We start from the raw sequence: 72,089 nt of genomic DNA, 5'->3' as shown, positions 1-72,089 counted from the left end.
TTTATCTCTCCTCTCTCTTGGATCAAACCAAATAAAAAAGGGAGCCAAATTGGTCCAAATATTATCCAAATTGAGTCAAATTGAACCTAGAGAATTCTAGAACCCAGTTGGACTTGGTTAGTGGCCTCCCTCACCTATAAATAGACCCTCGCCATTTGTAAAAAAATATGGGAGCTATACTATGCCAGTATTATATTAAAATAATCATATTTTCTATTATCCCTTAAATTTTTCTCTCTCTTGGGAGCTTGGAGCTCTCTCTCTCTCTACAACAACTCTTGGAGTTGCTCTTCTCCTCTTGGTGGACCAATTGATTGGTCGAGGGCTTCACTGCAACTCGAGAATCAAGCCAAACTTGGAGGTAAAATTAATTTTTATGGTTTTTTTAAATTTCTCAATAACTTTCTTCTTCTCAACCCCTCTCAAGCTTGAGAAGCTTTCAAAATGATTGTTTTAATTCAAATCAAGCTTTCCCTAGGTTTCTTAATGTTTAATTAACATTAAGTTAACCTTTATGCTTGAATTGTAATGCTTTCTTTAAGTAAATCTCTCTCTCTAAAAGAATAGCCATCTTTATGGCTAAATTTCTTGAAAAAGGATGCTTCTCAATGATAGTCTCTTAATTCAAAGCTAAACTCTAGGCTTGATAAGCTAGAGATTAAGAAAATGGTATTTTTATGATTTTGTGTTAACAAAATAATGGTTATTTCTTTTAAATTATTTATAAGTAGTTAAAAACTACTTTGATTGATTCTAAATGAGAAATAGATTATCCTATCAATTTGGGAAAAGAGAATAATGGAATTAGCTTAATCTAGTGAGATAATCATAATTAAGTTTATGATTATGGTTAAAATTATGATTTAAATTCATAGTTTGATTTCATGCATAAAAGAGGAACTACTATCATATTTTCATTACAAGCTTTTATTCTTTAGAAACAAATTGAAAATTATCAGTAATAGAGTGAAGCTATGGTAAAATTTTCAAAAAATAATATATATCTTATTTTTATGCATAATGCTAAAAGAGGACTTCCTACCATATTCTAGGATTGGACATCCTATGCAAAAAGAATGATTTTCATCATATTCATGAGAATTTTTTTTTGTAATTATGCGTAATTAATTGATTATGAGAAAAGAGTAAATTTTTGGTAAATTTATTTTTATGCAAAAAGAGGAATTCCCATGATATTTGAGATCCAAGTAATTAAATAGTAAAAGAGAAATTTTTGGTAAATTTATTTTTATGCAAAAAGAGGAATTCCCATGATAATTGAGATCCAAGTAATTAAATGGTAAAAGAGGTATTTTTGGCATAATTCAAATTATGAGTATTTATTAAAAGTGAAATTTTGCGTATTATTAATTTTATTAGGAAATATGGGTAGAATTGATTTTTGTAAATCCCATGAATCTTTTACTCAAAAAGAAGAATATTGAATATATTTCACTTGAGAAATTTGAGAAAGAATATGAAAATATCCATCGAGAAAAAGTACCTTTAACTAGGCCAAGCAATTGGCAGAAACTTAGAAAAGTCCCATCAGTATCGAAAGTAGAAAACGGTACTAAATGTGAATGCGATGTGATAAGATGTGAATGCGATGTGAGTGGATGTGATGAGATATGGATGGGATATGATGTGATGTAAATGAATATGGATGTGAATGTGATGAGATGTGGATGAGATGTGATGTGATGTAAATGGATGTGGATGTAAATGTGATGAGATGTGGATAAGATGTGATGTGATGTACATAGATGTGGATGTGAATGTGATAAGATGTGATGATATGTGAAAGGATGTGATGTGATGTAAATGGATGAGAATGAGATGTGATGATATGTGAAAGGATGTGATGTGATGTAAATGGATGAGAATGAGATGTGATGTGATAAATGTGCATGTGAATGAATGGATGTATGTGGATAGATGTGAATGTGAAGGAATGGATGGATGTGGATGAAGGTGATGAGATATGGATAGATGTGGATGTAATGTAATGTGGATGGAATGAATGAGATGTGATGTGGATAGATGTGGACGTGATGTAATGTGGATGGAATGAATGTGATGTGATATGGATGGAATGAATGTGTTGTGATATGGATGGAATGAATGTGTTGTGATAAGGATAGATGTGGATGGAATTTATGTGATGTGATGTGGATGCAATGAATGTGATGGATGTGAATGGATGCAATGAGATGTGAATGCGATGGGATGATATCTGAATGGATGCAATGAGATGTGAATGGATGTGAATGTGATGTGATGATATCTGAAAGGATGTGATGTGCTGTGAATGGATGTGATGTGGATCTGGGTATATGTGAATGGATGTGATGTGATGTGAATATGATATGATGAGATGTAAATGGATGTGATGAGATGTGAATGGATGAGATGTGATGTAGATGGATGTGATGTGATGAGATGTGGATCTGAATGACTATAAATGGATGTGATGTAAATGTGAATGGATGGATGAGATGTAAGGTGGATGAATGTGATGTGATGTGGATCTAGGTAGATGTGGATGGATGAGATGTGATGTGGATTGGGGTAGATGTGAATGGATGAGATGTGATGTGAATGGATGAGATGTGATGTGAATGGATGTGAATGGATGTGATGTGGATATGGGTAGATGTGAATGGATGAGATGTGATGAGGATAGATGTGGATAGATGTGATGAGATGTAATATGATGTGATTGGATGAGAATGGATGAAGACGATGGAAATACATATGACTGGATGTGGAATAAGCAATGTGAATTGATGTAGAAGAATGTGGAATAACAAGAAATGATGTGGAACAATGTGGAAAGATAAGAGTTCGTTAGAAACTGTGTTTATGAAACTTGTTTTTAAATGACTGTTTTATATCAAGAATGCTGGGAAAGCATTTTGACTATCTTGTGAATGAGGTCGTGGAGACCTAAGTGATAAAGTTGCAACAGTTGACGGAGAGTCAATGGAGGACGTCTCGCATAGCAAGGTCAGCCGAGGTCTTGACCAGCCTCGGTTTTAAATGGTGAGCTTTCGGTATGGTGGATGAGGGACCAAGGAAACGGCCTATGAGTGAAGCGCTAGGTGACCTGCGAAGGAGCCTAGAGGGTGTTGACCATACGGTGCTGGTTTGGGTCGTCGAAGATACCCACGCGTGCGTCGAGGAAGAAAATGGAATAAGGAGTTAGAGTTGTTTTCTGAACTCGGGTATGGATCTGGTTGATTGACCTTGCTGGTCCTCAACGGATGAGTCCATGGCTCTTTTATATGGAATTGTTGGTTGATCTTGCTGATCTTCAACGGAGAGTCCATATGGATTTTCTTATGTGATTATATTTTCGGGTACTATGAGCTAGGAACTATCGAAAAGGCCCCTGAGTGAGCAGGTGGTGAGCATTCTGGTTGCCAATGATGCCATAGGTACACCGATGGAGGAATGTTGCAAAATGGAACTCAAGCTAGATATTTTGGAGGATTATAATCAGTGATACTATGGTTTCATTAAAAGATTGTTTTAAAGATAGCTGAATCTATGAAACAGGCAATTTCATATTGGGTGTGTAAGTAGTGTGACTATCTTGATGTTTACTTGAAGCGCCGACTAGGGGGTCTGGGAACTCTTTTTCCCCTGGTACCCAAGGCAAAACATAACCAAATTACTAAATGGATCCTATCACTACAGTGGTGGTTGGCTAACCCATGGGATTGGATGGGGTTAAGCTAGACTGATGGATCCCTAAAATGAGACTCAATTCTGTTAAGTTACGATAGTTGAAGTAAATCCCAGATAACCCTTGTTCTATGGAAAAGAATCAATGGTTGTGCCTCTTGATGAGGAAAAAAGCGTTGGACTCTATGATCCAAGTGCAAGTCTTTTCCTTGATCTGACCATCAGACTTACGGGTTCAGTCGGATCAGTTTGGTTAGTGATGACCTTGACTACGTTAGAATAAAATTATCCTGGAGGAATCGCCTATGTCTGCTAGAGGCGAGGGAAGTTTTTCCAGGTTCAGTTTTGGAAGAACCGAGGGATTAGTCTCTTGTCCGGATATCCGTGGGTGAGGCCCCGAGTGAGAGGCTCTGCCCTACGCAAGAAGTGCTACTTTCGTTGCTAGCACCCCTCAATTCATTGCGCGGAGGGGGCAGGGATCTTTCATAACCATTGCTCATATTTTTTGACGTAGTAGAGATTGGATACCAAGTTAAGCTTTAAGATTTTGGGCCATCTTGTGATCTCAAATGACATCCCTAAACCCAATCGTCATCACTTAGTTAGCTTTAAGATCTTGGCCCCATCTTGTGCTCTTAAATAGAATCCCTAAACCCAATGGTCATCACTTAGTTAGCTCTTTAAGATCTTGGCCCCATCACTTAGTTAGCTTTAAAATTTTGGCCCCATATTGTGCTCTTAAACGGCGTCCCTAAACCCAACGGTCATCAAATGAGCAGTTAGTTGACTTCCAGTTTTATAATCTAGTACGGACCACACAATACTACTCCTGCCCATTCTCATATGAATGTGTGATCATGAACTATGAATTATGTATAGAGAAGTGGTATGCCATCAATCTTTCAACAATATGGCTATATGTATGAAGACACTTGAACACAAAGCCTTTGATGATTCTCACATGCAATATATTTTTCTTTTTATTTTTTTTAATAATCATGTCTTTGAAGTTAGCTTAGATTATAATTGAAGAGTAGGCATCTTAAGTTTAATTGGCTTAGAAAAGGAGTTGTTTTTTGTGCTAAAGGAAAATATTTCAGCTCATCTTTTAGTTAGAATAATATAAACTTGATGCCTAGAAAATTTAGGCTTGCAGTTACGTTATTGCAGACATCTAGCCTAGTAAATTTAGGCTTGTAACAGTTATAGCGTTGTAGACATCTTACAAATGATGCAATTCCTGAAGCTTACTTTATTATGACCTACACTTGATGAAAACAATGCTGTTATAGATAGCTTAGATGTATGTGCTTTATCCAATTTATCCAAGGAGGAAAAGTGCTAATGATTTAGATATTAGTGGTGTAAAAACTAATAAAGAGGACTTGGATTCAATGATAAAACGATAGAAATTGTACTTTACACTTTTTTCTCTTATGTATGGTTTTTTTAAAACCACCATGACCAAGCAAAATATTTTCCCTTAAAATATTATTAGAAATGTGGAAGTAAGGATTTTATTTTAATGTATGAGTACTTTTATCTCAAAATTTGGGCAAGATTTTATTTTAATGTATGAGTAATTTTATCTCAAAATTTGGGCATGCTTTAATATTGTTGTAGTTTTCAAAGTTCTTTTAAAACTCATATTTCAAGGTCATTTTGAGAAAGCCTTTATTATGATAATAAAGGGTTTCTCAAATTTTCTTCAAAACACCTTTTTTTCAAGGGAATCTTTTGGAAATACTAAACGTTTCTCCTTAGCATGTAATATTACCCATTCAATCCGTAATAGTGTTATATAACCTATTCAAACCCAACAATGTTTCATATTGAAATCCCAAATTGGTAATTAACATTGGCTCAACTTCATAACTACAAAACTATGAAAGAATAAGTCAAGCCACATCACCAAGGAAAGAACATACATCTCTCAAGAAGACATATTCTGTGAATAATCTACCAGTGAAACTTCTCACAATATCATCCAAGGGGCTTGCTGGGGAGCTGGGAAGGGGGTGATGTTAACCTAATTACACCCACCAAAGGAATGCATCTCTCAAAAAGACACATCCCATTAATATTCTACATCAACTTAACAATATCATCCAATGGGCTTATGTAAGACGCGGAGGGGCTAATGTTCACCTAATTACACGCATGAAATGTCAATAAAATATCAAAAATAGATCAATGGGTTTCATTAAAACTCGATTAAGAATTTGGGCAATCACTCCTTATACGTAATCTCTACTGATGATGAGAATATAGTCATTGACTTAAAATAGTATTCACTAAGAATACAAAGTAGATGGTGGTGGTGTATCTCCTATAAGATTGGTGAGAAAGCAGCAAAGGAAATTTGTAGGAAAAGTCATAGCCCTAGAGAGATAATTTAGGCACATGAACCTCATTTAATTTATGATTAAGCACCCAAAACATTACGTAAAACACCATCAACAAGGTCAAAGATATGTGTAAAGGGAATTGCACTAAATCCCACACCCTTTTATGAGAGTGGATACATTCTTTATTTTTAACAACTTTCTTCCTCGTGTGTTCTTGTGCGCTTTTGAGTGGATGTCTTCTATGCTTTTGTTATCAAACACTAGTGAATGATCTAATTGTCCCTTTAATTTTTACCAATCTCATATGTTTTTGTCTATAAACTACAATTAAAAAAAGCAAATGCTTAAGTGGGATCATGCGCACTCATGATGCAATTTACATGTTAACAAGAATCAATTTTCATTCTAGAAATAATGATGATACTAGAATGACAATGTCGAGTGAATTGCCCATTCACTTAACACATAATTGCCCATTCTTATTAACTAGTAGGGAATAAGACAGAACTTTGTTAGAAAGAATGTGATGAGCTTGCTTAAGATAAGAAGGCATGATTGTAGAAAGTGATAGGTGTGTATGGGGTGAGTGATATTTTTATAAGTGGGAAATCTCAATGACTTTGGTTTGCAATTGCTCAAAGTTGTGAAAAAAGGTGCCTACTCCTAGTTCCATTATAAGCATTGAAATTGACTCATTCAAGGGAATCCCATCTTGGTGAATTAACATTGTGGGTCTAATTATATGATTAAGATTGAAACAAAAGGTTGTGTCCTTCAAAAGGCATGGTGATGGTAAAAATTTAGCTTGCATTATTGCTCTAGAGTCTAGCCTTTTGTGACATTGAGACACTAGCTTACTGTTGTGCAAGAGCTATGGCTTTGGTTATGTAGGATGATGCTTGTGCGCTACATCTGGCATTGTTCTCAACAATACGTCACTTTTTGTGAGCATCCACCACTACCCTTGTAGAACCAAGATGGTGGTCTTTGAATTGAGGGTTAAGGGTCCTCCCCCATAGCTACATTAATCTACACACATATGATGGAGTTGCACCACATGTGACTAAATTGAGTTGTGTACCACTAATGATTAGTAAATAAGGGTGCCTTTTCTCTTTCTCATAAAGCAAACCTATGTATAGCTGTGTAAATGATATGAGTGGCATATATGTCATTTATAACAAGACAAATAAAGCAAGACAACACTTATGACTAGTAAATAAGGGTGCCTTTTCTCTTTCTCATAAAGCAAACCCATGTATAGTTGTGTTGTGAATGATATGGGTGGCATATATGTCATTTATAACAAGACAATAGTAACAATCCATATGCAAACACTATGGTCAACGTTATGGTGATAATCAATATGCAAACACAATGGTCAAAATAGAGAAGTTTGTGGTATTGCATAAGCAACCCATGCTCTTATGCTACCATATTGTAGAATATTGGTTTTCTAAAGTAGCTACGAAATTTGCTAAAGTGAATAGTACTAAAAGTGCCAAAAGGGATCTCGGCGTTGCCTAGTACAATCAGTATAGTTAAGTGAAGAGTACTAAGTGCCAAAAGGGAACTTGTTGTTACCAAGTAACATCAATGTAGTTAAGTATTCAAAAAATTTCAAATTTGATTTTCAAAAAATATAAGAAATCATGTGGACTAATCATAGGAACATGTTGATTTGGCATATTCAAGTTGGGTTAAAAGAAATTGTGGATCGAGGTCACAAATCATGATTAGGAACGTTGTGCAAAAAAAAATTCCAATCTTGGAAGCTTGGACATCAATTTAAATGAATGCCATTGGTTACAAAGTCCAAGAAAGTAACACTAGGCTAGTGATGATTTGTTGAATGTTGGGCGGCATTCTTTTTGGATATAGTCGCTTCTCTCTCCTAGGCCACATCACAAGCTTCCGCTAAAACATTGTGATCTCGGCCCCTTGGAAGGCTCAAAGGGCGTTGCTCTCTTCGCCCACAGCACAAGAACCTTGTGAACTTGGACTTTATGCAGCATAGGAGAGAAAAAAAGCGAGGCTTCTCTTTAAATTAAGGGTGGATAGGGTTGGGTGCAAAGCAGCAAGAACTCTTTGGCCACGCCACAAGAACCTTGTGAACTTAGTCTTAGGGGCTTTCCCCATCGGAAAGAAAAAAGCGAGGCTTCTCTTGAAATTAAGGTGGGTGAGGAGATAGATGGGGTCCATAGGATTGTTTGGGTCAGTAAGTAGCAAGAACTCCTTAAATTTTTAAGGAAGAGTGGTACTTTTGGTGAGAAAGGTGGGGGCAGCCATCTTAGAAGGCTCACAAGTGAGCTTACCCAAAAAAAAAGTTTCCCCTCTCGGTGTCAGATGGCCTACAAGCCCAAACGATTTTTATTTAAAAAATACATAGATAAATTGGTTTTATAACTAAAATGTCAAAAATTTGAATCTTTAAATTCAAGACTAGGCAAAATTATAACGGGTTTCAAGTCCAACCGATTTTTATTTAAAAAATGCATAGATAAATCGGTTTTATAACTAAAATCTTTAAATTCAAGGCTAGGCAAAATTATGGTAAACGAAGAAGATTCTATGGGGGACCAGCTCTTGGGTCACAAGAGTACCATGGAGTTGTTGGGCGGCTCGTATTCGATTGGAAATAGTACTTGGGTTCCACTTGCGGGAATTTATGCCACTTGCAGGGATTTATGCCATAACCCACTTGCAGGGATAGGCGAAAGCGCAGAAGAAGACTCGGCTGCTGTGGGGTCTCGACAAGAGAGAGGGAGAGCGAGCGCCTAGAGAGAGAGAGGGCGCGACCCAGTCTATACAGCACCAGAGCCTCCCTTGCTCGCCCCCACCATTAATAGAGCCCCATTTGGTACGCGCACGCAGCTTGATTTCAAGCGCCTTGGTGAAACGTTCAACCCTCATGGTAAACACCACGATCACAGAGATTTTGCAGCGTTCAGAGCGTACTTTAGCCTGACTTGGGGCGATTTTGATGCAGGTGATTAACGCCATAATCATAGAGATTTTGCAGAGCTTCGAGCGTACTGTATAGAAGACAAAAGCGATGGCAATGTGAAAAGCAAAAGCAAGGGCAATCTGGATAGCAAAAGCAAGGACGAGTCAGGGGTCAATGCCTGCTTTATGGAGAGACTGAAGACAGATGCTTCACATGCGGTGAGTGTAGATGCAGAGTGCTATGAGACAGCAGTGATTGTGCCCCTTGATTTTGTATGTGGGATATCTAAGAGAATGATGGAGGACCCTGTAGTGGTGGCCTCTGGGAAAACGTATGAGAGGTCCAGCATCCAGGCATGGCTAGATGCAGGCAACACTCACTGCCCCATCACACTGAAGCCCCTCTCCCATCTCCAACTCATCCCTAACCTCACTTTGAAGACCCTCATTTCCTCCTGGCTGGCCTCCCATTCATGCAATTTCGACACCACCGCCCCCCTTCATACCTTCACGTCATCTTTTAACTACTACTCTTCTTGCCCCAATTTGGGTACCCCAACAGATGCTCACCACCATGGCTTCCCTTCTGACTCATCATCTTCTCTCCCCAAGCTCCTCAGGGATATCCAATTTGATAGCTTCTCTTCAACCTCCGTCAATTCATGCTCAAATTGCATCCCCAAGCATCTCAGAGGGTCCCTTAATGACAGCTTCTCTTCAACTCCCAGTACCAGCGATTGCTCATCATGCTGGGAGCAGGAAAGGGATGTGTATTTGGTGCAAAAAGGGCCACCTTTGGCCAATTCACAATGTCCTAGTCATGATCCTTCATGGAAATCAGTACAGGAAAGGCAAGAGAAAGAGGAACCAAGGTTGAAAAGGGTGCCAAAATGCAATCTGCAATGCAAATCTGATGACCCAATACTCCCCACTGTGAAGCCCTCCATCTATGTTGTTTCCAGGATTAACACCTTGGTGTCCAATCTGTACTCTGAGGATGCAGACAAGCAAAGAAGCTCTGTCACTGAGCTTAGATTACTTGCCAAGAATGATGAGAACTACAGGATGATGATTGCCAATGCAGGGGCATTGAAGCCATTGGTGGCTCTGCTGCAGTCCAGAGATGAAGCCACTCAGCAAGAAGCCACCACCACTTTGCTAAACCTCTCCCTCAACCACAACATCAAAGCCGATGTCATCAAAGTGGGCACCATTGAGCCACTTGTGAGGGTCCTTAGGGAGGGCCTGACATCAGTGGCTATGGAGAATGCGGCGATGGCTTTAGCTACCCTCTCAGTTGGTGAAGAGAACAAGGCAAAGATCGGGTCGACTGGAGTGATTTCGCCGCTACTGGACTTGCTAGACAATGGGTCAACAAGGGGCAAGAAGGATGCAGCCACTGCTCTCTACAGCTTATCTCCTATTGATGAAAACAAGAGGAGGATGGTGAGAGCAGGGGCAACTAGGCTTCTTGTGGATTTCTTGTCTGATGATGGGAGCAACGATAGCATGGCAGACAAGGCCATTGCCATTCTGAGAAACCTTGTGAGCATTGAGGAAGGGAGGGTTGCTTTTGTTGAAGAAGGGGGTATTAAGTTTCTTTTGCAAATTATTCAAACAGGCTCTAGAAAAAGCAAAGAATTGGCAGTCTCCATTCTTTTGCAGTTGTGCAGCCATAGCATCAAGCACAGGTCACTTGTGTTGCAAAAGGAGCCCTTGCCTGCTCTCACGGCCCTTTCCAAATCAGGAAACTCTCGTTTAAAGGCTCAGGTATTAATATTACCATGTAGAAGTCTAACTATGCATTGCTTATCAACCCTTCCTCCTGAGTCTTCCTTGTATGTGCTTAATGGGTGTGCTTATTGGTGGATTATCTGTGCTCGCACAGGTTACTGAACTAATCCATGTTTTGACGGAGCCCAAAGCATGCTTGTTAAAGAAGTTGAGTCATACATGACCTTATGGAGCGCTCCCTAAGGCATGCATGCTGAAGAAGAGGTGAAGGTCACACATGATACATCAAACTGAGCCCCTTTGCAATATATATTCTTATTTGGGCATGTTCCTGGATTCATGTAGGTATATATATATTCTTTTTTGGTAGTCTTGTGGATTGACTACCATGGCACGCTCCTAAAAGGTGAATTTGGGCATGTTCCTGGATTCATGTAAATATAAATATATTCCACTAGTTTATCTTGACTGAACCACATGCATAAACCAAGATATTGTACAGAATTTGTACAAAAAAATGGTGCTACAGTAATGTGTACTGATCTCTCGTTTTGTTAGCACTTGAGCATGCCATTGACATGCTTCCATTGGTTGGCTTTGAGTTCAAAGCTCTTTTTATATTTTAAGGGTCTTACAGGGTTTCTTAAGACGGCTGCTGCTTGTTTGATTGAATCACCAATCCCCACCATGAACTGTACGACCAGCTCCTCTTTGCTCCCTTGCTGATGTTAGGCCAGTTTTCCACCAATGTTTTTCCACCTTTCCTTGCAACTTTTGGTGGAGTCTGCTATAGGTCTTGCTCTTGCAAACATTGGAATACAGTTACACCTTGCAGGACCAGCTCATACATTTGCACCTTCCAGTTTTTTTCTTTTGGCAGACCTTGTCAAACTACCTTCTACTGCTACATTTTTGAGGTATTCTCAGCTATTGCTATCAAGTTCTCCATGGCTGGTAATGAGGACCTCGTGGCCTAATGTCATAAAACAATTCAGTTCCAAAATTGTGGTTATTGGAGGCCCCCTCAAAGCTCAAAAGCCAACCCTTCCACAATGCTACACTTAAAAGTATTGTTGTGCTAAGGCACACACTAGAAAGCTCCCAAGATGTGTGAACCTTGAACATTTTTTGAAAGTTGCATGAGGAGAACTTGGCTCAAGACTCCTTGCATGAGCTTGAGTGATTTGAGTTTACTTTCACCGCAAACCCTTTTCACGTACTCTTGTGAGACAATTCTGACTTCATTATATAGAACTATCATATAGTTTGCATCATGGATCCCCTTCTAAAGTCAAAGTTCTAAATATCATGCACATGGATCCATACCTCTAAACTAGGAGTTAAGGTTGACATAGAATGGCTTTCAGAAAATGTTGATCGAGCATACAAAACCTCTTGGTCAACTTTTATGGGAAAGTCCTTAAAATTTCAGCCCAAAATCACCCATAGGGCATTTTAAAATTGTGTTCTATGCAAGTGAACATAAAGCCTCTTCCAAGCAATGTGTAAACACCCCAAACCTGTTGAGAAGTAGCCCTCGTCAACTTTAAAGAACCTCCACACTATGAAAAAGAGGCATACAAGATCAGGATGTGGAGAACATAGACATGGTGAGAAGTGGTTTTAAGAAAACACAATAGCAGAACCAAGATCTGAAAAATGCAAAGCACTGAATCGTAGAAAGAAGTGCAGAGTAAATAATATTATTGCTTGCAAAAATAATATTATTGCTTGCAAACTTTGATTATAGACTGATGGTTGTTTGTCCACTCGCGTGCTATGGGTAAGGAGCTTTGATGGTGATCTAGGCAGACTTTGGATGGAGAATGTCTTACAAGAGTGCTTGAACACAATGAACTTGATGAGAAAAAAGGATGTCAAACTAATCTATATATAGTGCCTGGGGTTAACATGGATATGGGTTGGCCAACAACGTTGGCTACGTTGTTGGCCACGACTTGGTCCAAAATGAACATCGACTATATCATCCAATTGAAACCATTTAAGATCGTATGGACTCTCAAACGGGTCTCGTATCTTGAGAACAATGTATCCTTGATTTATTGTCCATCACTTACTAATGCGGTCACATAGCTTGTACAAGCATGCATCCTACTTGGTAGAGTGCCAAGTGTACATAAGTTGTCTCCTAACCATCTAACCACATGAGGCCACCATCTAGTGTCTGAATTGGGAAGTGCTCACCACAACTACTCCTCATTTAGGGGGTCTTATAAAATAGAGCACATCTGTTATCCGCTATAGTAATATCACAAGGGCAGAGTATTGAGCAAATGCTTTTCCAATATATGAAGATTGTGCTTCAGTAATCTCCCAAGATCATTCGTGAAAATACGTGCACAATTCTCAGTCATTAGGCAGTAGACAAGCTCCACCTCTTCATCAATGATAAGCTCATGTACATATTGATATTGTATCTCAATGTGCTTTGTGCAAGCATAAAGCATAGGGTTCTTGGCAATCGCCATGCAACTCTGTTTGTCACACATCAACGTTATCGCTCTCTTTTGAGCAACTTGCATCTCTCCTAACATTCTTCGTAACCAAACCGCTTCACATGAAGCAAAGCATGTTGCCTTGTACTTAGTCTATGGAGAAGAAAATGTTATTGTAGGTTGCTTCTTGCTGATCCATGATGTAATTCTAGACCCAATAAGAAAACAATAACCAAAAATAGTTTTTTTGCTACTTCAATCTCTTGCCTAATTTGAGTCACAAAATCTAGTCAAGGTATTGTCCAATGTGTAAGTGACGCCATACCCAATGGTACCTTTGATGTACTTCAGTATCCATATCCCTACCTTCGAGTGGTTCTCTTGGGGGATGATTTGAGAACCTACTAACGGAAATTAACTACAAAGCTAATGTCAAACCATGTATTACACATAAAGATTAAACTCCCCACTAACTTCATATATTCCTTCATACCTACAAGTGGAGAAGCATCTTTTGAAAGCTTTCTATCAACCCTCATGGGTGCAACCATTGACTTGCACTTAGCCATGCCAATTGCTACTTTTGCTGAGAAATGGAGATTTCATCTGACTCTTCTCAGGCCTCAATCCCCAAATCGAAATGTAAAAGCCCAAGGTCTGTTATTTTAAACTTTGAACTCAAGATCTCCTGTGTCTGATGGATCTTTTCTTCATGGTTCCTCGTTGTATGAAGTCGTCCACATGTAGGGAATACTGATCATGTACCTACTACCATGCTTAAAGAAAATATGAAAACTTATAAACTGATGGACTTTTAGAAAGACCAATACTTAAAAAGAAAGCATCTATCCATCGGTACCATGCCCGAGGGGATTGTGTTCAGCTCACGTCTTTCGGAGTCTACGCACTTTGTTTTTTGAACCACGTATCTCAAACCTGGGTGGATGTGCCACGTAAACCTTCTCCTTGAGATGGCCTATTTAGAAATGCTAACTTCGCATCCATTTGCAATACTGGCCACTCATGCATATTGGTCAATCTAGATGCATTGGGGTGAATGTCTCCTAAAAGTCAAACCCTTTGACTTGTGCAAAACCCTTTGCCATGAGTATTGCCTTGTACTTTTTCCAATGTACCACATAATTTTACTTAGCCTCCAAACCCACTCGATGCCAATAACCTCCCATTTTGCAAGATGATTCACAAGATCCCAAGTGTGGTTTCTCATAATTGAGTTTTACTCTAACTGTATGGTCCCCCATCATCAAGAAGACTGATGTTAGGTGGTTTGTGTGTTTGGTTTTTACAACTAGATTCCAAGCATCTATGTAGAAGCATGTAGATACATGTAGAAGAAGGGGGCTACCCCAGAAAGGGAGTGGAATCCCTTGACTTTGCATGGGGTAGGCCTTTAGGCCACCCTAAGGAGGCTAAGAGGCCCAAGAAAAGGCTAACATGCTATCGGCCACATCCCTACATGTAGAAGAAGGGGGCTACCCCAGAAAGGGAGTGGAATCCCTTGACTTTGCATGGGGTAGGCCTTTAGGCCACCCTAAGGAGGCTAAGAGGCCCAAGAAAAGGCTAACATGCTATCGGCCACATCCCTAGGGCGGCCTGGGCAACAATGCTACTAGGCCTTGGGGCCTGGGCAGCCTGTCTCGGCACAGGGTGGCCAAAAGATATGGTATGAAGGCACCTAGTATAAAAGGCCAATAGAACAAGTCGTGGAGAAATTAATTAGGTCGACTACCGACCAGCATTAGAAGGGGTTATAAATAGCCAAGCCTGAAAATTTGGTCATTCATCTAAACATTCACAAGGGGAAGGGGAAGGTGAAAGGTCAAGGACAGTTTTCAATCATTCTAATTAAGCAATCACACCGTTCGTGGGGTGGGGGCCCTACAAAGGGTATTCGGGACCCAATACTATGTCTGACTCATTCTCTCTCTCTCTCTCTCTCTCTCTCTCTCTCTCTCTCTCTCTCTCTCTCTCTCTCTCTCTCTGCACATCTCTCTCTATGTTGTGCGTTATCTTCATTACAAAAGATTGTTGAATTCTATCCCATTGAAGTTACCGATTCTACCCAAGCTTTCGCTGTTACACCTCCATTGATTGTTGTGAGAGTAAGTGTTGCTAACATGCTGATTGAGACGTATTAATGAGAATACGAAAGAAATTTTGGGGCTTCTCCTTGGAATCTAGCATAAACTACATATATGATATGATGTATATAGCTTGGTATCACGACTCATCTGGGAGAGTATGATACAATTTTAGGGTGAATGGTATGTTGCAGAGCATGGTATGAGATACATGGAATACCAAAACATCATTTTATCGATACAAGGAGCAGTTTAAGAATGGTGTGCAACTATATGTGCATGGGAATATAGGGATTGTGGGGACGAGTAGGGTGCACACAAGTGCTAATCCCATTTTGGATTAACAAAGATGCTCCTCCCATTGAGGACATTAATAAGTGTTATGTAAAAACACTATAAATGTTGTACATTATGAGATACCGCCCAACCAAGGCTTTAGTCAGTAAGTTTTAGGCGCCCAAGTATGAATAAGGGCTAGTTGTATATAAGGCAATTTCTCATAATGGAAATACACATCCCTCTTTGTGCTATGAGAGCTCTTGTCTTGTCTTGTGTATGTGTGTGAGAGAGAGAGTGTACTCTAGTGCATGTGCTTCTTCTGTGCTTGGGTGTGGGAGAGTGAAAGGACGGTTAACTTGCATTGTGGTGTGAGTGACTCCGCAATGACAGAGTGGAGGTCGAGATTTATGAGGGTTGAACCTTCTACAAGCAAGCTTGGAGACCCTCAAGGGACATGAGCTCAGAAATTGGTAAGTACCCTACGACAGTTATTGTTTTCTGCTTATTCCATTGGTATTCGAATGTGTAGAGCTCTCTTGAGAGGTGCAGTAGGCCATAACATTTTTGGCGTCGCTACCAAGGAAACCACCATTATTTCTTCCATCTTCCTAGAGCTCCATCTACTACTATGCACGTTTCATTGTTGTCTTTGCATTCTAAAAGTGCATTATGAAGTACTGTGTGGAAGTGAAGGAACTGGATTGGTTGTGAAATTTTGTGTGTGAGTACTTTATAATGCTTGGAGAAAAGAAACACTTGCATTTTCTTTTGATTTTGTTATTTTTATCACCAATTTGGCTATCAGTGGGGATGATACTCCTTTTTTTGTTCTTTCAAAAAATAACAAAAATAAGGACCCATTGGGTTGTGTTTGTTATTTGCATTACATTCCTTTTGCTAGGTACGACCATTCTGGATTAATTGGGCAAGGAAATCAAACTCCAAACCACTCAAAAAAGCATTCAGTTGGCTCGACTGACAAACGTATGAAAGTGCAAGAAATCATTTCACGGTGTAAGATGTAATTGCATTTCATGGCGTGAGATCCTATCCGCCTTAGCATCGAAAATCTTGGGATTACCTTACTAAAGATAGTGCATCTTATCCTGACACAATTGACACAAGGAAACTTGAAAGATCTTATCTCGTGAAATGGGTATAGCTCATGATGACGTGAAACACATTCGCATGTCACAACGTGAGATAGAACTGCTAGTTTACGATGTGAGACAGGTCGAGTTTACGGATTAAAGGATTGTTAGATCAAGGGCAAGAGAGAGTCATAAGTGCAATATGGTAATCTCCCCGACTCATATTAATGCAATTCTAGACTGAAATTACAAGGCATGAAACATAAGATGTTCATGACATGAGACCCAATTCACGGCGTGAAACGTCAGTCTAATAGATAACCGACTCATATTAATGCAATTCTAGACTGAAATTACAAGGCATGAAACATAAGATGTTCATGACATGAGACCCAATTCACGGCGTGAAACGTCAGTCTAATAGATAACCGAGCATAAAAGTTAGAGTAGTGAGTTGGCCTACTGAACTGTTTTCTCATACACTTGAGGTCAAGAAAACTTATTGGAGATGACCCTACCCTTGATGAAAATGCATCTAATTACCCAGGATATTCCTACCAGAAAAGTGTTGGTTTAGGTCACTCTAGCACTCAATTGAGTGTTACATCTTAGAGAAACCTGACCACTGCAGAAATCGGTAGCGAACAATCTATAGAAGAAGGACTAAGGTTCTCCGGACATGGAGAGGAAGGGAAACCCGCTTCTCTTGTGAAGTCCAGTGGAATATTTGATATAGCTAGGGGATTCTTTGGCCTCCAACCTAACACAAAAGATGAAGCTCAATCTGTGGACAAGGGTCCATGTCAACGAGCGTGGGACACAGCCCAAATCAGACTTAAAAACACCTATAGCCTTAACGTCTAGCCCTAGGAACACTAACACCTTGAGACTTAGTGGAATTACTCCTAGGGTTAGTGGAATTACTCCTAGGTTTAGGCGAGAAGGAAAATGCTGTCAAGATGGGTCAAATCTTCTTCCCCACATTTGAGGAATTGGAGGTTGACATTAAGATGGCTGAAGCACAACGTCAATTGTGACTTCTAAGTGTAAAAATGCAAGAGCTCGATATGTGTAGAATGGTGGTGGAATTGAAGGAAATTAATAATCTTCTTTTGTTAAGCCATGTGGCAAGGAAGCAGAAACGTCTAGAGATGCCATGGATAACATGGAGGTTGGAATGACAGAAGGAGGGATACCAGCCCTAGAACCTATAAATAAGGAACCCAAGGCTGAGGAAGACCTCAAAATACAAGAAGAAGAGGATGATCGACCTAGGGCATCTTGCAAGAGAAGAGGATTGGCTCTACACAAGGGAGGAGATAAATGAAATGATCAATAGTCCCACATTCTTATAGAGCATGGAACTCTTGATTCAACAAAGGTGGCTGAGGCCGCTAATGAAGAGCCAGGTGATGAGGAATTTCTCGGACACCCAATTGTAGACCCGAATTGGATAAAAGGACCTACGCAGGAAGAGGACGAGGTCTAGGTAAGGGAGAATCGCTCCTCGGAGGCCAATAGTGGATCCCCACACAGATCTAAATACGGCCACAAGGGCGGATTTTTTGAATATGGACGTGGAAATGGGTAGAGGCATGGTTAGGGAACTGGGCACTACCCTTGAATCCAAACCCTCTTTGATGAAACCAGACATCATTTCAAAACTCATGCAAAAGTTCTCAGGATATGGGAACCCAATCCAACACCTAGAGATCTTTGAGGCAACGTGTGAAACCTGTGGGCTAGGGAACGATGTGACCATGATACATGCCTTTTCTCTAACTCTAGACGAGAAGGACCACCAATGGTATCAAACCTTAAAGCTTGAGGACAAAGTCAATTTCACTTGGCTGAAGAATGTCTTCATACCAAGCTTTACGAAGTGGTGATAGATGGAGTCTTGTGGCTTAGCTCCATAACATCAAGCACAAAGAAAATGAATCCATGAGGGATTATGTTTCTTGACTCAAGAGCCTAAACTCAAGATGAAAATTGAGGGAAAGGCTAACTGATCAATTATTGCCATGTTTTCAAAGAGAAGTATGAGATCATAAGATGCAAATTGAGGGAAAGGCTAACTGATGAGATCACTTATGGCCATGTCTCTGAAGAGGAGTACAAGATCATAAGATGCATGATTATTTGGTGTTAACCCAACCAAATACTATGGATACTTGCTACTATAAGTTGGCTATCGAGTATGAAGATAACATGCATGAGTTGCCACCCACAACCAGAAGATACCAAGGCAGCTTTGGTGGTAACAACATCACAAGTCTCTAGTCACACCAAGATGCGGGACCTAGAAACAAGCAAGTTGGCAACATGTCAGTGGAAGAACTCAGTATTGCCATCTTGGAGAAGCTAAAAAATAGGGATGCGAGGGAAGCATTGGGGAATGCCGATCTCTACCCCCGGAGAGAGTTAATTTGATGCTCAATCTATAGAAAAAATCATACGAGCACTAATTGTTCTCACCTAAGTCCAAGGCATTTTCTCTATTGTGCTCATTGTCAAAGACTAGGGAACCATGATACTGCCATGTGCAGATACCCAAAGATCCAACCCTTAGCACAATTGCCAACACCCAGAGTGTCATTAGCTTTACCAGCACCACCAATGTAACCCAATGTGGCTGCAAGGAAGCCAAATGCGTCCTATTTATCGAGAGGAATGTTCAAGATGTAGGATATGACACCATTATTGCCACATGTTCTACCATCCATAGGCCAAGATCAACCAGGTGTTGATTGAAGAACCCTTGGAAGATGGGGGAGGCTATGCGCAAAGTAGAAGTGAATAATGACGCCAGAGTATTATGTCCTACAAAGTAGCACGCCCGACCAGTGTTTCAAACCACGGTACACTGGAAGGGAAAAGACATAAACTTGACTATAAATAGGGAAACCACACTGTGTTTCCATTGTAATGGACCTCATCGAGTAGCGAAGTGTCCTCTAAAAAATGTAGCTAATGTTGGTCAACCTCAACCCCAATATAGCGGCACAGACCCACACCACGACAACTCTTTCATGTGTCAAGTGTGGTGTTGATCATCTAATCAAGGACTGCCCTTATCACACCAATGGTAATGCTTCTACATCTAACCATGCCACCATTAGGACTATAAGTGTGCAACCTGGAAATATCATGCCAGTAAATGTCGTGATGTGAACACAAGCCAAACAGGTGGACAAAGGGAAGAACCCAGAAGGTATTACAACTTCTAAGGCTGGGAGAAGGAGAAGAGAAAAAAAGGTGGGCAAGGGTGACACCTTGGTCGTAATTCAGGATGGATTCGAGGAAGATACCATTAACATTGGCTCCACCCAGTGAGAGGAAGGAGACGATATATTTTCGAGACTAGATGAGCAGGCAGCACAGGGAACCGTAAAAGAGAGACCAGCGACCCCCAAGGGTGTTGAAGAATATCCAAATGCGGAGGAGGAAGTAAGAAGATCAAAGAAGCTAAGGCCCTTGTAGAGGAGTGTCAACGCAACCATGAAGCCAAATTGAGGGCTAACAAGGCTAGGGATACATCGTATCCACACAATGAGTTGGTAAGAGAAAGGAAGTTAGATGTGCCAACTCCAATTCCGAAAGAGTATGAGGAAGGGACTAATAGTGATATGAAAGCAAGGATGTTTGGCAGAGGTAGATCAAGATTGGGTAGAAGGAAGAATTAACCCAATGACCACTATAGAGGAGAGCCAGACACCTCTTGTTGAGAAAAGCCCAGTGCCTAAGGAAAGGTAAACACCCTGATTTATCCAAATACTCGTCAACCAATTGGGAAGGTATTATGAGGGCAATGACACAAATGTCACAATTCCAATCCACCATAATGAGGACCAAGACTTGCTATCCTAGATGGGGGTGAGGGTGTGAGCATTATCACCAAGCAATGTTGGAAAAATTGGGGAAAACCGGATTTAGAAAGAGTGGACCTAATCGTTAAGATGGTAGATGGAACATCCTCAAGGCCAATGGGATTAATGAAAAATGTTAAGCTTCAGGTCTTTTTGTTTTACTACCATCATGCATTTGTTGTAATGGATTTTCTGTGCTAGCTAGATTCATATGATATTATCTTGGATATACCCTTCATGAGGGAAGACAAAGTGGTGCACGATTGGGCATTAGACCAAGTATATATACGAAAGGATTCACAAATTTTGAAGATCGATCTCCATACGTAGAAGGCACACCCCATGTAAGGACAATTGTTTGGTGATGATTTGATACAACATATTGATCCACATCCTTACAAGTCTGCCACAACCAGTTAAAGAACACTCATGTGAAGAGGAAGAGAACAAGATGTACGCGTTGCTTTTACCTCCGAAATTTAGTGAAAATTGGATGCATGTACTTTCCCCATAGATGTATTCCCCCCCAGAGGAACAAAGTATGTTGAATTGGAAACCATTCCTACTACCTCAGTGCACATGGTGGTGAATGTGCAACTCATGGAAGAGGAAACAGAAGATGAGGCCTCAAGCATAGGCATGCTTGGGACACAAGGTCACAACAACTCTAAATGCCCCAAGAAATGGCGGAAGCAAAAGAAGTATCTTTTGCATCTTAGAATCAAAATCTTGCACTTGATTTCTTGATTGACAATTGAGATCTCAGGTCATGAAATAGCAGTCTACTATTTCACGGCGTGAGATGATCCATACTCTGATATTTCACGATCAAGTACCTATTCACGCCATGAAAGCTAACTCTGCTTTTTGACGATCAAGTACCTTTTCACACTGTGCAATGGGTTACCCCCTTCACGTCGTGAAATACACAGATCTCATGTATAAGCAAGGACTTTATATGTTGTTAGCCTTTTCTCTTGTTCATCATCATCCTCAAACATTCATCTTCTAGTTCAAAGATAAAAGCCAACACAAGTCACCACTTACTACCTCACCATTTCACATCGTGAAATGCTAACTCTGCTATTTCACGTCCACACTGCACTTCTATTTTTGCTCACCATACTAACCATCTTTCCATCATGCATGCACACACCTTAGAGGATTACTTGCATAATCTTCCATTCAAATTTCACATCTTCAAACAAAACTGCCATTTCACATCGTGAACTAGGTTGCATTTCACGTCATGAAGAGCCCTGATAGGGCCGTGAAATACCTAGAAGAACGTGTAATTCTCACTTTTTGGATGCCAGTTTCAAGTTTTTTGACCTCCCCATCGCATAGCTAACTACCACACACATGTATCGAGCGATCTTGAACTCCTACCAATCTCAACAGAGGCTGACGCTCTCATGATTCTGTTTTAGATGGCTTCCAAATCCACGAAAGGAGACTCTGACCCTGATTATGAAGAGACCCCTGCTGTCACTCAAGAAAGCACCACCAGATCTCTTGTGACATAGAAAAAGAAGAAGACAAAGTCGAATCTTGCGCTGGAGTCATCAAAAGGCAAGAAGAGGGGGCATTGAGGAATCAAATTGACTTATCTCAGCCCCTATGCCAAGGACCTAGACGGGACAGTGATCCAACAGGACGTCCAGACAGAGAAAGGGAAACTCCTCTTCCAATATCACACCCTAGAATGCCTCAAGCTTTTGGAGGATATAGACGTGTAGTACAAGGTGGAAAAAGTGGGGTTGCAAAGGATGGCCAAGGTGAAAAGATGCAGGGGAGAAGAGAGCTTGAGCTCTTGCAAGCACACACACACACTCACAAAACCCTAAAAGAGAACACACAAGGTGAGAGGCTGAAAATCTTCTTCTTCTTCACTCAACACTCAACACACCATATACAAAGATAAGAGTACACTCATATAAAAAGTACTCAAACCAAATACATACTAGGGTTCTCTATAGTGTGAACCCAACTAAATGAGCTGGCACTATAACTATGCCAGTCGGCGACCTGATCCTGTGTGCTGACATAAACAAGGTCAAGGTCTCCTTCCAAAACCTTCTCTCTGACAAAATGGTAGTGGACCTCTATATGCGAGCATGAAAAATTGGGTTCCTGGCCAACTGTATACTGCTAATGTTGTCACAAAAAATGACAACTTGTCTATCCATCGATAGACCCAAATCTGCAAGTAGCTATCTCAACCAAGCTACCTCACATGCTGCCATAGCATGACCTCTGTACTCAGCCTCTGTACTGGATAGAGCTGTTGAGATATCGAGCTCGTCTAGTGAGGCAGTGGACACTGATGACCCACCTGGGGGATAGGCCCCACACTTACACCACTGGCATGGTTGGTGAGATCATGGGTGATATGCGGCCAGTGGGATGACAGGCTGTGTGACAGCCATTCTAGAGACTGGCATAGCTATAGCGTCAGCTCATTTAGTTGGGTTCACACTATAGAGAACCCGTGTATGTATTGGTTGAGTACCTTTCATATTATGTGTACTCTTATCTTGTATATGGTGTGTTGAGTGTTGAGTGAAGAAGAAGAAGAGTTTCAGCCTCACATTGTGTGTTCTCTATTAGGGTTTTGTGAGTGTGTGTGTGCTTGCAAGAGCTTAAGCTCTCTTCCCCCTTGTATCTTTTCATGGTATCAGAGCCTCGTTCGTGCTAAGGACTGAGCTGCAAGCAAGAGAACCACAGGAAGCGGTACGAGGGTAAGAGCTTCAACTACTCTTCCCTATTTGTGTTGGTGACTACACCCTTGTCGGGAGCTCTACAGGAGGCACCAGCAAACGATCTCTGATTGAGGAGCTTTCTTCGCGGGAGTAAAGCTATAGGGCAACTATAATGTCCTATAGGACGAAAGTTTTTGGGCCGAAAAGGCGTTTGGGGTGCGTCTGGACCCCCGTTTTTCAGAAAGCAGGCGATTTCGAGCACTGCGGGTAAGTCATCGGTTCTCTGCAGAACTCTGTTTTAAGAACTGCAGGAAGACAGATTGGCTGTGCAGACACTGTGGGTGCTACAAAGAGGTCAACAGTTGCCATTGGGTGTATGTATGCATATTGAAGTCACTGGTTGTGACATTTGAGAGTACTACAGTACTACTGCAGAAAATACAGCAGTTTGTGCAGGACAAACCAGAGTGCTGTTTCTGGTAAAATTGTGTGTTTGGCAAGATGTTAAATGATGGGATAACCTAGATTGTGGCTGAGAAGCTTGATAAGAATAACTTCCATGCTTGGAGGTTCAGGTTGACGAATTTCCTGATGGGAAAGGGCTATTGGGACTACATAGAAGGTGAGCGCATGAAGAGGCACCGGAGATACCAGACATAAATCCAACTGCTGTAGATGTGAAAGAGTTTAAAGACTGGAACCAAGGAGCCAGGAAAGTTATGTATTGGCTCTCCATTAGTATACAGGACACCATGATTGGGCACATTCAGGATGCCAAGTCCCCCAAGGAGGCGTGAGACACCTTGGTAAAACTCTATGAAACAAATACCAAGGCACGTAAGATACAGTTGAAGAATGAACTTCATACTGTGGAGAAAAAGAGCATGTCTGTGAATGACTATGCATTGAAGATAAAGGGTATTGTGGAATCCCTTGCATCTATTGGTGTGTCAGTAAATGATGATGATAAGGTGGAAGTCTGTCTACGTGGTCTCGGGCCACAATACAAGGCGTTCAAGACGTCTATTCAGACTCGGGAAAACATTCCCAACTTTACAGATTTAGTGCCTATGCTGATTATAGAAGAGAAGACCTTGGGTGAAGACCAACAGTCTTCACAAAACAAAAATAGTTCAGAGTAACAGGCCTTCTACACAAGTTCATCAGGAAGAGGACGAGGTAGAGGAGGCCGTGGACGCGGTCAAGGAGGTGGCCGAACAGGTAATCAGAATTATGGCCAGCAGCAGCAACAACAACAGTCCCAGAATACACAACAACAACGTCAACAACACACAAGTGGAAGAGGAAAATTCAGAGGTAGGGGGAGTCAAAGAGGACGTGGAAATTGGCAAAGACAATATAATGATGCACGTGAATGCTTTTATTGTGGTAAGCCTGGACATGTGCAGGCAAAATGTTATAAGAAGCAGGCTGACATGCAAAATGGGAAAGTGTAGCAGAACAACTATGCATCCTCAAGCAGAAACAATGAGGATAATGAAAGGTTGTTTGTTATGCAGCATGTCGTGAATGCCATGTATGAAAATGTTGAAGCAGCACAAAAAGATGATGTATGGTATGTGGATTCAGGTGCTTCGAACCACATGACAAGTCATGGGGAGCGGTTCAAGGAGATGAAAAACCCAGAAAGACTAGGTTTTGTGGAAACAGGGGATGACACTGCTCATCCAATTGCCCATGTTGGAGATGTACCATTGTCTATGCAGGATGGCAAAGTGAAGTACCTTGCAGATGTACTTCACGTTCCGAACATAACAAAGAATCTGCTTTCAGTTAGCCAGATGATTGAGCAGGGTTTGCAGGTTCGGTTTAACCCTGATGGTTGTTATGTTGAAGACTTTAAAGACAAGTGCAGGTTGGCTGCAAAAGGCAACAGAGTGGGCAGAATGTTTACATTGAATGTAGACATGCCTGAAATGAGTGCTGTGATGTTTGCAAATGGTTCAGGAATTGTTGCAGACACAGACATTTGGCATAAAAGAATTGGACATGTGAATGTGCAGCGAATGAAGTTTATGCAGACTAAAGGAATTGTGACAAGGCTGCCAAAGTTTAAAGTGGAAGGTATGCAGAGAATATATGAAGCATGCCAATTTGGAAAGCAAACAAAGCATGTATTTCCACGTAATAGATATGTGAGCAGAAATGCACTAGATGTTGTGCATGCAGATGTATGGGGTCCTACGAAGACCATGTCTATGGGAGGCTGCAGGTATTATGTGACATTCATTGATGACCACACAAGGAAAGTGTGGGTATATTTCATGAAGGAGAAGAGTGAGGTGTTCACTCACTTTCAGAATTTCAGAGTTTTGGTTGAAAAGCAAACTGGGAAATATGTAAAGTGCCTAAGGTCAGATGGAGGGGGAGAGTACTTCTCTAATAAGTTCTCTGAATTTTTGAAGAAGAATGGTATTCGGAGACAATTTACATGCAGATACACTCCGCAGCAAAATGGAGTTGCTGAGCGGAAAGAGAGGCACATTGCTGAGATTGCGCGAGCATTGATGGAAGAGAAAAATATGTCGCATAGCTATTGGGCTGAGGTTGTTTCTACAGCAGTATACATCATGAACAGGAGTCCAACTACAGCCATACATGATGTAACTCCAGAGGAGAGGTTTACTGGCAGAAAACCAGATTTGTCTCATCTGGTTGTCTTTGGATGCATTGCATATGTGCATGTGCCAGATGAGCTGAGAACTAAGCTGCATCCGAAAGCTAAAAAATATGTGTTTATTGGATATTCCCTTGAGCAAAAGGGATACAGGTGTTATAACCCTGCTACACGTGAGTTGAGGGTAAGCAAGGATGTTGTCTTTGATGAGATGAGCAGCTGGTATGCTACTGAAAAAGAAGCTGTTAGGGCTGATGTGAGTGGAAGTGTGGTTGCACAGAATGCAGGTCAGCAATCACAGTCTTTGAGTGGACCAGGAGAGTCCTCATCTAGTGGGTCTGTTGATAGACCATGGAGTGGCAGGCTGCGTCATAATACCAGTCCTGCAAATGTGATTAGTACATCACGTAAAGGAAAAGAGAAAGTGGTTGAGCCCCTTGATATGCCTGACATTTCTGCAAGGCATTCTCATGTTGATGGAGAGTCTAGTGGCTCAGATATGAGCCTTGATGAGAGGAGCTTGGGATCCCAGTTATGAGAACACCTGGTGTAAAGAAGGCTATGGAAGCCATGAATGAAAAGCTACGAAGATCTGGGAGAGTGAAAAATCCTGTGCAGAGATTTACCTATGATGGTTATGTGGCACATCACTATGCATATATGGCAAAGGTTGTGCAGGTTGTTGAGCCCACATGCATTAATGAGGCTGTTGGAAATGTGTATTGGGAGAAAGCTATGGATGAGGAGATGAATGCACTATATGGAAATGAAACTTGGGACTTGTGCAATTGCCTGAAGGCAAGAAAGCCATTGGATGCAAGTGGGTGTATAAAGTAAAACAGAATAGTGATGGAAGCATAAACAGGTACAAGGCTAGATTGGTAGCCAAAGGGTATGCGCAGACATAATAATGGCATTGATTATGAGAAAACTTTCAGTTCAGTTTGCCAAGATGGCAAACTAGGCAGGCTGATTGACGAGCTGAGTTAGGGAAATACTAACGGGCGGGCACCCAAGTGTGGACGGGCGGGCACCCAAGTGTGGACGCCCGATGATCGGCCAAGAGCCTATAAAAGGGTGGACAAGGTTAGTTATTGGATATAGAGAGTCTCGCGAGTTTGTGAGAGCTCTATGGTCTTGGAGCCTGGATCTAGAGATCATTACGGGGGACCATGATGCAGAGATCTTTGATGTAAAGATTTTGCTTAGACAGAAGTTTGAGATGAAGGATCTGGGGGAGCTCTCAAATATTTCTTGGGCATTGAGGTGATTAGGTCACCACATGGTATTGGATTACTGCAGAGACAGTATGGCTTGGACATGTCCAAGTATGGTATGATAGGCTGTAAGCCTATCTTAGTGCCATTAGATCAGAATGGCAAGTATCAGGAGAGATTTTGGAGGATCCTACTATGTATAGGCGCATAGTAGGAAGCTTGATATACATGACGATCACCAGGCTAGATTTGAGCTATGCTATTGGGTTGGTGAGTCAGTTTATGCAGGTTCCACGGAAACCGCATTTGGATGCATTGAGACGCATACTGAGGTATGTGAGGTCTACTTTGCATTGTAGGCTTCTTCTTGCTGCTCCAAGTCACAGCAGCACTCCCCAAAGAAAACATGAAGCCACTAGTAGATCTCCTATCTGAGATACTACCAGCCCAATCAGCATCTGTGTACCCATGTACACATATCTCTGTCCCAGTTTCATAAAATAGTCCACAATGCAAAGTAGACCTCACATACCTCAGTATGCATCTAGCATCCAAATGCGGCTTCCGAGGAACCTGCATAAACTGACCCACCAACCCAATAGCATAGCTCAAATCTGGCCTGGTGATCGTCATGTAGATCAAGCTTCCTACCATGTGCCTATACATAGTAGGATCCTCCAAAATCTCTCTTGAATCTGCACTCAACTTGCCATTATGATCCAATGGCACTGAGATAGGCTTATAGCCTGTTATACCATACTTGGACAACATGTCCAAGCCATACTATCTCTGCAGTAATCCAATACCATGTGGTGACCTAATCACCTCAATGCCCAAGAAATATTTGAGAGCTCCCCCAGATCCTTCATCTCAAACTTCTGTCTAAGCAAGATCTTTACATCAAAGATCTCTGCATCATGGTCCCCCGTAATGATCAAGTCATCTACATAGATGACTTGATCTTTACATCAAAGATCTCTGCATCATGGTCCCTCGTAATGATCAAGTCATCTACATAGATGACAATAAGCACAACCCCTCTATCACTATGTCTCACATACAGCAAGAAATCTGCCTTACATGAAAGCCAATAGTGACAAGATTTTTAAATATCTTATCACTATTGGCTACATGAAAGCCAATAGTGACAAGATATTCAAAAATCTTGTCAGACCGTGCTCTTGGTGCTTGTTTTAAGCCATACAAGGCTTTCTTCAACCTGCAAACATGCTCGGGGTGACTCACATCCTCATAACCAGGTGGCTGCAACATATACACCTCTTCCTACAAATCCCCATGCAAGAATGCATTCTTTACATCCATCTAATGTAAAGACCATTGTTTTGACGTAGCCACTGCTATCACAACTCTCACTGTTGCCATCTTGGTAACTGGGCTGAAAGTTTCCTCATAATCAATGCCATATGTCTGCGCATATCCTTTGGCTACCAATCTAGCCTTGTACCTGCTCACGCTTCCATCACTGTTATGTTTTACTTTGTACACCCACTTGCATCCAATGGCTTTCTTGCCTTCAGGAAATTTCACTAAATCCCAAGTCTCATTTTCATATAGTGCATCATCTCCTCATCCATAGCTTTCTCCCAACACACATTTCCAATAGCCTCATCAATGCATGTGGGTACAACTTTTGCTATGTATGCATAGTGATGTGCTACATAGCCATCATAGGTAAACCTCTGCACAGGATTCTTCACTCTCCTAGATCTTCGCAGCTTTGCATTCATGGCTTCCATAGCCTTCTTTACACTAGGTGTTCTCATAGCTAGTATCCCAAGCTCCTCATCAAGGCTCATCTCTGAGCCACTAGACTCTCCATCAACATGAGAATGCCCTGCAAAAATGTCAGGCATACTAAGGGGCTCAACCACTTTCTCTTTGCCTTTATGTGATGTACTAATCACATTTGCAGGACACTGGTATTATGATGCAGCCTGCCACTCCATGGTCTATCAACTGAACCACTAGATGAGGACTCTCCTGGTCCACTCAAAGACTATGATTGTTGCCTTGCATTCTGTGCAACCACATTTCCACTCACATCAGTCCCAACAACTTTCTTTTTAGCAACATACCAGCTGCTCATCTCATCAAAAACAACATCCCTGCTTACCCTCAACTCACGTGTAGCAGGGTTATAACACCTGTATCCCTTTTGCTCAAGGGAATACCCAATAAACACACATTTTTCAGCTTTTGGATCCAGCTTAGTTTTCAGCTCATCTGGCACATGCACATATGCAATGCATCCAAAGACTTTCATATGAGACAAATCAGGTTTTCTGCCAGTAAACCTCTCCTCTGGAGTTACATCCTCTATGGCTACAGTTGGAGTCCTATTCATGATTTAAACTGCTGTAGAAATAGCCTCAACCTAATAGCTATGCGGCATATTCTTCTCTTCTATCAATGCTCGCGCAATCTCAGCAATGTGCCTGTTTTTCCGCTCAGCAACTCCATTTTGCTGCGGAGTGTATCTGCATGTAAAATGTCTCCGAATACCATTCTTCTTCAAAAATTTAGAGAACTCATTGAAGTACTCTCCCCCTCCATCTGACCTTAGGCACTTTACATATTTCCCTGTTTGCTTTTCAACCATAACTCTGAAATTCTGAAAATGAGTGAACACCTCACTCTTCTCCTTCATGAAGTATACCCACACTTTCCTTGTGTGGTCATCAATAAATGTCACATAATACCATAGACATGGTCTTCGTAGGACCCCATACATCTAAATGCATGACATCTAGTGCATTTCTGCTCACATTTCTGTAACGTGGAAATACATGCTTTGTCTGCTTTCCAAATTGGCATGCTTCACATATTTCTGCATACCTTAAACTTTAAACTTTGGCAATCCTGTCACAATTCCTTTAGTCTGCATAGACTTCATTCTCTGCACATTCACATGTCCAATTCTTTTATGCCAAATGTTTGTGTTTGCAACAATTCCTGAACCATTTGCAAACATCGCAGCACTCACTTTAGGTATGTCTACATTCAATGTGAACATTCTGCCCTCTCTGTTGCCTTTTGCAACCAACCTGCACTTGTCTTTAAAGTCTTCAACATAACAACCATCAGGATTAAACCGAACCTGCAAACCCTGCTCAATCATCTAGCTAACTGAAACCAGATTCTTTGTTATGTTCGGGAAGTACATCTACAAGGTACTTCACTTTGCCATCCTGCATAGACAATGGCACATCTCCAACATGGGCAATTAGATGAGCAGTGTCATCCCTTGTTTCCACAAAACCTGGTCTTTCAAGATTTTTTATCTCCTTGAACCACTCCCCATGACTTGTTGTGGTTCGAAGCACCTGAATCAACGTACCATACATCATCTTTATGTGCTACTTCAACATTTTCAGACATGGCATAACGACATCCTGCATAACAAACAACCTTTCATTATCCTCATTGTTTCTGCTCGAGGATGCATACCACATGTATCATTATACTACCTTTGCCAATTTCCACAACCTCTTTGACTCCCCCTGCCCTTGAATTGGCCTCTTCCACCTGCGTGTTGTTGTTGTTGTGAATTCTGGGACTGTTGTTGTTGCTGCTGCTGGCCATAATTCTGATTACCTGTTCGGCCACCTCCTTGACCGCGTCCACGGCCTCCTCTACCACGTCCTCTTCTTGAACTTGTGTAGAAGGCCTGTTGCTCTGAACTATTTTTGTTTTGTGAGTGAAGGCTATTGGTCTTCACCCAAGCTCTTCTCTTCTATAATCAACATAGACACCAAATCTGTGAAATTGGAAATGTTTTTCCGAGTCTGAATAGACGTCTTGAACACCTTGTATTGTGGCCCAAGACCACGTGGACAGACTTCCACCTTATCATCATCATCTACTGAAACGCCAATAGATGTAAGGGATTCCATAGTACCCTTGATCTTCAATGCTGCATAGTCATTCATTAGACATTCTCTTTTTCTCCACAGTATGAAGTTCATTCTTCAATTGTATCTTTCGTGCCTTGGTATTCGTTTCATAGAGTTTTACCAAGGTGTCCCATGCCTCCTTGGGGGACTTGGCATCCTGTATGTGCCCAATCATCCTGTATACTGATAGAGAGCCAATACATAACCTTTCTGGCTCCTTGGTTCCAATCCTTGAACTCTTTCACGTCTGCAGCAGTCTCTGGTATCTCCGGTGCCTCTTCATGCTCACCTTCTATGTAGTCCCAGTAACCCTTTCCCATTAGGAAATTTGTCAGCCTGAACCTCCAAGCATGGAAGTTGTTCTTATCAAGCTTCTCAGCAACAATCTGATTTATGCCATCATTTGACATCTTGCCAGACACACAAATTTACCAGAAACAACACTCTGGTTTGTCCTGCACAAACTGCTGTATTTTCTGCAAGCGGTACTGTATTACACTCAAATGTCACAACCAGTGACCTCAATGTGCATACATACACCCAATGGCAACTGTTGACCTCCTTGCAGCACACACAATGTCTGCACAACCAATCTGTCTTCCTGCAGTTCTGAAAACAGAGTTCTGCAGAGAATCGATGACTTACCCCCAGTGCTCGAAATCAGCTGCTTTCTGAAAAATGGAGGTCGTAACGCGCCCGAAACGCATTTCTAGCTTAAAAAATGTCATTCGATAAGATAGTATGGTTGCCTTATAGCTTTACTTCCGTGAAGAAAGCTCCTCAATTAGAGATTGTTTGCCGGTGCCTCCCATAGAGCTCCCAACAAGGGTGTAGTCGCCAACACAAATAGGAAAAGAGTAGATGAAGCTCTTACCCTCGTACCGCTTCCTGTGCTTCTCTTGCTTGCAGCTCAGCCCTTAGCATGAACCAGGCTTTGATACCATGAAAAGATGCAGGGGAGAAGAGAGCTTGAGCTCTTGCAAGCACACACACACTAAAAGAGAACACACAAGGTGAGAGGCTGAAAATCTTCTTCTTCTTCACTCAACACTCAACACACCATATACAAAGATAAGAGTACACTCATATGAAAAGTACTCAACCAAATACATACTAGGGTTCTCTATAGTGTGAACCCAACTAAATGAGCTGGCACTATAACTATGCTAGTCTCTAGAATGGCTGTCACATAGCCTGTCATCCCACTGGCCGCATATCACCCATGATCTTACCAACCATGCCAGTGGTGTAAGTGTGGGGCCTATCCCCCAGGCGGGTCATCAGTGTCCACCGCTTCACTAGATGAGCTCGATATCTCAACACAAGAAGGTACTCCTGAGAACCTTCAACTAGGCCTTATGTGCAGAATACCTCAAGACATATGACAAAAACACAAAGAGAGGAACCATCACCAAGATAGATGGATCCAAGGAGCAAGTCCATATCATGGAACACATGATCATAGAAGCCCTCCACTCAGTGCCACCTCCAGACGCAACATATCTCCACCACATTGATCAGATGCTTGTCGAAGATATGCTGAAGAAAATCTCCTACAATTCTAATGGGGCGGAGTACGACAATATAAAGGAAGATCGTGCCTCTTATGCAAGCTTTTATTGTTGGGCCCACTCCCTAACCAATACCCTTCCAAAGGTTGTGCACTAAAACCAATCGAACATCTCTTGTAGATAGTTTATACGTGTTCCTCCTGCAGAAGCTCCACCTCCATATCTTGTATTTTTGAAATAAACCCCTCTTGCTTTATAATGTGATTTCTCCATCCCTTGGGTACTCCACATGTCGAGTAATCCATACTTGTTCATGAAATATGCACCATGCGCATAAACTATGTGCTGTACACATGACAATAGAATTTAATTAGAAAAAGTCCAGGTTAAAACACTAGTTTATTTTTTTAATGTACAAGTTACCATATAGTGTGTTACTTTACTCTCTCCCCAAGCACCTAGCACACTTTTGGTGAATTCTACGATATGTTGTTGGAATGATGCTCGTTCTTGGGCAATTGTGCTACTTTGATTCATAATGCGAACCGTTATTGAAATTTATCCAAAGCTGTTTGCACATATTTAAGAGAGCTGGCATTGGACAATCTACATTTGTGGTGATTGCACACAAGTCTCTCAAGAGTCCCCAAGTCTTCTTTGAATTCTCTATGTTTGATGTCTTCTCCAAATATCTCCTTGCCTTTGCTCCAGTCATGGAGACCTTTTGAGCAACCTCGTATGACATACCAGAGGCCTGCTTATTCACTTCAATTTTCACGTTTCTGCCATGGTAGCCCAGAGAATTCAAAAGATGCTCTAATTTACCAAAGGCTGCAACTTTCCTCTCTTGTGTAGGCATTGTGAATGCATAATCGATATGGCACTTAAGCAATCGATCGAAGATTCTCATGAATGCATGAAGTGTGCAAAAGTGAATATTCTTTAGTGGAAAATTAATGATGTGGCTCCAATTTGAATTTTTGTTTGGTTCTCCTAGCATATCAGGAGACATGGCACCTTCCACCCATCTTGCATTTGGTTGTTCCTCATCTTCACTCGGTTGGATCTACTGCATCTTCCTATTGCTTCTTCCCTTTCTTGGGACCTTTCGAGGCATCACCAACCTTTTGCATACCTTTTCCATTTGTCGTTTTCTGCCTAGGAATATCAATATGAGCATTGCAGTATATGGACAAGGCCATCTTGATATCGCGCCTTGAGCACAACCCATCATGAATAAAAAATTTTCACTTTTTGGGGTCCACCTAAATACGAGAATGTTTTGCTGATGTGGAAGGGAGATATGGTGGGAGTTAATGAGAAGGAGATTTCAAACTAACAAGAAAGATTCAATTTGTAGAGAGTGAAGATAAAAAATTTAAAAAAGTATGAGAAAAGTCAAAAAGTAAGAGAGAGAGAGAGAGTATGAGAATATTTCCTTTATTAAAAAGTGAAACTAGGGGGGTATGGCTGATGTGGCAAGGCAAAAAATAGGGGTCATCATAGCCTTTGTCTCCCTTAAGCCTAGATTTTTAAGCTCTAATCCCTTAAAATTAGGAATCCTTAGGAGGCCCTTTTTGGGTCCAAAAAATTCCTAATCATGTAGTCATTGTGATTAGTGCCAAAGAGCAAGCTGTTGTTAGAATTAGAAAACCCAATCTTATACAAAGAATTTCTTGTGTAGCCTAAAATTCTGTAAACAAATTTGTAGAGCATGCTTTATGTTGAGAAAGTGACTCATATTTTGGAGTGAGGGAAAATAACTCTTCATCATTCTAGATTTTATTAGATTTTTCCTAGAATATTTGTGATGATCAAAGATCTAGAGGATCTAAGAGATTATTGTGCATTTCTAGAGATTGAATGCTCTAGGAACTTTTCTTGTTCAATGTGGCTAGATAGAACTTTTGAAGTGCAAGGGCACGATGGCCAACGAAGCTTGGGAAACTCTAATGTGTGGTCACTACTAGCAAAGTTTATTTATCTTGAGATGATAGAGCAACCTCATTTGACTCATCATCATCCAAAATACATTAGACAAGCTGTCTAAGAAAGATATGCCTGCAGGAGTTCAAGAAGGTTAACCAGTTATTGTTGCACATGGTATCTGTAGCATTTAATGGATCTACTTTGTGTACGCACATTTAGGTCCAACCTTGGAAGGTCATTAAAACCTAGAAGGTTAAGACATGTATATTTGATAGTAGCTAGATGCTAAATCAATGATCTCAAGATAGGAAATGGTGCGGGCATGTTCCTATAGCTCAATTCACTAGTGTCCAAACTATCCATATTTTTGATTAATTAGATCAAGAGGATCTAAGAAGCATACTTATATGAGTTGTTAATACTCAAGGAAGTCAAGCAGACTTTGTCATCATCTAGAACAAAAGTGAGTCTTATATAGATGACTGGAAAAAAGAAATCTCAAGGTGAGAAATGGTAGTGTAATGTTGTGGCTTGGAGTAAAACTTAATCTACCAAGTCCACTGTCCTCTTTTTAGGCTAGAAATTACATGCTTCTTGACTACCATTGAACCATAAGTAAGAAGTGCTCAAGAATTAGTCAAACTGACATAAACACTTGGGTTTATGAATATAGCATCATCTAGCTTAACTTAAGCTCATTTGACGACATGGATTTCTTTATAGTGCGGTATGGGACACATCTATTGAGTACCCTAGTGATTGAAAAGGAACTTAACGTTTTGTACAAGTTAAAGTTACATAGACCAATGTATACTATATCCATTTTGGATCAAGCTGATCAAGATCTAAGCTAACATTAACGACAATGATTCTTTTGAAGAGGTGGAGAACTAGACATCCACCAAAGTCAGAGACTACCAAATATTCCAAGATATATAATCCTTAAACATCTTCATAAACAAAGAAGCATAGGATCGGTGATGGAACTGGTTGGATTAACGAGTAGTTTATTGTCCAGATAGTATATTTATGGTTCATTATTATTGCAAGGGAAATATAAGGTCCTAGTTGAGAACAAGAAACTAATTAAGAAATGGTTAATAAACCATAAGTAGTGCAATGCCATAGTAATGCTTGCCTAGTTTGGCATGAGTTTTGTAAAGAGAATGCAGGGGAGATGGAGAGCTTGAATTCCTTACAAGAAAACACACACACACACACACAAAAGAGAGAGAACAACTCAAGAGATAAAGATGGATGACTGAATTGTCTCCTATCTTCTTCTCTTCTCTACAACCATATAACTAAAAACATAAGATTACATACTATAAGGGAAGTACTCTTCTACAATAACATGCAATGGTCAGTCCATAGTGTGAACTCGACTATATGAGCTAGCGTTATAAATATGCCATGACTCTAGTACTCCAAACTGGCTACTATCACACAGCCTGTCATCCACTACCAGCATATCAACCATAATCTCACCAACCATGCCAGTGGCATGAGTGCGGAAGCTATCACCCAAAACATCCAGCCATTTAAAATTACAACTAAACCAAAAAAAATACAACCCATTTTTGAAAATGCTTCTCAAAAAACACTTTTTTAAACCAAAAAGAGCACGAGCTCTTAAAAAGCTCAAAAAAATTGTTAAAAACTGCAAGTTTTACACTTCAATACTTTGAAAGATGATAGAGTTGCTCATAAAATCACACATTTTTTGAGAAAAAAAATACTCAATTTGCAATAAAATAATAATGTCCACAAATTTGGTTACAATGAGAGGTCTTATGCCTCTCGTGTTAAATCTTTGACTTTCTCCAGAAGATTTTTTTGGTTTGTTCTCGTAGATGACCCGACTTTTTCAAGGTAAAACCATAAACAAGAACTTCCACATTCTCCATGCTTAGGCTATCCACACAACGTTAGACTACGATTTGTTTTCTTTCCCTTTAATTTTACTCGAATCATCTCTGGATAATATTTTCCTGATAATGCATCACCTCCATTGACCTTGTACCAGTGGACCTCAATTGAGCTTACTTTTCCATTTTCCTCAAGGACTTTTAAGTACGTTTGCCAACTAAAAAGGACATCCGCTTTCATCATCTGTTACTAACACTGCAATCATTGCACCTACAATGAGCTCCTCAATATTTCCTTCCCACATTTCCTTCTCTTGCAGCCGTCGTTGACTAGTCCTTCTAGCACCAACATACGCTTCGCGAGTCTCCCCATGCACCAATGTTTGCAATTCTTCAGGCAATTCTGTTTGTTGATTTGGCATTTGAATATTATCATCACGGTCTTCAAGTTCTTGTACCCTCCAAAGAAAGGGCTCCAGATTCATCAGTGATCTTGAATTGCTTTGAACTTCCTCAATCAAGATTTCTTGCTCATGAAAAAATGTATTCCACCATCCAAGTGAGCAAGCTGGAAAATACACATGTGCTGATTGTATGGTCTCTTTAATTTCTATCAAACATTGCTAATAATTGATGGCTCGCTTTTCTTTTGGAGCTTTTGCTGCTTCAATGCTTGATGCCAAAAGCATTTTTGCTTGCCTGAAGAATTTGTCGTTCTGGGACACTGAGTAAAAACTTCAAACCATCCTGAGGATGCCATGTCTCTGAGTTAGAGTACTTCCTACACCACAAACGTGTTTCATCTTCTTTTTCTTTTATTTTGAATTGATGTTGGAAACTATGGTCATTAAGCTAAGCGAATGCAGGGCTTGCAAAATCTCCACCTGTTGTTGCAAACTCTCTAAAATCATAGGTGCCTTTCAAAACATGAATTTCTGGCGCAGGATCATAAGCTTCTTTAAGAATTGTGCACACCTCTGGAACCAACAAAAATCCAAGTTTGACCTTTTTAAAAACTTTCTGCTACACCAACATACTCAAATAAGCAAGCACGATTTGATTTTTGTTTTCCCTTGCCGTATTATCTAGCTGCACATAAAGTGTGCCAGGTAATTCTCCTTGCCATTCACTTACTATTTTCTGAATTATGGTGATGGTCAAGTTAGGGTCATTGTGTAAATTTGGAAAGACGTCATGATGTCGTTAAAGATGAGGGCTCCAACAACGTGTAGTTGTATGAAATTCTCTTCCTTCAAATTCTTTGGAGCATGCATAAAATGGAGTATCAACGTCTTCTTTTGATCCATTCCATCTATGACTAATCCCAAATACATTTCTTTCTGCTCAAGGCACTTCTTTTGATGCTTTGCTAGCTTTTGACGCTCTGTACTTTGTTGTTTGAGCTTTAAGTGCTTGTAGAATAGGACCTGAAAACTCAAAACAATGTAAAGCTAGTTTAAATTATACCACTTGGAATTCTCATTCATAAATTAAAACGTACAAAAAACACAAATCAAACATACCTTTTTCTTCAAATATCTTTGCAACATCTCTTTTGGCTTTGAGCTCTGCACAAATTTGACAAACCCCCATTCTAGTTTTCTTGGGAATTTTCACATCAGGGAAATATTATCTCCAAACTCTAAGAAATGAAGTTAATGAAAGAAATGACATGTTCCTTCCTTTCAACGTTTCCACGTAGAGGTTGTAAACTTCTCCCTTTGTAAAATTATTAGGCAAATGGGTGAATTTTGAATTTGGCATGCACTCACCATTGTAAGTGACAAATCATTCCATCCAGCTCTTGAGAAAACATAGCTGAGGAGTGTCACGTATACTAAATGAGTACCGTGAATCTTCTTCCACCCGTTGCAAGCGCTTTAAGATCTTTTGCATCCGCTTTGCTTAAACAAAACACTTGAAGAAAACACTTTTGACACACAATCGTGCCAGAAACTGTATATTTTATCTTCTCTCCAGACCTTAATGAAAAACCATGTAATGCTGTATTTTATTGATGAGCACATTTTAAAGCAAAGAAGTTTTCACGTTCCTGCTTAATTTTTCTGAATCCAAGTGTCCTCAAGCAGTTTTTTTTACAACAATACACCCTACATGCCTCTCTCAATGCATTGCGATGCAAAAACTTGTCTTTTCTTCTCAAGGGAGCAGTCGTCTCCACACGAATAGGCTGAACTAATGATGGAGAAACTGGAACATCGATATCAGAATTTGATAAATTAGCAAATAGTGGGCTTGTAACATCATCATCATCACTGATAGATTGGCTCAGACTTTTAGGAGTGAGTATGGATACAGGCACTTGAAAAGAGCAAAACGAGCTTGAGAGAGAATTTTGTTGCCCTACCATGACTAGGAACTTCAAACCTCTAAGTTTCTCTAAAAAACAATGGTCTAAGCTACAAAGTGGAGTGTAATCTCAAATCCAAATAACCTACTTTTAATGGTTGGATTCAAAAATAATAATATTAATTTAAATATTAAAAATTATTAATTATTATAAAAAATGGGACTTAAAAGATGAGAGGAAGTCCTTTTTAGACACACATTCCAAGGGTCTGCCACCGTTAAGAGAGCCACAAGAGCGTTTTTTGAATTTGGAGCATTTTTCTTGAGTTTAATTCTGTAAGGTATGCATTTTCTTTATTACTTTGTTATTTGCTACAATTTTGAATTTTTCTTTCATTGTCATTTGATTCAAAGTTTGCTACGAGGAAATTATGGCTAGGAAGAAAAACAAAAACATTATCTAAAGAGGTAAGTGATTTCAAAAATAGACTTTTTTTAAAAAGATTTTTTTTGCAAGAATTGTTTGTTTTTTAAATACACAAAAATACCAAAAAGAAGATTTCATATGTAAATTAAGAAAAAAAGAGATTGAGAAAATAATATTTTATAAAATAAAGATTTAATCAATAATTTTTAAAAATTATAATGACTTCATTTTTTAAAAAGCTAAATCTTGTGTTGTATTTTGGAATACAACACAAAAATCGATTAAGTTGCCATGTTTCTTGTGTATTAAGTAGTTTGTATTCTAGAATACAAAGCTTGAAGTCACATTTTTAAAAATTTAACACTTATGCACTTTGAGGTAGTATTCCAAAATCCATTGCTTGTACAAGTTGTATTTTGGAATACAACTTCTCTTACAACACTTGAGTTGTATTCCAGAATATGAAGCTTTAACAAGCTGTATTCGAAAATATAATTTTTCTCTATACTTGAGATTGTATTCCAGAATACATAGCTTCAACAAGCTATATTCTAGAATACAACTTCTCTCTGTGCACTTGAGTTGTATTCCAGAATACACAGCTTCAGCAAGCTGTATACTGGAATACAACTTCTCTCTACACTTGAGTTGTATTCTAGAATACAGAGCTTCAATAAGCTATATTCTGGAATACAACTTCTTTCTACACTTGAGTTATATTCGAGAGACTCTTCCAAACCCTGATAGGCGTCCAAATGAGCCAAGAAGACAACTTTTAGCAGCTCACCAATTTCCAGAGTTACAAGATCAACCACCATCAAGTAGAATGGTTTTAGCTACTCATGGACTTCCTCCATCATCTCAAGGAAGCACACCTTTAACTCAACATCAACAAAAAAAAGTCTTCAAGCATCGGAGCTACAACTCTTTGGAGTAGTGCAAGAGGTAAAGCACGAGAAGGATTTGCTTGGACAATTCACTTTGGCATGGTAGGTAAGCACAAGATAATCGTTGAGCCAAACACACCTTTCCTTTCTATTACTGAAGAAAAAGGAGACTACTCTGAAAATACAAAGTATTTAACTTATGGTCGCATTGTTGAAGTCAAAGAATGTATATCTCGTGGGATCATTCATCATCTGGTAGACAACAACAAAGGGAGTTTCTTGCAGTTAGAGTTTTCTCTGTAGATTTTTGGCTTGAAGAGATGAATCCTGGTTCTACCCAGCAAGAGTTTAAAGATGCAATGATTACTCGCAAACGGGTATGGATGTCTTTCTCTTGACCTTTTTTCATTAGTGTTAAAAAATTTTCTTATCTTTGTGTATTCTGGAATATGTAGAGAACTGTTATTCTTTTTTAAGTTTGTTTGAGTCATGTCTTTCCACCTCATATATTGGAATATGTAGAGGTCTAGTCAACTCTAGTTTGTATGTATTCTAATATACATGAAGTTTGTCTAGTCTAGTTTGTATGTATTCTAGTGTACGCGTAGTTCATAAAACTTCTTGTCTCTGTGTATTCTAGAATACGTTGAGAACTATTCTTTGTTTTTTAGTCTATTTAATTCTTGTCTTTCTAGCTCATATCTTGAAACACTTAGAGGTCTAGTCAAGTCTAGTTTGCATGTATTCTAGTATACAAGAAGTTTGTCTGCTCTAGCATATGCTAGAATGCATTCTATACAAGAAGTTTGTCTTGTTTAGTTTGAATAAATTTTAGCAAGAAGGAAGTTTGGCTTACTTTTTATGTCTGGTTTAATGAGTTTACCATGTATTCTAGTATACAGAGAGATGGTTATAGTGTTCTTACTTTTGCATAAGTTACGCTTTGGTTCTTACTTTTAAGTTCACTCTATCAAGTCTTCAAATCCTCTTCTACTTAGAATGATTTTTTCTTTTTTTTTATGTAGTCTTTTTCTTAAGCATTTCAAGAGCATCATGACAATTTGTATAATACCAACCACTCCACTGATGATTCTGGGTCAGACATAGATGACTCAGAGGAAGATGTTGAAGTTCTTGAAGAGACTTCTGGGTCAAAGTCTCAAGATGTGAGTGATACTTTGCTTTCTGGACCTAGAGCTCCAAAGTCTGATCCTTCAGAATCTTCTGGTCTTAATACTATAAGAAATAAAGCCAAAAGGTTTCATATGGTTGATGAGAGACCCTTAATTTTACTAGTGTCTAACATAGAACATCCTCCATTGGATCCTGTTTCAAATAAGAGACCACTAGAAGTTCGAACCATTGTCCCTGGACATGTGAGTAATTTTAAAGTAATGATGAAGGAGAAACCAACAACAAATGTTTTACCCCTTCTTGTTCTTGTGGATAAGTCTTCTTGTGTTAACAAAGAAGTGTGTTAACAAAGAGAGTTTTGAGAGATCAAAAATCAATCGATACAAATACTTTATCTTGGGGGGAACTCACTATCTCATTGCTAAAAAAGAGTTATGTGCTAAGTATCCTCATGTAGAGAGCTATAAGACAATCCTAACACTATGCTAGGTTAAGTGATGATGATGCAAAGCTACTTGCCCTTGATCATAACATTGATTCCGAGATGCGACTATCCATGTCTTTCTTACAAAAGATAAGATTTTTTCATAATGAGTGGATCAATCATATTCAACAAGGTCATAAACTTAATGAAGCTTTCAAAATCAAGCTTTGTGAGCAAGGTGACCTTGTCACAAAGAAGTCAAGCAAAGATGGACGCTCTTGAAAAACAAATGTTCGAAGGTCATGACAATTTCTTTCAGTTGGCCTTTCGTGATGGAGAGATATGGGATCTACAAGAAGACATTTTCAAGCTTTGGGAGGAAGGTAAAATCAAAGGGCAAAAAGTAAAGCTCCCACCTGCTGGAAGTTAAAAGGGCAATGGAATAGGGAATGAGGACACTTTGAAGCCAATTCCTGAAGAAACGCATATCACAAATTGGCGAGCAATGTAAGGAATATGCAAGAAAAATATTATCATACCCATCTTGGCACGAGTGAAAGAAGGTTCTTTGACACTCGATGAAATGGCAAAGGAATTAGAACAGTACGTTGCTAATTCTTCTTTTTAAATCTACTTATTTTATTTCATCTAAAGTTATTTTTTCATTTTGTGTTTTTTTGAAATAGGCAAAAGACTTTCTTGTACATGCAAAGAATCATGATTGAAAAACTTAATTGCAAGGATTGGAACGAGGTTCAAATGTTTCATCCCGTCACTAGTCAGCCAAGCTCCTTAGAGCGTTTCATTTATCTTTTCAAAAATGTGGTAAGTAAACTACATATTTGAATAGATTTTTTTTTATTTGAGTGTTTTTGAAGGTTTTGTAGGCTATAAGCTTGACAGACTTTCTTTTGCTGTCGAGTTTGCTACCATTGGTTTCTAGTCTCCTGCGGGTTTGAACAGTAAAGGAAATTTTAATTTTGCTTTGAAACCTAACCGAACAAATATTTTTGATAGACCAGGCGTGTGTCAAATGCTTAGGGATCTTTCTGGTGATTCAAATGAGATCATGAATCCTTATCAAAAACCACGACTTTTGATGATGGATTTAATTGAGCTTCTATCTTTAAAAGGAGAGTGGATCATGGATCTTTTTGCGGGGACAGGTAATCATGCAACCTTAACTTTTAATATATTTTATATTGCTCATTTAAGTGAGCTTTACCATGTTGATTCTTTTTTTCTTAGGAACAACCACTATTAGTGCTCTTAAAAAAGGAAGGAATGTTGCTGCTATTGAGCTAGATCTAGTTCAAGTTCATTTTATTCAACAACGAGTCACTGCAATGAAAGAATCGCCGGACGAGTTTCAAGAGGTTGGAATGAAAAACATGGCAGCAGCAAACCCAAGAGTGGTGGATGCGTCTGGAGAACCTCAGCCTCCCTTTGGACCTGATGATGATGAAATGCAGTTTGCAGATCTTGAGCCTTATGAAGATCCACATACTGTGGATATTGATATTCCTCTTACGGAGTCAACACCACTCATTGTAGGACACGAGCAAACTGATGAAGAAGTTAGTCATGAAGAGGAGGAATTTCCTGTGCTAGAATAGATTTAGACACTTGTAGTTTCAAACAATTTTTGGTATTTAAATTCTCATTGGGGGTGTTCAAGGATTTCTAGGTTTCGAGAGTGTTTTGAATAACGTTTGTTTGTATTCAAAACTAGCATCACAAATCTTTCTGAGGAGCTTGCGTTTTGAGATTGGCTCAAAAAATTGGTCAAATGTTGTCACTATTGAAGCATTTATAGGAATTGTCTCGTAATTAGACTTGTTTTTTTAATCAATGAAGATTAATTTAATCATGACATTGAAAGTAGTTATATTTTGCTTTCTAGTAACGATAGCAATAATTTTGTATTCAAAGTGAAGCTCTTTGTTGTGAGTCTCTAATGAAACTTTTGTGTCTTTTTGTTTGAAATATTCTAAGATTTTGTAGTTGATAGGCTTGTACTTAGACATCAAATAGTGAAAAATTTAGCAAATTTTTAATTTAGCGAATGAATCACTTGCAAGTATGTTTTAGCGAATGAATCACTTGCAAGTATGTTTTAAGTTAAGCAAAAAAAGTCTCTTTTTAAAGTTCTACTTTATTGGGCACGTCAAAGATTCTTTTGGTACTAGATTTGGATTGTTTTTAAAGGATTTTTTTGGTCTCTCAAAACTACAACTCACGACCGGTTGTATTTTCAAATGGCTGGGTGTTCCAAGGGGTTCATTAATATCCATAACACTAGTTGAGCTTGATATCTCAACACTCCCCCTCGAGCTTAACTCAACACACTGCACTCCAAGTAAGCTCCTAAACTTGTTAGCTTCACTATACCCAATGCTTTCATGAAGATGTCAACCACTTGATCCTCTATACTAACATTATACAAGATCTACATCATTTGCTAGAACCTTCTCCCTCACGAAGTGATAATGCACCTCAATGTGTCTCGTTTTAGCATGGTATATTGGGTTACTGGCCAACTGTATGCTACTCATGTTGTCTTAATAAATGACAACTTCCCTATCCATGGGCTAACCCATATCACTAAGTTGCTTTTGAAACCAAGCTACCTCACAAGATGCCATAGCACCCTTGAACTCTCCAACTCAAAGCAAAACTCCCAAACAAAAGCATAAAGACATTGGTAGATCTCTTGTCTGCAACACTACCAGCCCAATCAACATCATGTACCCATATAGTTGTAAAATCCCTTCATAATAAAATAACCAACCAGATAAGAATTTGTCAACATAAAATTCATCATAGAAGATCAATCACGAACAATCGTCACTTTACCTAGGTTGAACTAAGCCCTCACTTGATGTTCCAAGACCATGCACATGTAGGCAGTCCCGTACTTACACTAGCCAAGCTCAACCACCATGACCAGATTGCCGGTTCTCCCATACTTTTGCTTCCAAGTTTAATCTTCTCGTCCAAATCTTGTACTTTCAGGTTCTCTGCGGCGTTACACAAGGGTTGGTCGGCTGTTCCAGATACTGTACATGCGTTGGTCGGCTTCTTCAGAAATAGAACAAGGGCTGATCGATTCTCCTGGCTGAGTATATAGGGGAGTGGCCGACTTGCTCCAAAATCACATGTTAGGGTTGGTCGACTGGCTCCAGTAGGTCATATGGTTGGTCGACTTGTTCCAACCAAGCCCCAAGGTTGGTTAGTTTGCCTCAGGGCTGATCGGCCAGCTCCAATAACACCCCAAATCTAATCGAATTCTTCTCTTAGTTGTATGGACAGCCACACGGATGGTCGACTGTATGGGCGAAGGCTCTTACCACCACGCCATCACCTTACATGGCCTCCATCCAACTTTCATTAGTGTCAATCCTTCATGGCAAGTTTCATATTTAAACTAAACTTTTTTCAAATGGATTTTTTTTGGGCACCCAATAAGTTGGGGCCTTGGTCACTTTAGAATATTGTCCACCCACTTATTATTGTGTGTGAACCTCCAAGCCTTATAAATTTAAAAGTTAGAATAACAATATCAAAATAAATGAATACACCATACTTACCACCTGTTCACATGCAACAAAGCATGTCAGAATACAAGAGGGCAAGCTTCACAAGCTCACTCGTAGGCGTCCCCGCTCAGTAAGTGGCACATCAAAGTAGGCAAATACACAAATACAAGTCACGCGAAAACAAATTCATACATGCAAAGATGAATGCACATGCATATGTAATGGACAAAATCTTCCTTTCATGAAACTTGTACAAACATTCTATTCGGGCACAAAACTGGCACGACAAACTGTGAGAACCCTAGCCTTCCTATAGAGTAATAGTCCCATAGGAAAGACACAATACAAACATGGGTCCTTCCATGGAGTGACAATCCATGGACAAGAAACTATCTTGGTCATACATGAGTGGCACAATACAGACTTCTGTCCATATGGCACAATCCTGGTCACACATGGGTGGCATGAAACTGGCTCACGTCCATGTGACACAAAAAGACTGGCCCTTTCACATGAGACATCGGCCTAGCCTCATGCACAAAGATGGCACAAATCTGGCCGCTCTATTGAGTGACAGTCCCATAGAAGTGGTACTAGAAATGGAAATGGACCAAATGGGCAGCCAAATGGTGACATCCCCCCCAGATTCTAAACAGTTGACCTCAACTGAAAAGCCTCAAGATACGCCTACAAAAGTTGTGGGTAATCGACAAAGTAATCCTTGTCTACCCACTTTGCATCAATGGGTAAATAATTTTTAAACTTCACAAGGTATCTCCTAGAAAGCTTTCTTGCTCATAGCCTTCTCTCCTTGTGAAACACAATTTGCTCTGGCTAGAGAATCTCCTCAAGTTCATCAACCTCGGGTGGATCTTCTATGATAGGCTCCTCAGGATCTGGCCCCATATACTTCCGCAAAAGACTCATCAACCTCGGGTGGATCTTCTATGACAGGCTCCTCAGGATCTGGCCCCATATACTTCCGCAAAAGACTCACATGAAATGCATTGTGAATCTTCCAATGACTAGGTAAAACAAGCATGTAAGCCACTTCATTGATTTTCTCAATCACCTTGAAGGGTCCATAATACCGAGTAGAAAGCCTAGGGGATGATCCCTCACGTCATCCTGGCCTCTTGTGAAGCCTATCTTTCTCAAATTTCAGCAATACCCAATCACCTTCCTTGACGTACATGTCCCTTCTATGCTTGTCGGCAGCCCTCTTATGCTTCTCTTGAGACCGTGCAATATCAAAATAACAATATCAAAATAAATGAATACACCATACTTACCACCTGTTCACATGCAACAAAGCATGTCAGAATACAAGAGGGCAAGCTTCACAGGCTCACTCGCAGGCGTCCCCGCTCAGTAAGTGGCACATCAAAGTAGGCAAATACACAAATACAAGTCACGCGAAAACAAATTCAAACATGCAAAGATGAATGCACATGCATATGTAATGGACAAAATCTTCCTTTCATGAAACTTGTACAAACATTCTATTCGGACACAAAACTGGCACGACAAACTGTGAGAACCCTAGCCTTCCTATAGAGTAATAGTCCCATAGGAAAGACACAATACAAACATGGGTCCTTCCATGGAGTGACAATCCATGGACAAGAAACTATCTTGGTCATACACGAGTGGCACAATACAGACTTCTATCCATATGGCACAATCCTGGTCACACATGGGTGGCATGAAACTGGCTCACATCCATGTGACACAAAAAGACTGGCCCTTTCACATGAGACACCGACCTAGCCTCATGCACAAAGATGGCACAAATCTGGCCGCTCTATTGAGTGACAGTCCCATAGAAGTGGTACTAGAAATGGAAATGGACCAAATGGGCAGCCAAATGGTGACATCCCCCCCAGATTCTAAACAGTTGACCTCAACTGAAAAGCCTCAAGATACGCCTGCAAAAGTTGTGGGTAATCGACAAAGTAATCCTTGTCTACCCACTTTGCATCAATGGGTAAATAATTTTTAAACTTCACAAGGTATCTCCTGGAAAGCTTTCTTGCTCATAGCCTTCTCTCCTTGTGAAACACAATTTGCTCTGGCTAGAGAATCTCCTCAAGCTCATCAACCTCGGGTGGATCTTCTATGATAGGCTCCTCAGGATCTGGCCCCATATACTTCCGCAAAAGACTCATCAACCTCGGGTGGATCTTCTATGACAGGCTCCTCAGGATCTGGCCCCATATACTTCCGCAAAAGACTCACATGAAAGGCATTGTGAATCTTCCAATGACTAGGTAAAACAAGCATGTAAGCCACTTCATTGATTTTCTCAATCACCTTGAAGGGTCCATAATACCGAGTAGAAAGCCTAGGGGATGATCCCTCACGTCATCCTGGCCTCTTGCGAAGCTTATCTTTCTCAAATTTCAGCAATACCCAATCACCTTCCTTGACGTACATGTCCCTTCTATGCTTGTCGGCAGCCCTCTTATGCTTCTCTTGAGACCGTGCAATGGTTGTCCGCACCTGAGCAAAGGCGACATCCAAATCATGTACATACTTATCAACTACAAAAATCTCATCCTTTGTATGAAAGATGGGTGGCAAGATCACTCTGCCATAAATAATCTCAAATGGGGCTTTTCCTATGGAGGCATGTATCGTGTTATTGTAGGCAAACTCTACAAGTGGAATATACTTCTCCCATGCATTCTTTTGATCTACCACATAACACTTTAACAAATCCAAGACAACTAAATTTGGATCCTCACTCTCACCATCTGTTTGCGGGTGATAGGCTGATGAGAACTAAAGCTTAGTGCCCATGTTTTCAAATAGATCCCTCCAAAAGAGGCTCGTAGTCCTGGGATCTCGATCCCCAACGATGGAGTCTCTTTGCCAACAAAGGCGGCCTCTGCCTCAATCTAGGGTCACATGTCCCCAATGTCTATGCCCAAGGTGGTTGCCATCTGTGTAGAGATGAAGTTATCCATCGCACAATCATCAAACATAAACAAGATGGGCTGATTCTTGATTTGCCCCCAAGCTTTGGTTACCACCCTCTCCTTGCCATCATGCTCATTGCTACCTTACACATCGGGAATGACAAGCACATTAACCTTCAGTTACTTATCTTCTTGCTTTTGCTTGTAGGTTGGGCATTGACTAAACACGTGCTCTTTACTACCACAAGAAAAGTGTTTCCCCTCTTTTGCATATTGCTCCCTTTGCTTCGGAGTCAAGACAAACTTGTTCTCCTTTGGCCCATCATCCTTAGATGAGGTATTTTTTGCTTTACCCCCCTTTTGGGCTTCCTGAAAGTTTTTTTTTTAGGTGGCTGTCCACATTTTTTGCAGGTTTGGACAACCCTCTCTTTGCCCTTAGAACCCCCATAATCTTGCTTAATTTTAAGCACCAATTTCTTCATAGCAAGATAAGATGCTATGAGCTGTTGAAGGGTATGTTTCAGGTGCCAAATGGTAGGCTGGTTGCAACCTAGAGCGAAACTACCTTTTCTTCTTATTTTCAAAGAGATGCATAAAGGGAGTAACCTCAAGCAAGACCTTCCAGGAACTTGTTCACATATTGTTGCACACTCTCATTGTCTTTTTGCTCAAGTCTATCTCACTTTTGTGTGAGAGTTTGTTCCACATTTGGAGGCAAAATCTGGGCATAAAATCTGTCCTTGAACTCTTTCCAAGTGCAAATGGGATCTTTGGTGGTCTTTTTGGTGATTCACCAATGTGTGGTTGTCCCCTTCAAGAACGTGCTTGCATGGCAGACTTTAGACTTCTCAGTGAAGTCCTCATCACTAAAAGCAATGTCAAATTGTGCCACAAATGCTAGCACCTTAGATTCATCATATTCCCCATGAAAGGCATCAAACTTGACAGATTTATCACCTGCCTTAACTCCTTGAGCTTTTTGGCATGTGACTCATGTTATTCCCTCTTTCTCTTCCCCTTGTCCAACGGGATAGCCCTCTCTACATGGGTGTCATCAGCAACCAAAGGTGTTTCACGAGGCAAAGTGGCATGTGCTCTATGAATCTGTGGCCTAGATGCATGTGACCTCCCTAAATGATGCAATGTCTCACCACGAGACAACTCAATGGGAAAAGTTTTTTGGCTTGCATGCCGACCACTCTCACCATGAAATACATGCTTTGAATATAGCAGGCCATCATGCCTTCCATTGGCTCCAACATGCACATATATGTTTCCTCATGTTACATGTGGAGTAGATGAATAGCGAGAAGTGACCGACACCTCTTCCCTGTGCACATAAGACCTCAATCGTTGAGATGCTAGGTCTCCATACTTCAAACGAGGTGGATCCTTGAACATTAACTGCCCTTCCTCTCCCTCTTTGAGATCACCCTTTCGGATGAGATAGGAGAGTGCCAATTCCCTTGGGGTCTTGCCAACTTCACGAGCCATAGACTCAAAGGTCATATCCACTATAGCATCAACTTTCTTTGCTTCAATGACACTTTGTACATGAGGATCTTCATGCAAAAATTTCAGCTCTTGCTCCTTTGCCTGCAAAAGCTTCTTCATGTGTTCCAATTCAGCCCTCAATGCATCGGGCTCATCCTCATGCATAGGGTCTTTTCCCCACGGGATGGTTGTCTCATCAAAGCAATGTCATAAACCCTCTCAATTTGCTTCTGCCTTCCCTATAATGCATCAGAATCTCAAGAGGCACTTGGTTGACCCCTCGAATTTGGGACTTCCAAAGGATTGCCTTGGCTGTCCATTGAGTCAAGTGTCTATGTGATTGCTTCTAATTTTAAAACACCATGTCCCCTCTAGAGAAAGGATTGCCTTGGCTGTCCATTGAGTCAAGTGTATGTGATTGCTTCTAATTTTAAAACACCATGTCCCCTCTAGAGAAAGAGAGACAATCAAGCTCTGATACCAATGTAACTACACCCAATGATCTTGTGGATGTAATCGAAAGCCAAAACACAATTGTAGTTTACTTAACAATTAGGATTCAGTGGAACAACACAATAAAGACAAAGCTGAAAATAAACTGTACTCGTGACACCACCATTGGGGCTGGAAACCCCCCCTCAATACTATTATATTTCTTGTAGTATTTATAAGTACAAGGTACATGGGCTTAAACCAACCCAGATTTTGCCATAACAGAATCCATGCATAATAAAATAACCAACCAGATAAGAATTTGTCAACATGGAAATTTGTCATAGAAGATCAATTCACGAATAATCCTCACTTTACCTGGGTTGAACTAGGCCCTCACCTAGTGTTCTAGGACCATGCACATGTAGGCAATCCTGTACTTATGCTAGCCAAGCTCAACCACAGTGACCAGATTGCCGTAAATAATCTTAAACAAGTCTTTTCCTATGGAGGCATGTTCCGTGTTATTGTAGACAAACTTAGGAAGATGAGAACTCAAGATTAGTGCCCATGTTTTCAAATAGAGCCCTCCAAAAGAGGCTCGTAGTCCTGGGATCTCGATCCCCAACGATGGACTTTAGCATTCCATGATGCTTAAATATCTAAGCAAGGAAAAGCTTCACCATATGATCGGCTTTAATGGTTTTCTTGACTAGCAAGAAGTGAGCTTGCTTGCTAAACCTATCCACAATGGTCCAAATAGCATTATTCCCTTATTGGGGACCTTGGCAAGTCCATAATGAAATCCATAGTAATGTTGTCCCATGGCTGCAAGCGAATAGGCAAAGGCTAAAGAAAACCTGGAAGCTTTTGCCTATCAAATTTCACCTTCTAGTAAGAAATATATGCACGTACATAAGCCTCAATGTCTTTATGCATGCTTGGCCAAAAGAAATATCTCTCTATCATGCGTGTCATAGGTAAAATACCTCTATGACGAGCATAAGGTGGAGCGTGACATTCCTCCATAACCTTTGGACACATATCCTTCACCACACATGAGAAGTTATCCTTCATGAGAAACCCTCTTTGATAATATAAGTGGCATGTGTGTGACCAACCATCAAATCAGCTCAAATATGGAAAAAATCAACATCCAAATGGTATAAATCATGCATGGCAGTCAAGTCCCCATGTGAGGCCATGGAAACAGCAGCCACATATGGACTCCTGTATAAGGCATTTGCCACTATGTTCTTCTTTCCCAAAGTATGTACAATCTGAAAATGGAACATAGAAAGGAAATTTGCCATTCTACTGTTTGCTTCTCCGAGAGCTTTGTTTGAGACAAAAAATAGGTCAAACTTTGCAGATTGGTTTTGACTATAAATTTAGCCCAAAGAAGATAATGCTTCCATATTTTCAAGGCATGAATTACAGCCAAGAGATCTTTTTTCATAAATGTCCATATGGGTCTCTACATCATGCAATCTATGCTTTCATAGGCCACTGCATGACCCTCTTGATTTAGGACATCCCCTATGCAATTCCCACAAGCATCACATTCCATCGTGAATGGCTTTTGTAAGTTCGGAATGATCAATATACATGCCCACATACGATAGCATCCTTGAGTTGGTAGAAGGCATCCTATTCATCTTGGGTCCATTTGAAAGTGTGGTTTTCTTCTTTGTAAGCTCATGTAATGGCGAGGCAATCTTGGCAAAATGCCTTATGAACCTCCTGTAATATGAGCATAATCCAAGAAAGCTACGGGCCTCATGCATAGAATGTAACTTTAGCTGATTCTGAATGGTTTCAATCTTAGTAGGATCTATTCTCACACCCTCTTTGGATACAATGTGCCCCAAATAGTGTATCTCTGAGAGAAAGAACCCACCTTTCTTGGCATTTATGAAGAGTTTGTACTTTTACAACCCTTCCAAAACTGTGGCCAAGTGAATCTTATGCTCTTGCTCATTCTTGGAGAAAACCAGGATGTTATCAAAGAATACACCTGTGAATTTATGACGGGCTTGAAATATCATGTCCATCATATGGTTAAACGTTGCCGGGGCATTGGTAAGGCCAAAGGCATCACCAAAAACTCATACAATCCAAAATCTGTCTTGAATGCGGTCTTATGGACATCCTAGGGTACCACACGAATCTAGTGATAACCACTCTTCAAATCAATGCGGCTAAAACAAGCCAAACCATCAAGTTTATCCAAGATGTCATCTATGCGCGCGGAATCAAAAACCGATTCTTGATGTTGAGCTTGTTTAGAGCTCGGTAATCCATGCACATACGAAATGAGCCATCTTTCTTTTGCACAAGAAGCACGGGAAAGCAAAAAGGTGAGGAGCTTAGTTGAACCAAACCTTTCACGAAAAGCTCATTAACCTATTTCATGATTTCGCCTTGTTCTGTGGCACTCACATGGCATGCGGTTTTGTTCGGTGGGGAACTACCTGGCACAAGATCTATGCAATGACCCTCAGGTCTCTTAGGAGGTAGTTCTGCTAGCAATGCATCGGCAAAACAATCTCTATATGCATTAAGAAAATTCAGCTTATCTTGAGTCAATACATCCACATTCACATTAGTTTGTTCAATCTTATCATCACGACGAACAAAAACCAAGTACACAGAAAGATTATTTTTCATTGCGTTATTAATCTGGATGTGTGATACAACTAGAATGGAATCCCCTTCTTTGCGAGCATCAATGGCATGCATGCGGCCTTTATGCATAAAAGTGATCCTATTTGTTTTGTACTCTTTGCGGGGCTCAAGCCTATGATGCCAAGGCTTACCAAGCAATACATCACATCCATTAAGAGGAGCAATCAAGAACTTCTCATGATCTAGATAACCTTGTATATGTATGCGCAACTTCCCAATAAGAGGAGTAACCTGCACTTCTTTGCCAACAAAGGTAGCCTCTACCTCAATCGGGGGTCCCATGTCCCCAATCTCTATGCCCAAGGTGGCTGCCATCTATGTAGAGATGAAGTTATCCATCGCACAAGCATTAAACATAAACAAGGCGGGCTGATCCTTGATTTACCCCCAAGATTTGCATACCACCCTCTCTTTTCTATCATGCTCAGTGCTACCTTGCACACTGGGAATGGCATGCACATTAACCTTAGGTTACTTATCTTCTTGCTTTTGATTGTGGGTTGGGCATTGCCTAAACATGTGCTCTTTACTACCATCAGAAAAGAATTTCCCATTTTTTGCATATTGCTCCCTTTGCTTGGGAGTCAAGCCAAACTTGTTCTTCTTTGGCACATTGTCCTTAGATGAGGTATTTTCTACTTTACCCCTGTTTGGGCTTCCCAAAAGTTCTTTTTAGGTGGTTTTTCACCTTTTGCAGGTTTGGGACTGCCCTCTCTTTGCCCTTAGAACCCCCATTATCTTGCTTAATGTTATTCGAATGTCCAACTCCGATTACCGTGACTGCTAACTATCCAACTCCGGTTATCCAATTATCCACCTTGCCGCCTAAGTCTGAAAGCATTGAAGTGCAAAAGCGCTGCAATTAAAGCATTGTATCTGTTGTAATGAAGCATTGTAACTCTTTGGCATCCATCTCTATAAGGATAGACTATTATGAATAATGAATATATGTTTTTCGAGTATTGTTGTCTTGAGTATGTTGTCTACGTAGTAACAGTATTTTATCTCTATTTTCAAGTATGTTATTCTGTTGATGGTGTTTGCTGTTAACACTTTGGCGAGACCAAGATTTACAAATGGACTCCCTAGTGATAGGAACCTGATGGGTTCATGTCCGAGTGGGATGAGAGACATCAATGCTATGTGGCAAACCGGGCGGTCTCAATGTTCAGCTATTTGTCCAGTTTTGGAGACTCTTTGGAAGATGGGGATGGCGTGGAACGCATGCGCCCCATGATAGGCACTCATGCGACCGCAGCTGAGGAGGTTTTTTTGTGTTCTCCGGACTCTCGACCCCAACTTGCTATTTCTGCCCCGATGAACCACCCCAGAGTCCCGCCGCGATACCTTTGCCACTGCCACCACCGATCCGTTTTCATCAATACATTCCTTTAGGCCGTCTCTCGACACCTTCAACTTGGGTGGGTGAACCGTCCTATTGCCACCATGACGGTCAAATACCCGAAGTTTTTTGGGCATTCCTCGGATGATGCAGATGCCCATGTTTTGTTGTTCGACAGCGCATGGCGAGTTAATGTTCCAGGTGTAGTGGATCAACAGTTGAAGAAGACAGCCTTTGTTCCGATCCTCTGCAAGAAGGCAGCTGTCTGGATCACGCAGTATGATATGGGTCATTTTCCAACTTATGATGCGCTATGCGATGCCTTCTTGGCCCACTATAGGGAGGAGAAGACCTCCGTTCATGTGCTCGACAAGTTGGGTCGGATGAATCAGATGGATCTTATGGTGGAGGATTACGCCGCCAAGTTTCGGAAGCTCCTAGGGTGGCTGGATCCGGCCAATCAGACGGACGACGGAGATCCTCAATTCTAATTTCATTAAAGGACTCAGCAAACCTTTGAAGCAGGCAGTGGGGCTAGTGACCTGACTGCTGCAACCTTGGAAGATCTAGTGGAAGAGCGGCTATTCGTGCTGAATGAGTCTTGGTGACGTTCACTAATAAGCAGAAGAGTAAAGGTAAGTCCAAGCATTTCTTATGGATTTCTAGGATGATGAGGAGGAGGATCGGGATTCAGATGAATCGGAGACAAATGATGAGGAGGAGAAGCGCCGTGAGTGAAAGAAGTCGAGCAAGAAGGTTGAGAAATTGGCCCAGGAAGGGTCGGTGACTGGAGCTTGGGATTCCGAAGGTGGCACAGGAACTTCTCAGCGTACCCAGTTAGGAGCATGGTGTACTCGCTGTCGGAACCCTAGCCATATGTGTGGAAGAATGTGGCTTGAATGACTTGTGGTGTGCGATTTGTCGGACGGCAATGCACTCCATTAATGCTTGCAAATATAACAGGCGGCGAGCTCCGCAGTCTACAGTTGGGGCACCGGTTGCCACACAGTGTCGATGGTCAAGCCGACATCTCCGGTGGCTCCGATTGCTCAGCCTGTGTGCAGGAGCGCCATCCCTTCTGGCCACATGTGCGGTTTGTTGCTGGTGCTTAGACAGGACGGGCAAACACCAGTACGAAAGATGTTGTGCTTCTATTGTGAGGCTCCGGGCCACCGCAAGTTGGAGTGTGAGCTGTGGAAATGACACAAGGTGGAGAAGGACAATAGTCGGGGAACAGGTGAACCATTGTCCTCCCCCAAACAGCCCACGGTGAATGCGGTGGAGATTGTTTCAATGAAAACCGTATTGTGACTGGGATGAGAAGTTATATTCAGCATTATGGGCTTTCAGGATGGCTTACAAGGTAGAAATCAGATTGACTCCATTCAAATTGGTGTATGGAGTGGAAGCCGTTGTCCCAATGGAATTTTTGGTCCCGAGTCTCAGGATTGCAATCACGGAAAAGTTGGGACCAGAAGAATCTTTAGCCCATCAGATGGAGCAGTTGATGCAGCCAGGGGAGGAGCGATTTGTTAGTTCCTATGTATTTGGTGTTGTGCAAGCGTGGAGAAAGAAGTGGGTGGATCGTAACTCTAAGTTTCGAATATTTCAAAAGAAGGATCCAGTCATGTTATTTAATTCCCGCCTTGGTAACCACCCTGGTAAGCTGAAGCTCCGCTGGGCGGGACCATACTGGATCGTGGATAAATTTTATGATGGTACATTTTTATTGGGCACTATGCAAGGGGATGTGTTTGGCAAGCCAGTTAACGGGTATCGACTTCGACCATATCATGGGCGGATGCGCGGCCTTGGCTATTTCATGATGAAGAGACTCCAACAGTTCATTGTGCGAGTGTGGGAACCATTAATTTCTCGGGCCTTGCTGGCAATTTACATGAGGGGCATGATGGCGGTGGCCGCATGGGACCGCGGGCTCATTATTCCCCAAACAGCATACCTAATTATGGGCATCGGGCACCCAATCCCACAATTACATGCAAAAAAATGGGGTATACAATTTCTCAGTTCTATTGTGTTGAGCAGTTTGCAAAATCTTTCTCTCGACCCTCCCTTGCTTATACAACCTCTAGCATAGCTCTCTCATAGTAGTAGGTAACCATGGTGCACTTCGAGCTATTTTCGTCATTCCCCATCACTGATGCAGGTGTTAGTGGCTGGCTCTCTAGTGTACACCTGGCGGAGTTTTTCAGTATTGCCTGGGAGGTCATCATCCCTGTGCACCCCTCTGCTCTGGAGATATTGGCTCAGCTTCTTGAGGTAGGGAACTCAATGACATATGCAGGACATGGTTATGTTCTCGGCGAGGAGTTGGTTCATACCAGACTCCATTTACCCCTGCAAGGTCGAGCTGAAGTGGACTGTGGATGTGGCGACAGTGAAGGGCCCATTTGGGGAAAGAGTGGCCGGGGAGTACATATTGGCTAATTATCCTCTGGAGGCCCCCAAGGTCACTTTCTACAGGTTTTTTTCTGGAAGAAGCAATATGGCTGCAGAAATAAGACCGTCAACATCTCTGCACAGGCCATGTCGTGGCTATTGAAGGCTGAGCAGGGCAAGCCAATTTCCTAGGCTAGCTCAATATTTGAACATCTCTGCACAGGCTATGTCGCTCCGCTAAAACGGAGGCTCCAACAGAGACTGCTACTCCCTCCATTCCACCAGCACAGCGCACTGTTTTGAAGGCAATGAGCTAGCAGTGGAGAAGCACCAGCTGAACCGCCTGTAGAAGGAAGTCAGAGCACTGAAGAGCCAGAATGAAGCTTTCAAAGCTCATGTGGCCGACTTGGAGCAACAGGTTCAGGGCTTAACGGCAGATCTGTCCGGCACCAAAGAAACTTTGGTGTCTGCAATTGAAGAGCATCTCCGGATGCTGGATAATATGAAGGCAGGAACCATGGAACTTCGATCTGGGAGCACCATTTGGTTTGGGAAAGGCGCTACAGGCCGGCCAGTATCCTGCCAAGGAAGGATGAGGAGCCAGATTCAGAAGCACCCGAAGGGGGCCGGGCAGTGTCAACATAGCCACTGCTTGAAGCTCCGAGATCTGTAGGTGGGTGCAGTGCTGTGTTGTCAGAGCGACAAGAAGAAGGTTCATCCTCTTCCAGTGTTCAACAAGAACATTTACTAAGCAAAATTAGTCAGTTAGAAACAGAACTGCTTAAAGCTAAAGCTTTTAGAAAACAGAAGATCGTCGAACCCGAAGGGAAGGTTTCGATGGAAGCACTGGCCAGACTTGAGCTAATGCCAGTTGTTGTGCAGAGCAGGCAGTTCCTCTTCTGATAACAATGCTTTTGCAATATTAAAGAAAAATTCATTGGCACTCCAACAGTGCTATGATGTTGTGTATGACTAGCTGATCGCCCTGAAGTTGGCCTATAAGGAGGAGCATCAACCTGGTGGAACCAGTCTAGTACCGAAGATTGGGGGCTTACATTAATTAACATGCTTTAGCCCAACTCCTCTACCACCCCTTCAACCTGCTGCATCTTCATATAAACTTTATGGCGGTAAGCCACATGTAAAGACTATATAAATACTTCATTTACATTAAGAAGATAAAAAATGAACAACTAAAAACTTTCCTTATTTTTGTAGCTCCAAAGAAATTTCATCAAGTGATAGCTCCTTCGAAACGACACGCGATAAGACTGAAATTAGCAGTGTTTGATCCTTCACTCCTTGAAGTGCTTGCCATGGATTAAGCTTCATGTCTTCTGCAAGGTCTCCAATTGATGTATCGATGTCTTTTAGCCAAGCCACTAGATTCATTTAACCTTTTAGAGGTCTTTTACCCTTTCAAAGCTTTATTCTTCCACATTGGAAAGATTCTATTCTAAAGATCCCAAATCTATTTTGTACGAAAAACAAGATGAAATAGAGGATCATACTTTCTGAGTCCATATGAGAGCTCCTCTTTCTACAAGAGAATCCCAACCTTCAAAAGATATTTTCTTTGTAATATGACATTGCGTCATGCCGCATATTCCTTAAACTCAATGGGTGAAAAAACTAGATTTTCTCAACTTGAGACATCTTTGCACGGTAGTCATTATCATTACTATGATCCCATGCAAGAAGTTTTACCTCTTTAATTGTGAGAGTAGCATATATTTGGTAATCTTCAATGTTATAGTAAGGACTATTTGGATTTTCCTTTAATAGATTCCTCCTAGCTTCAGCAGAGTGTGAGCCCCCAATGACATAATAGTTATAATTCTGACATTCTGCCATTTTGAAGCTATTTTTATTGGTACAATCTTGGGAGTCTACAAAAGCAATAAATGGAACCACTGTGACATGGGGACTTACCTTCATTTTCTTCTTAAGAATATTGATGTGTATTGTGTGAGGTTCTCTAATCTCCATTGATCTTCTACTATATGGTGTATCAATAGGTGGTTGATGTATCTTTTCCATTGGCAAGTTTAAAATTATATCATTGAGCATAAGTTTTTGCTATTTCATTATCTCCCTTATTTTATTTTGTTGAGTTGGGAGTGCACCTATGCCAAGCTCACCACCAGGAGTGATGATGGCATGCTCCTCTTTGTCATCTGAAGAATTCGAATCCTCCTTGCTTGATGATTTTATGTTTTTAAGAGATGTCTTCTCACCTCGAGAGCTTGTAGACATAAAATCCTTTTAAATTCTCTCTGTTGCCCTTATTTCCCATGAGAGTCGAGTGCAAAATACCTTGGAGCCTCTTCGGGGTTGACCTTGAAGCTAGCAACATTAAAGGCTACACTAGTCGCAGTCAAGAAAGGTCATAAGAGATCACTAACAGATTGTCATATTTTTCCAAGGCATAGGTGAGTTGCACAGGACCACAAAGACCCACTTCTAAAGATTATTTTGGCTCACTAGAAACTCTCTAATGTTGTTCGTATCATCAACAATAAAAGTAACAACATCATCTCTCTCTTCCCATGATTAATCCACCTTTGACACTTTTCCACAAGACTTTTGACCTCTAAGAATATTACCCTTACTAGAATGCCTTGCAATGATGCAAAAAATACCACCATTGATCCTAGAAAGACTCCACTCATGTTGAAGATAAGCAAGAGTTTTAATTGATGTACCTGCTGAGAGTTAAGGTCTATTTGATGGTGCATTTATAAAACCATGAGTTCTCCCCAGGGGTACATACATAATAAGTTGTTTTTTTGTCCTAGATCTCATTGGAACAGACATAGGTTCATCCTCCTTATGATTCTCTTCTTCATCTTTATCAACTGAGGACGGTGCTGAAGCTATAAATCTCTTTTGGATGAAGGCTTCAATCGTCTAGTACCTTGGGGTAGAAAAGTGGTAATGTTTTCAAAACCTGGTCGGGTTTGATTGTGTACTTCTTTCTCTACAATAGCATCCAACATTGTGTTGGTAGGCTTGACACTTGCAACACCATCTCTCTTCTCATGTTGTTGTGAAGCCTCCACTTGTTGAGAGGGACCTTTTCTCGGGTAAAGCAGTAGCTTGGGCTTCCTTTGTAGTTTTTTTATAACATTCCTTTCTTTTCTTCTTTGTAGCTTGTATTTGAGGAGGCGAATCGAATCTTGGAGCCTCAACAGTGGGTCTCTTAGAGGACTTCTTTATCTTATCACCCCTACTTTATAGATATAAAGAAATAGATTTAGCAAATAATTATTAATTGGTTCAATCAATCAAATCCAAAAAAAAAATCAATAAGGTGGAGCTACCCATTAAAGTGAGCCACAAGAAGGCTATCACAAGTAGATCAAGACAAAAACATGCAGGAAATAGAGCAAAACAAGCTTCTACAATAAGAAAAGGAAATCAAAAGACATCAAAAGTATAACAAAAATTAATCTACTTATATAAAATCAAAAAAGAAGAATTTAAGAATGAATTAAGCAATAAAACTAACTTTTGTAGCAAAAAGGCAATAAACAATAGAACACTGAAAGACGACTTACATTGTTGTAAAGTGGTATAGAAAACCAAAGGGAGAGATAAGAAGGGATGAACTTGTGGCTCTACATTTTGATACACCACATCGAAATTCTTTTGAGACATGAAGACACGTGCCACTTCTGTAATGTGCCTATTTTTTCTTTCTACAATACCATTCTATTGCAGAGTGTACTTGCATGTAAACTATCTCTTGATTGTAGAGTGTACAATACCATTCTATTGCAGAGTGTACCTGCATGTAAACTATCTCTTGATTGCATGCTTTCTCAAGAATTCACTGAACTCATTGGAGAAAAATGCTCTCCTCCACCATCTAATCTCAGGCATTTTATTTATATGCCTTTTTCCTTCTCAACCAAGGCTTTAAATCTCTAAAAGTGAGAAAACACCTCGCTTTTCTCCTTCATGAAATAAACCCGCACTTTTCTAATGTGATCATCAATGAATGTAATATAATACTTGCAACCTACAATTATTGTAGTCTTGGTTGGTCCTTATATACATTTGAATGTATAACATCTAATGGCCTTGCACTTACATGCTTTTCATGTGGGAAATCATGTTTGGCAAACCTCACTTACAGACCCTCTTCAACCATTTATTTAAAAAAAACCAGATTCTTTGTAATATTTGGAGCATAAAGTACATCTACCAAATACTTCATTTTGCCATCTTGCATAGATAATGGCTTTTACTAACATACATAGCAATGGGATGTGCAATATCATCACATGTTTCTACATAACATGGTTTTTTCAATTTTTTGTATCTCTAAACAATTCGCCCCATGACTAATCATGTGGTTGGAGGCACCAAAATCCACATACCATATATTCTTAAATCGTGACACATATCCTATTGGAATTGAGCATGTGCTACATCACAACAAACAGCTGCTTACTTCTATCATCACCACCCTGTTTACTAGATGATGCATAGTTGCCTTGCTGCAACTTTTCACTTTTAATGTCATTCTGCTTTTTAAAGTAATCCTTTGCCATATGCCCTGGTTTGCCACAATAATATTACTCTATGCTATTTGCACTCTCATTTCTTTACCAACCACCTCGGCCCCTCGCCTCTTCCACCTATGTATGATTGATGTTGCTAATAATTGGACTGTTGTTGTCCATAATTCTGGTTTCCATGTCGGCCCCACCACCTTTGGCCTCGACCACAACCTCTACCTAAATTGGAGTAGAATTCCTATTTTTCTGGGGTTACTGTGTGCTAACATCCCCAATTTTTGCACTTACAGCCACATATGGTCCCACATAAGAAATATGTAAGTTGAGAGCACCACCACACTTGTACGACTTTTGATGGCCATGAAACTAAGCAAGAAACTAGGGAGTGACTCATGACCATCAAAAATTAGATTGGGATCACGGTGTGCTAGCATCCTGGATTCTCGCACTTGTGGCCACACATGGCCCCATATAAAAAATACGTGATTCTAGTGCACTACCACACCTATGCGACATCTGATGGCCATGAAACTTGGCAAGAAGATAGGGGGATACCTTTTACATTGGCTTGCTAAGCTTCATGGACATTAGACATCGGATTAGGGCCACAGTGCGCTAGCATCTCATATTCTCGCACTTGTAGCCACATATGGCTCCATATAAAAAATCTGTGATTCTAGTTCACCACCACACTCGTGCAACGTTCGATGACCATGAAACATGGCAGCGATAGGACATGACTCTTTTTGCTAGCTTGCCAAGTTTCATGGCTGGATATCGGACTGGGATCACCGTGCGCTCGCATCCCAGATTTTCATACTTGCTGCCACATATGGCCCCATATAAAAACTATGCGATTCTAGCACATCACCAAACTAGTGTGATGTGTAATGGCCACGAAACTTGGCAAGCAAGTGGGGGGATATCTTTTGCACTGGCTTGCCAAGTTTCATGGCCTCGGACCTCGCGCCGGGGTCACAGTGTGCTAGCATCCCATATTTTTGCACTTGTAGCCACACATGGCCCTATACAAAAAATCTATGATTCTACCACATCACCAAACTCAAGTGATGTCGGATGGCCATGAAACTTGGCAAGTGGGTGGGGGGGTGACCCTTTTCACTAGTTTGCCATGTTTCATGGTGGTCATATTGCTTCTCAAGGTATGCTTTGAATTCTTTGAACTTCCCAACTCCATGTCATTCTACTATAGTTATCAATGAAGGTGACATAATACATGCAACCATGTATGGATGGGGTTTGCGCTAGACCCTAAATATCACTCTCAATGATTTCCAAAGGCCTCCCTTGCATTTGACTATGCATAGTCTTATGGCTGACTAAAGGGAAGCAAAGGTACCCGACTAACTCTCTCTCGATGGTGGCGGCCAACGTGCTAAAGAAAAAAACAATGTTATCTCTCTCTTTCTTTTGTTGTGACCTTGCATACAGCCGACCATCCTTGTGGCTGTCCATATACAGCTAAGAGAAGAATTTGATTAGATTGGGGGTGTTATTGGAGCAGGCCAATCAGCCCTGATGCTTTATTGGAGCAAACCAACCAACCTTGGGGCTTGGTTGGAACAAGTCGACCAGCCATATGACCTATTGGAGCCAATCGACCAACCCTAAGATGTGATTTTGGAGCAAGTCGGCCACTCCCCTTTATACTCAGCCAAGAGAATCGACTAGCCCTTGTTCTATTTTTGAAGAAGCCGACCAACAACAAGATTTGGAGCAAGTCGGCCACTCCCCTTTATACTCAGCCAAGAGAATCGACTAGCCCTTGTTCTATTTTTGAAGAAGCCGACCAACAACAAGATTTGGACAAGAAGATTGAACTTGGAAGCAAAAGTATGGGAGAACCGACAATTTGGTCACTGTGGTTGAGCTTGGCTAGCATAAGTACGGGACTGCTTGCATGTGCATGATCCTGGAACACCGAGTGAGGGCCTAGTTCCAACACAGGTAAAGCGAGGATTGTTCGTGATTGATCTTCTACGATGAATTTCTATGTTGACAAATTCTTATCTGGTTGGTTATTTTATTATGCATGGATTCTGTTATGTTGTTATGTTGACAATAGTATTGAGGGAGGGGGAGGGGCGGGGCCTTTTGGCCCCAGTGGTGGTGTTAATATATATGTGCATGTTGGAGCCAATCAAAGGCATGATGGCCTACTGTATTCAAAGCATGTATTTCATGGTGAGAGTGGGCGGTATGCAAGCCAAAAAACTTTTCCCATTGAGTTGTCTCATGGTGAGACATTGCACCACTCAGGGAGGTCACATGCATATGGGCCACAGATTCATAGAGCAAATGCCACAATGCCTCATGAAACACCTTTGGTTGCTCATGAAGCCCATGCAGAGAGGGCTTCCTCGTTGGATAAGGGGAAGAGAAAGAGGGAAGAACATGAGTCACATGCCAAAAAGCTCAAGGAGTTTAAGGGAGGTGATAAATCTATGAAGTTTGATGCCTTTCATGGGGAATATGATGAATCTAAGGTGCCAGCATTTGTGGCACAATTTGACATTGCTTTTAGTGGATGAGGACTTCATCGAGAAGTCTAAAGTCCGCCATGCAAGCACGTTCTTGAAGGGGACAGCTGCACATTGGTGGATCACCGAAAAGACCACGAAAGATCCCATTTGCACTTGGAAAGAGTTCAAGGATAGATTTTATGCTCAATTTTTACCTCCAAATGTAGAGCAAACTCTCACACAAAAGTGGGATAGACTTGAACAAAAAGACAATAAGAGTGTGCAACAATATGTGAACAAGTTTTGGAAGGTCTTTCTTGAGGTTACTCCCTTTATGCATCTCTCCAAAGATGAGAAGAAAAAGAAGTTTTGCTCCAGGTTCCAACTAGCTTACCGTTCGGCATCAAATTGCACCCGAAACACACCCTTTAGTAGCTCATAGCATCTGCTCTTGCTACGGAGCAATTGGTGCTTAAAATTAAGTGTTAATGGTAAATGCCATCAACAGAATAACATACTTGAAAACAGAGATAAAATATTGTTGCGCAGACAACATACTCGTCGAGACAATGATACTCAAAAAACATATATTCATAACAATCTATCCTTAGAGATGGATGCCGAAGAGTTACAATGCTTCATTTACAACAGATACAATGCTTTAATTGCAGCACTTTGCACTTCAGTGCTTTCAGACTTAGGCGGGGCGGTAAGGTGGATAATTGGATAACCGGAGTTGGATAGTCGGTAGTTGGTAATCGGAGTTCGATATTCGGATAACACTTGGCACACTCGGTGGTTTGGATAGAAAATCCAAGACTCGAACCCACCAAGCGAAGAGGTCATGATAAAAAAACTAAACTACACCACTTGGGATGATGTATGTGCACAGTATCCACAGTCTCGCTCTCAAGCACTTTTGAAAGATTTTTTCTTGTCATTCAGAGATTAGGTAATATTATTTTATTTTTGTATTAAAGATTCAAATGTGATGGTATGTTAGTGGCATGTTTTATAGAGGCGATTCTTAAGAGCAATGCCAATTTTGAAATTCAATTTGCAGCTTAATTAGCTCACCAAATGCCATTAAACTTGCTAGGCATACTCCACATATTCTCAATTAAACAATGGAATGCTTTATTGTTACCAATGTGAGAGAAATCTTTAAAACATACAGTTTTCGCCGCTAGCCTACTATTGAGATTTGGAGCTTTGTAAGATGCATATGGTGAGTTTTTTATGATGATTATCTCTCCTTTGATGTTTCCTTACCTCCACATAAATCCATTGTGCTTCAAATTCCCTAATGTGATAAGCTATCTCACTCAATGAATAGAATGAAGAAGATGGATTAGTGGTGGGTAATTAGTACAAGATTAGTGATACCTATTTTAACTACTAGCTTGAGATGGCATAAGTGAAGAGTCATGTCTCTAACACCATGTTAAAAAATCAAGCATGGTTGAGCTCATGGTGGATCAAAGAAAATGAGAGACATAATTAATCATAGTGATTAAGACACAAGGTGAGATTAAACTAATAGAAGGATAATGACAAATGATTAACTAAAAACCTACATAAATCTCTTGCATTAGAATGATCCAAGTACATCATTATATGTTTTTTCATGGATCCCCAATCAATGCTTTGTGTGCACCCTTGTGCCTTGCATGTGTCAATAAATGCTCACATTGCATGTGCCTCCTTGCATTTTCCATGTGCTACCTTTTTTGACCTTTTACTTCACCTTTTACAAATGACCATACAAACCAACCTTTGAAATTGGAGAATATTAGTCTATTCCTTTTCTAATGTGCATAATCTCCTTACATGTTGCACCCTTGTGCCTTGCATGTGTCAATAAATGCTTACATTGCATGTGCCTCCTTGCATTTTCCATGTGCTACCTTTTTTGACCTTTTACTTCACCTTTTACAAATGATCATACAAACCAACCTTTGAAATTGGACAATTAGTCTATTCCTTTTCTAATGTGCATAATCTTCTTACATGTTGTACCCTCACGCATTGCATTTCTCAACAATTCTTACAATCGGGCTAAATGTCTCCTCATAGTCAATGCCATGCTTACAAACCTTTGGCAACAAATCTTGCCTTATACCTACTCTCACTGATCCATTTGAGCTATGCTTGACCTTACACACCCAGTTGCAAACCAATTTCCTTATTTTCCTAAGGTAAAGGCACTAACTCCCGTGTTACATTTGCATCCAATGCTTCCATCTTTTCATCCATGGCATCTTCCTATTTTTTATTTCCAAGTGCCTGCTCAAAACAAGTGGGCTCTAGCTCTTCTATTCCTTTAACCATGTAAGCATAATGACTATCAACAGGGTATCTAACCCTTGCGTGGACCTATATACACTTGGATCAATTCCAGGTGGTCTCTCAAAATAGCCCTCGTTCTCCTTGCACACCAAGAGTAACCACCACTGATGAAATGCTAAGATCCTCATCAAGGCTCTGCTCAAAGCCACTAGAGTTACCATCCATATATGATTACCCTATTGACAGATCAGGCACAAAAGGTTGATCTACCGTTTCCTTTTCTTTGCATGATACATGTGTACCTATATCTATCCTCAACTTACATGACCATGGACTAACACTAGTGGATCCACTGTTAGAGAATTTGCCAGGTCCACTAAGCACCTGTGATTGCTACTCTACATGTGGGACAACATGATTGCTTCTTACATCTACATCTTTTGTTGCCTTCATTGGTGCATACTAGCTACTCATCTTATTAAAGCCAACATCTCTTCTTAAATAATACCCCAAGGTACCATGTGTGTTCAAACTCTAGATGGATTTGAAACAATAGGTTTCCTTAATGGCAGTAAATTCAAAGAGTACTATGACCCTCTCAAACGAAGAAGCCTTACAAGCTACACATAATAAGAAAGTAGCTAAGGAAAAAGCAGAGCTGAAAAATATCCATGCTCAATAATAAGAAGCAAAAGAGTGACAAATTTGACAGCAAAAACGACAAGAAGCTAGCCTCATACCTTCACACAAGACTTTATCATGAAGGGGGGACAGATGATCACATAGCACCTCTTGGAACACCCATATAGTTGCCTAGCCCTTATGGTGGTAAAGTGTTCTACAATGCATTGCTTGATATTAGAGCTAGTACTAATTTACTCTCTTTCAATGCATGGAACAAATTGGGGAAGCCTCAACTCATAGTAGATACCTCTTCAAAAGTAAAAAGTATCAATGGTAGGAATACTAAGGTATTTGGAATACTACAAACTGACATATGTTGTGATAATAAGCACCTAGTAAGCGACTTCTTGGTTATGCATGCAAGAACATTAAAGGAGCCACTAATACAAGTGGATGAAAGATGTAAAGTGCGCCACTGCCTCTTACTCTCATTGAGAATCTCAAGGAGGAAACCTTACCAGCATCTGAACCTAAAGAAACATCTTCCACCTCATTATCCATTGATCAACAAACTCCTGGTTCTTTAACTTTGGTTCTTTTCTCTCCACATTGTCAAAAGAACTAACTACCCCAATGGGCTAAAAATCAGCAACCCCAATCCACCTTCAAATGGGTTCCTAAAATTTTACTATTTGTGCCACCTCAACTAGCCCCAATAAAGAAAATTTCAAAGATACAACACTGTAAAAGATCTACATTACAAGTTACCCCAAAATGGATACCTAAATGCTTACTACTACAAGGGTAAATGTTGGATTTGGATCTGTAAGCAAAAACAAGTACCCCTAGCCTCACCGCTAGCCAACTCCCAAGTCTCGTCGCATCAGTGGCTCTAAAGGTCTAAATCACAGACAAGGGAAAGAAACTTTTATATGAACCTTCACCATCATCACCCCTGTAAATCTGAATCCTTAAAAGATACCCAAGGTCAAAGGGGACTATGTAAAAGGCTATAGTATCCTCATTAAATATCTAAACCCAAACCCCATTCATTTCCCAAGGGGTTCCAATCACACAAGTAAAAATCACCTTGCTACAAGTGTCACCTCCAATGCCCATGGGGAAAAACATATATGCCCCATCTAGTCTTATGAAATCCCCTTACCACCCTTGAAGCTGGAAATAAACATGTAGTAAGGAGGTGTGCCTCTAAATGACTAACACTAATGGAGAAAAGATAGAGAGTATGATTAAGTAAGACCTACAACACCTTTTGAGATATAAAAGTATGGCATAAAGTAGGAAGGGGAAAAACATGTTATTTGCTACACTTCTACTCCCATGTTTTTACTCCCTGATAATTTTCATGCCTATATAGGGAGGGAGCTTGTTGGGAAAAGCTAGCCCCACAACAATATGGCTTGCACCACCGACATATACAGCAAGATAGTATATATACACAAAACAAAAAACATATATATATATATATATATATATATATACAAGATGATGAGAAAGAGCACAATTAAAATGTAAGTTTGTCTTGTATTACTTTTGTTACCATAGGCCTTGAGCATGGACTTTTCATCATGGATTAATATGGGTGTGCCCCTATCCTAGACATAAATTATGTAGACTAGTACTATTAAGGGGAGTTAAGTATTCCCCCTTTCTAAAATTCCTTACGTAATTTTTATGCATCATTAGGAGAGCAATGTGGAACTATCTTTGTTGACTTATTTTGCTTATAGTTTCGCCCCATTGCACAATGTCTTGCCTGTGAGCACATCACATGCTCTCCATAGCATCTTACTTATGCTGGCATTATAGAACTTACTTTAGGTGCTATGGGGTAGGATTCCTTTAGTCCCTAGTAGGAGAAACCCCACAATCACATGATAACCTAAATATGCTTCACCTAGTTATTCGTGGACCCTATCAAGTAAGGACTACCCAAGAAAAACTCATAGAACGATGGAGAAAGGAAAGATATTATGCACTCACACCATTATTCTATGAAATAATAGTTCTAGCCATTTGTCCCTTTTGGAGCATAATGGGTGATTTTCTTAATATCTTTGAGCGACATAGCTACTCAACCCACTTGCCTATATTACCCATGCCATTTTATAGTTAGCATCATGCATTCACACCATTTCCCCAACACTTGACCAAATGGCATAACTCCATACACAAATACACCATGTTCTATAACTAAAGTAGTCTTAGCTTGATCCTTAGCCACAACGGAAATTTAATTATATCCCAAATATCCATCAAAGAAGATGTATGCTTTCTTGTTAGCTATGCATTCAAGAATGTGTTTTGGAGGTAATGGTCTCTTCTCATCACTGCACTTACCTTCTTGAGATTGGCACATACTCTCAATTTTTCATTCTTTTTGTGTACAACCACTTTGAGGTGTAACTACCAAAATAAAATCAAATTTGAGACCAATGAAAATTTTAAAAACTTCAGCTCTCTCAGATGGCCTTGTACGAGGACGGAGGGGGAGAACTGTAAGGATATGCCACATTCGAGGATCTCTTACAGAAACAAGAACAAGCATCTAGTTGTATCCGTATCACCAATCAACGAAGGGTATCAAAATCCCTTGGCATTATTATCAGCCTATGGGCATGAGCGGCGAGAAAGTAAGCATCTTGAAAAAACTCGACGATCTAGTCCTCAGTGATTTCTTGAAGACATAATAATGCAGATGCTTGCCACCGCATGCCAATACTCCATTACTCACAACTTTCATGCACAATCCTCTGGAAAGGGAGCCTGGATATATCGCAAGCTGCATGTGTCGCTCAATGCGACGAAGCTCCTGCAAAACTGCCCTGTGAGCTTGATACCTCCTTGCACCTACAATGACTCGGCAGGTCTTTCAAGCCTTTGAGCAGATGCCTTGGTACGAGCCATCTAAACAAATAACAAAGCGTGATGAGAAACGCATTTAAAAAAGTCAATACCTAGCGATAAGAAACAAATAGAAGTCCAGAGGGCTTAGAATCGCTTGGTACTGACCCCATGACCAACGTTATCACAGTGGGGTCGGTACCAAGCGATATAAAACAGACAGAATTCTAGAGACCGTATGATCGCTTAGAACTGACCCCCCCCATGAAAAACATTATGACAATGGGGTCACTACCAAAGCAACATGAAATAAACAGGAGTCCAGAGGGCTTAGAATCGTTTGGTACTAACCCCATGACCAATGTTATCATCACAATGGGGTCGGTACCAAGTGATATAAAGCAGATAGGATTCCGGAGGCATTTAAATCGCTTAGTGTACTGACCCCATGAAAAACATTATGACAATGGGGTCACCCCACCAAGCAATATAAAACAAATAGGACTCTAGAGGGCTTCATATCGCTGGGTACTGACCCCACAAAAAACATTATGACAATGGGGCCAGAACCAAGCGATATGAAACAAACAAGAGTCTAGAGGACTTAGAATCACTTGGTACTGACCCCATGACCAACGTTATCACAGTGGGATCGATACCAAGCGATATAGAGCGGACAGAATTCTGAAGACCTTTGGATTGCTTAGTACTGACCCCATGAAAAACATTATGAGACAATGGGGTCGCTACCAAGCGATATGAAATAAACAGGAGTCCAAAGGGCTTAGAATCACTTGGTACTGACCCAACGTTATCACATTGGGGTCGGTACCAAGCGATATAAAGCAGACAGGATTCCGGAGGCCTTTGAATTGCTTGGTACCGACCCCATGAAAAACATGATTACAATGGGGTTGCCACCAAGTGATATAAAACAAACAGGACTCCAGAGGGCTTCGAATCACTTGGTATACTGACCCGGCAAAAAATATTATGACAGTGGGGTCAGAACCAAGCGATATGAAACAAACAAGAGTCCAGAGGGCTTAGAATCGCTTGGTACTAACCCCATGACCAACGTTATCACAGTGGGGTCGGTACCAAGGAATATAAAGCAGACAGAATTTCAGAGGCCTTTGGATCGCTTGGTACTGACCCCATGAAAAACATTATGACAATGGGGTTGCTACCAAGCGATATGAAACAAACAAGTGATATGAAAAACATTATGACAATGGGGTTGCTACCAAGCGATATGAAACAAACAAGAGTCTAGAGGGCTTAGAATCGCTTTGGTACTAACCCCATGACCAACGTTATCAGAGTGGGGTCGGTACAAGCGATATGCACAGACAAAAATCCATAGGTCGGTACCAAGCGATATGCAATATCCCTCAACACTATTATCAACATTCACAAAACAGACAGCAAAACGTTAATACAGGGTCTGAAAGAACTCTGAAATACCTGCAATGGATGTAGAGGCTGATGGCGTTTGGCTCAGTTTGGGGGGCGTTGAGGAGGCTGATGTAGTCGGAGACTCGGAGGACGATGGATGTAGCAGCGATGGCATTTGGCTCTTGCTATTTTGTCAGAGACTCAGAGGTGAAAAAAATAAACACATGCAATAAAGGAGAGGAGTGAGCACATAGTACATACCATATTGACACGTCATTAATGCGTCCGACCTTTTCAATGTCCGCACGAGTGGTATGAGTTGATAACGTCCCAAATCTCCCTTGGGAGTAGTGTTCGGGGAAAATATTTTTGAGAAGCGTACCCAAATTCCCATTGGGCTCTTCTCAAACCAGCAAATCAAGCAATTTGAGACATACATTTTTAGAAATTTACACTATTTCATAAGTTTTCTTTGCAAGCTAAAATCCTTCTAGGTTTAAGTCTAAATAGGAAATCCTTAAAAGCTAACCGACTCTGTGATAAGCTGAGACACCCATTTGCATTGAGTTACCTATGTTGCCATCCCTCTGCATCGCCAATGCCAAGCTTTCAATTTTTTCTGTAGGTATGCCCACCTCTCTCTCTCTCTCTCTCTCTCTCTCTCTCTCTCTCTCTCTCTCTCTCTCTCTCTCTCTCTCTCTCTCAAAAACACTCACACAATGAGGTGGGGGGCGAGCCGGTTTGAGCCCCCCTCCACTAAAGCAAAAACCTTCATATTTTTTCTATAAATATGAAGGCCAAGTAAGTTTATAGGCTTTCACGTTGAAGTTTAGGGCAGGCCATCAATTTTCAAGCCTGGAAGACAGACTATTTCAACTTACAAAATACAACTAAAATACAAAATACGCCGCTTGTATGTTTTTTATTTAATATATAAAGGCTTCATCTCAAAAAATAACTTATTGACCCCTTTAAGTCTCTTTAAATTTAGGGGTCAGTACTAGGCGGTGATGGGCTCGTGAATTCCGCGTGAGCCCTCTACTGCTTAGTACTGACCCCTTTTTTTGGTGCTAGTACCAAGGGACAAGGGGCTTGCATGTCTATATCCAAATCTCCTTATCGCCAGGTATAATAAGCGTGCATGTTCTAATTGACTGAAATGTTTTTTTTACGCATGTCTTCAAAAGAGTTGGACATTGTCTATGAATCGAATGATGAGGCTAGGGAATCTTGTGCAAAAAAGCTGTTTATGTTCTTGTACAATGCACAAGCCCAATGCACAAGCCCACGAGCGTTTGCATGAGTTGTCTTCAATGTTCAACAAGGAACTTTCTCTTTAGAACGTCATTAATTCTTGTAGGATTGTTCTCGGTGGCCGTGAGCAGGAGTATGAAGACACTATTTCTACCAATATCGTTATGTCTGATGGTGAATGATATGTTCATCCATTTTATTTTGTAATAGACAAAGTCATGAAGAGGAGGCTTAGCCGTTGTCTTGAAAAGATTCCTAGTAGATGAGCAATAGAGTAGAGGAGAAATGCCCAATACACTCAAAAAAGTGTCGCCTGCTCCAATTTAATTATGGTTTTCTTTGTTTTCTACATCTTCTT

At 40.6% G+C, this 72,089-nt stretch overlaps 2 protein-coding genes across 4 annotated transcripts; both read left to right on the top strand.

Moving 5' to 3' along the window:
- The first annotated feature begins 8,694 nt into the window (after nucleotides 1-8,694).
- LOC147613060 (U-box domain-containing protein 2-like) lies at nucleotides 8,695-11,247 on the top strand. 3 transcript variants are annotated; one of them, XM_086782358.1, is made up of 3 exons: nucleotides 8,695-8,952; nucleotides 9,028-10,754; nucleotides 10,873-11,247. In XM_086782358.1, exons 2-3 carry the CDS (start codon nucleotides 9,171-9,173, stop codon nucleotides 10,939-10,941), a joined length of 1,653 nt encoding a protein of 550 aa, XP_086638484.1. In that variant the 5' UTR covers nucleotides 8,695-8,952; nucleotides 9,028-9,170; the 3' UTR covers nucleotides 10,942-11,247. The 3 variants fall into 3 exon arrangements, with proteins under 3 accessions (XP_086638484.1, XP_086638482.1, XP_086638483.1); XM_086782356.1 differs by having other exon boundaries at nucleotides 8,712-8,952; nucleotides 9,028-11,247; XM_086782357.1 differs by having other exon boundaries at nucleotides 8,740-8,898; nucleotides 9,028-11,247.
- Nucleotides 11,248-53,743: 42,496 nt separating this feature from the next.
- On the top strand, nucleotides 53,744-57,945 carry LOC147613059 (uncharacterized). The gene is made up of 2 exons (XM_086782355.1): nucleotides 53,744-57,422; nucleotides 57,511-57,945. Exon 1 carries the CDS (start codon nucleotides 53,997-53,999, stop codon nucleotides 54,381-54,383), a length of 387 nt encoding a protein of 128 aa, XP_086638481.1. The 5' UTR covers nucleotides 53,744-53,996; the 3' UTR covers nucleotides 54,384-57,422; nucleotides 57,511-57,945.
- Nucleotides 57,946-72,089: the final 14,144 nt, after the last annotated feature.

The sequence above is a fragment of the Cibotium barometz genome, chromosome 44 (assembly GCF_041138505.1).
Source record: "Cibotium barometz isolate CiBa-2024 chromosome 44, ASM4113850v1, whole genome shotgun sequence".
Taxonomy (NCBI): Eukaryota; Viridiplantae; Streptophyta; class Polypodiopsida; order Cyatheales; family Cibotiaceae; genus Cibotium; species Cibotium barometz.
Note: the sequence above shows the minus strand (reverse complement) of the source record. Positions and strands in the feature narration are given on the sequence as shown.

Bases quoted from the DNA above. Each gene is read 5' to 3' on its own strand.
- LOC147613060 (XM_086782356.1), top strand. From the start codon at position 9,171: ATGGAGAGACTGAAGACAGATGCTTCACATGCGGTGAGTGTAGATGCA.
- LOC147613059 (XM_086782355.1), top strand. From the start codon at position 53,997: ATGACGGTCAAATACCCGAAGTTTTTTGGGCATTCCTCGGATGATGCA.